General features: G+C 33.4%; 8 protein-coding genes across 13 annotated transcripts in view; 3 read left to right on the forward strand and 5 right to left on the reverse strand.

Annotated features, from left to right (window-relative positions):
• The window catches only part of LOC116026147 (putative late blight resistance protein homolog R1B-8), a 5,046-nt gene extending 1,403 nt beyond the window's left edge, over positions 1-3,643 (reverse strand). The window contains exons 1-3 of one of the 2 annotated variants that reach the window (XM_031267603.1): positions 3,603-3,643; positions 1,265-1,562; positions 1-967 (exon numbers count right to left, since the gene is read on the reverse strand). The exon at positions 1-967 is cut by the window's left edge and continues 1,247 nt beyond it. In XM_031267603.1, coding sequence (XP_031123463.1) covers positions 1-967; positions 1,265-1,562; positions 3,603-3,608 — 1,271 coding nt within the window. In that variant the 5' untranslated portion in view covers positions 3,609-3,643. Of the gene's footprint in view, positions 968-1,264; positions 1,669-3,602 lie in introns of those variants that run through there. The other variant, XM_031267602.1, reaches the window with a different exon arrangement.
• A 1,201-nt stretch (positions 3,644-4,844) lies between these two features.
• Positions 4,845-11,049, reverse strand: LOC116025107 (putative late blight resistance protein homolog R1B-14). Its single transcript, XM_031266199.1, has 3 exons — positions 10,480-11,049; positions 5,198-7,446; positions 4,845-5,067 (listed from the first exon to the last, which is right to left on the reverse strand). The coding sequence occupies exons 1-2, from the start codon at positions 10,924-10,926 to the stop codon at positions 5,233-5,235; spliced, it is 2,661 nt and encodes an 886-aa protein (XP_031122059.1). The 5' UTR covers positions 10,927-11,049; the 3' UTR covers positions 4,845-5,067; positions 5,198-5,232.
• A 6,188-nt stretch (positions 11,050-17,237) lies between these two features.
• Positions 17,238-20,875, reverse strand: LOC116024953 (chitinase 6-like). Its single transcript, XM_031265995.1, has 2 exons — positions 20,442-20,875; positions 17,238-17,796 (listed from the first exon to the last, which is right to left on the reverse strand). Exons 1-2 carry the CDS (start codon positions 20,737-20,739, stop codon positions 17,384-17,386), a joined length of 711 nt encoding a protein of 236 aa, XP_031121855.1. The 5' UTR covers positions 20,740-20,875; the 3' UTR covers positions 17,238-17,383.
• Positions 20,876-22,386: 1,511 nt separating this feature from the next.
• Positions 22,387-26,044, reverse strand: LOC116024678 (signal recognition particle 14 kDa protein). Its single transcript, XM_031265635.1, has 4 exons — positions 25,908-26,044; positions 24,788-24,881; positions 24,592-24,701; positions 22,387-22,886 (listed from the first exon to the last, which is right to left on the reverse strand). Exons 1-4 carry the CDS (start codon positions 25,908-25,910, stop codon positions 22,710-22,712), a joined length of 384 nt encoding a protein of 127 aa, XP_031121495.1. The 5' UTR covers positions 25,911-26,044; the 3' UTR covers positions 22,387-22,709.
• Positions 26,045-28,955: 2,911 nt separating this feature from the next.
• On the reverse strand, positions 28,956-36,876 carry LOC116024598 (trigger factor-like). Of its 2 annotated transcripts, XM_031265525.1 has the most exons (8): positions 36,619-36,867; positions 30,882-30,976; positions 30,670-30,710; positions 30,246-30,331; positions 29,959-30,067; positions 29,790-29,803; positions 29,503-29,604; positions 28,956-29,261 (listed from the first exon to the last, which is right to left on the reverse strand). In XM_031265525.1, the coding sequence occupies exons 1-8, from the start codon at positions 36,664-36,666 to the stop codon at positions 29,151-29,153; spliced, it is 606 nt and encodes a 201-aa protein (XP_031121385.1). In that variant the 5' UTR covers positions 36,667-36,867; the 3' UTR covers positions 28,956-29,150. The 2 variants fall into 2 exon arrangements, with proteins under 2 accessions (XP_031121385.1, XP_031121386.1); XM_031265526.1 differs by lacking the exon at positions 28,956-29,261 and having other exon boundaries at positions 29,507-29,676; positions 29,790-30,067; positions 36,619-36,876.
• A 321-nt stretch (positions 36,877-37,197) lies between these two features.
• LOC116025689 (phosducin-like protein 3) lies at positions 37,198-41,584 on the forward strand. Of its 4 annotated transcripts, none has more exons than XM_031267018.1 (6): positions 37,198-37,476; positions 38,108-38,251; positions 39,050-39,255; positions 39,326-39,475; positions 40,141-40,226; positions 40,960-41,584. In XM_031267018.1, the coding sequence occupies exons 1-5, from the start codon at positions 37,232-37,234 to the stop codon at positions 40,143-40,145; spliced, it is 750 nt and encodes a 249-aa protein (XP_031122878.1). In that variant the 5' UTR covers positions 37,198-37,231; the 3' UTR covers positions 40,146-40,226; positions 40,960-41,584. The 4 variants fall into 4 exon arrangements, with proteins under 4 accessions (XP_031122878.1, XP_031122879.1, XP_031122875.1 ...); XM_031267019.1 differs by having other exon boundaries at positions 41,002-41,584; XM_031267015.1 differs by having other exon boundaries at positions 39,326-40,226.
• A 1,580-nt stretch (positions 41,585-43,164) lies between these two features.
• On the forward strand, positions 43,165-47,314 carry LOC116024724. The gene is made up of 8 exons (XM_031265700.1): positions 43,165-43,319; positions 43,965-44,059; positions 44,801-44,847; positions 44,969-45,057; positions 46,131-46,239; positions 46,635-46,645; positions 46,721-46,822; positions 46,913-47,314. Exons 1-8 carry the CDS (start codon positions 43,251-43,253, stop codon positions 47,060-47,062), a joined length of 672 nt encoding a protein of 223 aa, XP_031121560.1. The 5' UTR covers positions 43,165-43,250; the 3' UTR covers positions 47,063-47,314.
• A 19,499-nt stretch (positions 47,315-66,813) lies between these two features.
• LOC116024742 (transcription factor bHLH153) overlaps positions 66,814-70,841 on the forward strand; it is a 4,036-nt gene continuing 8 nt past the window's right edge. The window contains exons 1-6 of the mRNA XM_031265722.1: positions 66,814-67,267; positions 69,001-69,123; positions 69,695-69,760; positions 69,891-69,956; positions 70,124-70,171; positions 70,351-70,841. The exon at positions 70,351-70,841 is cut by the window's right edge and continues 8 nt beyond it. Of these exons, the coding sequence (XP_031121582.1) occupies positions 69,025-69,123; positions 69,695-69,760; positions 69,891-69,956; positions 70,124-70,171; positions 70,351-70,476 (405 nt within the window). The 5' untranslated portion in view covers positions 66,814-67,267; positions 69,001-69,024 and the 3' untranslated portion in view covers positions 70,477-70,841. The remainder of the gene's footprint in view (positions 67,268-69,000; positions 69,124-69,694; positions 69,761-69,890; positions 69,957-70,123; positions 70,172-70,350) is intronic.

Genomic DNA, 70,841 nt, shown 5'->3' on the forward strand with positions numbered 1-70,841 from the left:
TACCTGTAAGCTTGATTTTCTGACACCGCAAAACCCTCCACAATCCATAACCTAACAAGGGTTTTAACCAAGATTTCACTGCGCTTTGGGAAGACTCCAAAATATAAAAAGCACACCGTCAAATATTGCGGCAATTGATTGTAATTGAGAGTGAGGTCATTGCGATCTAAAATCCCTAACGACTCTAACTCCTTTTCAATCTTCTTCCATTCTTGTTCTATGTTGTCGCATTCAGATAGACGTTTGGTTACCGTCACAATTGATTGTGCTAACCCCTCACATTTTTCCACAAAAGCCTCTCTAATGTTTTCAAATGTGGACATCATACTCTTTTTATTGTGTGGAAGGGTATGACAAAAGAGTACCCAACTTTCTTTTGGATCTAACAAAGTCATGTAATGGATATAGTCGGCATTGCCTCTAGCAAAGGAACCATCAAAGTGCCTAGTGGTTAGCAATATGCAACTTCCATTCCCATCATTAGGAAAATATCGGTGGATATCATCCCAAGCTAAATGGTTCAATAAGTTATCCAACACAATCACATACCTCTTGCCGTTCAAGCACTTGCGTAGCTGATTTGCTAGATCAGCAGTAGTGGTAGTGATGATTCCCTCTTTGGTTTGATCATTTGATTCTAATACATTGATGGATCGAAGAAGGTCGCTTAGCATTTGTGTCTTGTCCAATTCGGGACGCATAGTAACGCCTCCTCGTACTTGGAAATGTGACAGAAGTGCTGGGTCGGTATATATGCTTTTAACCAAAGTAGTCTTTCCGATGCCCACCATTCCAACTATTGGGATAAGCCCTAGCTCCGAAGAGCCACGTAAGAGCTTGTCCTTTATCACGTCACAATCCCGGTCACGACCGATCATAAAAACCTTTTCCGGGGAGCGCCACCAGGATCCCTCCGACGATTGAACATTCTCAGAACCGGAAGCCACCGCCGGTTGAGTTTTAAGCCCTGTATGGTAAAATAGTTAGTCTATCAATCAATATAATTTTGGTTTATTTGGTCATTGTTAGCTATTTGACTTGGTTAAAAAATTAATATAAGTGTTTGGTTAATAAACTTTTTGTAACTCCAAAATGCTAAAATTCAAAAAGTTGCTCAAAACAACTTTTTCAATTAGCTTTTCGAAAAAAGAAATTATACCAAACATCTAGCAACTAACAGCTAATTTACCAAACACTTTTCTACAATCAGCTAACATTATCAACTAGTTATACTCTCTAACCAAATCAGCTAAGGGTCATTTACCAGAGAGGGTCTTAATGGCGTCCACATCAGCTTCACTGCTTATAGTGGTGTTGATAATGTTGGACAATTCAACTGCGTTTTGTGTGGCTTCTTGCACGGCCTGATGGAGTGCCCGAGAAGCTTTTTCTGCCTGGTGTTTGGCTAGAAGGAGAGAGTGTAGTTGTGTTTCGATTTGGTCTTCCGCTTTGAGTGCAAAGTCTCTGATTTTGGTCTTCAGATGTTTGATTGTTGGTGCTGAGCCGCCACCACTAGGCTTCTGCAGAAAGGCTTGGAAGTGAGATAACTGACTCTGAAAGGCCTGCAAATAAGAAAGATTTTCAGCATCAAGAGACACCCTTGGGGCGGATTGTAAGAGCTCTAGCCGAATTGTTTCCATGAGAGAAGTTAAAGCAACAAATGCCATCTCTCTCTCTCTCTGTCTTTTTCTCTCTCTATGAATGTGATTGGAAATTATGTATTGCTATTGCTGACAACAATGGCTTCAAACTAATATACCATTTTCGAAAAGTAGTCATATTTGATATTCCACATGACACATGCGATTAATTAATGCTCTGTTCTATCCACGACAATGAGTTCGAATCTTACCAATATCTCTAGGTCGAGCTCGCCATACATTGACTATGTTTGGCAAACCTAGCTGAAAAGGTAACTGAAAGCTAAAGATGAGCTGAAAACTGAAAAGCTATAAGTTCGAAACTGAAATCTGAAGAGCTGTTAAGTAGCTATTATGCTTAAAAGTGTTTTTTAAATTTAGCTTTTTGATAAGCTGATAAATGTAAAAAGACTAAAAAGGACATCTTCGTATACAATTTAAATAATTTTAAATTTAAATAGGTTTGTTTATATATTAAAATATAAAATAATAAAATCAATATATTTAAATAAAATATAAAGTTCTATATTTGAAAATATATAAAGTAAAAAAAAATATTTATAATTCATAACATTAGTTCATACAAAATTAATGTTTAAACACAAATGTCAAACTGAAATTACAACCAAACATAATGAAAAGAAAAAGTTAAAAGGGTTTAATTGAGAGAGGTAAAAGATGTCATTTATTTAAAATAATAAGGATAAAAATGGAAAAAAGTTAAAAAGCTACTAGCTTATTTTTTAAAAGCTACCCCAAGTAGCGTTTCAAAATAAGCTCTTATTTTAAGCTACTAGCTTATTTTGAGAACATTACCAAACAGAGCTTATAGATTATTAGTAGCTTAAAATAAGCTATAAGCTCCTAAATAAGCTCTGCCAAACAGAGCCATTATCTTCCTAGTAAGGTTTATTTCTCGTGTGTAATTTGCGAGCTATTACATGAGAGAAGGAATCCTAGTTGTTGGACGCTATTTCATTATTGTCATCAGGATTGATTGATATGTTTTTTAATTTAAACGTAACAACCATGTTTGGCATCTTGGTGAACCTCATTCATTGTCTAATAATATTTTTTATTTAGGTTGAAAAAAAAAATGCATCCTATAAACTAGCCCCGAAGAGTTGCCCAACTTGATAAATTAAATTCATCAGGAGCTGTCACGTGAATATACTAGACAACTAGTTATATTATATTGTTTGTGATGGTAAAAAATATTATCAAAGACTTGGTCAAATAATATTATCATCACCATGGGAAGGTTCACACTTAGGTAGGTAGTAAAGTTGAACCATGAGTCCATGACCATGTGAAGGTTTGCATATACTTAGGGTGTGTTTGGTTGACACAAAAGAACTGGAATCGAAATAGGAATCAAATACAATACTTGGTAATGGTAATAAGTTTTGGTGAAAGTATTTTGCATGTTTGATAGTAGGGTGGAATTAGAGTGATTACTAATATTAGGCAAAAACTTGTGTGAGACCGTCTCACGGTCTCAATCCGTGAGGCGAGTCAAATTTTTTATTAATGAGGTCAAAGATCGAACCCGTCTCACGGATTAATGAGACTCGTGAGACGGTCTCACATAAGTGTTACTCATAATATTAATGTTTGGTTATGTATGACGCTATAATGGAATAAAAGTTTAAAAAATACAAAAATAAAAATTAAGGCAATTGATCCTAATATAATGACATTCAAAGCACCAATATGAATATAAAAGATCAAACCAAAAATCTAAAAGCACTAATTCAAACTTAAAAATCATATTACCAATAAGATGGAATGATACCCATTTTTAATTGAAGCAGTAATCAAATCTCATAGTTGTGTTTTTAAAAAGTTGTCAACCAAACATTAACTATAACTTTGATTCACATTCCTAATACGTAAACCCATAAACCAAACACACCCTTAATTTTAGAAATTTTTTACCATTTGAAATGATTTAACACTTACCGCCATGCTACTTCCCTGACCTCATTTTTCCTGAAATTGATAAAAGGCTCCTGTGATTGTGGTGGAAGGCTTTGATAAGGAGGCTCAAACTATATAAAGGATGGTCTTATTACTGAAAAATTAGATGACATGACTGCAATTTCAATGGTTGGAACAACTGGATTGGGCAAAAACCAAAATGGTATTCAATTTACCAAACAAACCAATGATTACAAGAACACGTGAGAGCAATCACACTAGTGTTCTATTCACGGTTTTTGAGGATGAGATAGCCACATGGAGGAGAGAGAAGGCTAGTGAGAGAAAATTAAATTCTTTATGCAATTTATGGTTGTTCAAACCGTGTTCATTGACATGTGGCCAAGGAAGCAACCTTTATCGCGCACAGCTAGCCTGGCGTTGGATAATTTTTTATTTTGGTGTGTTTACCTGTTTGTGTCAGATTTAATTTTCTTTTTTTTTTTAAATTACTTTTCCTAACAACTAGAAAGGCAGTAGAATATTGGTAACAACACGCATTTTTGAAGTAGCTAATCATGTTAATTCTGCACGACTTAAAATTTTTAGAGCACGAGAAAAGTTGGGAGTTACTACAAACCAAAAAAAAAAAGTTTTTCGCGACGAAACTAACATGTCCTAAGCATCTTATATCCCGTGGGAGAAGCGGCATTGCAAAGAAATGCAGTGGGTTACCACTAGCAATAGTTGTGATTGCTGGTGCCCTTAATAGGAGGTTCAGGGAACAAACCATCAAGTGAGCATATCCGCTCTCTTCTAACATCTACCAAACTTAAAATTCCCAAACAACACTTAGCAGCTATTCCGAAATCCTATCAGTGAGTATGCCCAAAATTTGGGTTAGTAAATACTGATGACTGATCGAGTACAATTTGTTGCATGTTACAGAGTATTATACAAATATACATATTAATCTTGCAATTTAAACATTGAATTTGGCAAATTATACATTGACCAAGTTCCACCTTACATTATAAATTCGGGTCTAAAATGACATTCAAATTATATCTACAATTAACATATTATATATTTGCAATTATCATGTGTCTGTAATTAACATATTATGTGTTTGTACTTAATATATTATGTGCATTCAATTTATTTACAAACACATAATATGTTAACCGCATATAATTTTTGGATCAAGAACCACAATACAAGATGAACTCTGATCCATGGTATAACAATTAAGAAAAGTCATATGCTTTTAAGGCGGCAAGTAAATTTAAACAAAAACCCAATTCATTAAGGAATGTAAGCATTTCTCAGTTAAAAACAAACCAAACTGTCAACTAATAACAACACAACTGTTCAGTTAGAAAACATTTACACATTGAAATCTTCTCACACACTCCACCATTAACCATTCAGATGAACATTGCAGATGAGATATGTTCATGCCAGTATTTATTTGTTGTGCAAGAGTACTGCCACTTAGAACAAATGTCTGCAAAGGTTAATTTTAAGAAAGAAAAATGTTAATTTTTGAAGAACAAAGCACTCTTTATCATAAAAAAAAATGCAAAACAAAAGCTATACTAACTTGAAGATATATCAGATAAAAAAGTAAAACTGACCTGTGTAGCAATGTGATAGAGCAACCGAGTTGAAATTACTGATCAGGAGGATAGATAGAGAACACAAATGTACCGCTCCTATCTGTATTCTCCTTTTCTTGTTTCTGTTTAAATATGTCGCGAGCAGAAATAGCTGCCCTACTGTTTGTACAGAACAACTCGACCACTCTAAGGCTTTCTATTTCAGCAAATGCAGGCGGGACAGCGTCAAGATTAGCACAATGTCTCAGATGAAGATATTTTAGTACTGGAAAGCTATTCTTGGAAGCGGTCCAGGATACCAAGTCTGTCCTTCCCATGCGCAAGAGCTGCAAATGCTTAAAAGAAACATTGCTTAGATCCAAAAACTCGCCCCTAAAAGCGTTTTCCTCCAACTTTAGGATCTCGAGTTCCTCGAGAGATCCCAGTATATACATGTCCTTCCACTCAAATGATGTGCTCGACAATGTCAACTTCCTTAGCTTTCGAGGGAACTTCTCAGCACGAGGAATGCTTCGCAACTTGCTAGCCTGACCAATGGCGGCATCATGCAACAACTTTAGATTTTCGAGGTGATCCAATGAGCGAATATTATCAAACAAACAACTCCCTCCCCTGCTCTCTAACAGCTCTGACAAATTCCCGCGAATTCCCAATTTCTGAAGATTGGGGATTCGAGCAAAGATCTCCTCGGTGCAACTACTTGGCGATATTGTGGATAGTGTTTGTAAGTCCATAGCTAAAGAGCTAGGTTTGGTGCTTTTTGAAGGAGGAGGAAGCTGTGCAGAAGCATTGATGAGAACATGCCTTAGTTTTGTCAGGCTCCAAATATCTGCCTTAACTTCAATTGTATTCTGTGATGTCTTGAACACAAGAGTTTGCATATTCCAAAGATTGTTGAATTGTTTGGGGAGGATTTTGAGGTCAGTTGAGATAGCTAGGTACCTAAGATAATATAGATGATAAAATTCTTTGGAAAGGACTTGAAATTTGAGGTACTCAATATCCAATACCCTAAGAGTTGGAAAGGCTTTTGGGATGGTTGTCCAGAACTCATTTGAGACTTCTACTTCTTTTGAGGATGATGATAAGAAAGATCGGATATTTTCTCCAGATGGCTTTTTATCTGAAGCAAGGAACTTCATAATGTGAGAATGATGGACACAAAGGCGACGGTAATTACTATTATTGGTCTCCAATCTGTTACCGTCTGTGCTGTGGAAGAGATTTTTCTTGCCCGCTTCAAATTTGCAAAACTCGTGCAATGTGTCATGGATACGACATGTTTTAATTTGACCATCTGCTCTTCGGTTCAACACCATGAGAAGATTCCTATCGATGAGATCTTTCAAGTATTTCTCTGCTGTACGCTCCAAGTCCAAGGTGTATCCTCCCTCCGTGGGGGGAATGAACCCCTCGGCTATCCACAAGCGCATCAACTTCCAAGAATCAATATTGTGCCCTGTCGGGAATGCAGCAAGGTAAAGAAAACAATCTTTCGTGTAGAAAGGCAAATGATCATAACTCCACTTCACTAGCTCATGATAGCTTTGCTTTTCTCGATTAATCTCAGCAAAGGGATTATCAGCTACTTGTTTCCACTCAACAGAAGTGCTGTTTTTGTTCAACACACCTGCAATCACTACAACTGCAAGCGGTAATCCTTTGCACTTTATAGCTATAAGTCTCCCGCACTCGTTCACTTCATGAGGACAAGTTTCCTTGCGAAAAACCTTCGTCTTTAGTAACTCCCAACTTTCATCATTTGTTAAAAATTTCAAATGGTGGGGATTACTACTCGAATCTGCATGTGAAGCTACATTCTCATGCCGAGTTGTTAAAAGGACTCTACTACCTTTCATGTTTCGAGGAAAGGCCGATTTCAAATGGTCCCAGTCTTGCTGGCTCCACACATCATCAACCACAATGAAATACTTCCCACCCTCTAAAAACTCCTTGACTTTATTAGCTAACAGTTCATCTGACAAATCATGGTAGTCTTTTGTCTTCTTGGTGAAATTACTCAGGATATCAAGGAATATTTGCCTTCTACTAAAAGTTTTTGAGACATATACCCAAATTCGAGTAAAAAACTCATATTGAAGTTGAGTATCATTAAACACCATTTTGGTCAAAGTCGTCTTGCCAAGCCCAGCCATCCCCACAATTGAGATGACCATCATTTCATTGGTTTTATCAAGAAGACGATCCTTTATAGTTTTCGCCTCTTCATCAAACCCCACAACATCATCTTCTTCCACAACAGGAGCCTTGTTAAAAATTTAAGAAAATTAAGTCAAGGAAAAATGAAATGTTGACTTCAATATGACACCATTTCATTAAGATGCTATGTTTATCCTTAAAGTACAAGGGTCTCCAACGTCTCACGAATTATTATCCGTAAGACAGGTCCGGTCAAAATGAAAATATAATACTTATGCTAGAAAATGTAATACTAATCAAGAAATGTAATACTTTTAGGAAAAACGTCATCTCACGGATAAGGATCCATGAGACATAGTCTCATAAGAGATTTTGCCAAAGTAAAAACCAAACTACTTATTAATTGACATACTAGTCCCCCCAAACTTGATATAATGGTAATAAGTTAACTCTTCATCTTATGCCTTTTCCACTTCTTTGAGCATTTTAAAAGGTTTTATGTTACTCTATTAATGTGAAAAGGGGAATGGTAAGAAGCCAAGTGCGATTACTATAAACAAAGTTTTTCAAAAAGCTAGTTTAAATCAACTCCATATTTCTTTTTCTTTTTTTTTAAAGGTAAATTGGGTATTTGATAGCACTAGAGATAACAATTGAGTATCACCGCAATAAATTTAAAGTTTTGTCTAATGAGCTAAAAGAAACTGAACAATGACAAACAAATAAATTAATTCTAATTTTAATTCCTAGCTCGACTATTACATCTTTCCACTTTTAGCTCATAAGTTTAACATTAATCAAATTTAGTCTCCAATTAATGAACATTGTGTCGCATTTAAGACTAAACGTGAAAGGTGAAAACCACAATACTTGAGAAACCAAAACAAGAATTAGCTCAGAACAAATTGTATAAATAAATAAGATAAAATTAATCAATTAATTTAACTCCAAATTTCACACTCATTAGTGAACTAAGAAATAATCTGCGGAGTTATTTAATCCTATTCTGAGCTTTCAAAAATATAATTTCCATGTCAACACAAAAAATAGTAAAACATATTCCCAATTTGAATATAAACTATGTATATAAATAAAATAACTCAAATCAATTAATAAAATGCAAAAATTTCACACGCATTAGTGAACCAAGAACCCAATTTCCAAACTATAATCTTATTAAATCTTATCTTAAGTAATACACAAAATATAAGCAAGTTGGTCAGGCTATTGACTTAGTAACAATAAAATTTCAAGTTAGTTCAACTCTCAACAAGAGCAGCCTATTGGCCTTCTAGCATTCTTGGTTTGAATCACCAAGTGCAAACCCTCAATTAAAATTAATCAATGATTTGAAATGAGAACCTATTAAAATCCCATTTTAAGCTTTTCAAAATATAATTTCCATGTTTACATAAGAATTAGTAAACTATAATCCCATTTTGAATAATAATTGTTTACATAAGTAGTGTAAAATAAATTAATAAATAAAACCCCCAAATGTCGCACTCATAAGCAAACTAAGAACCCAGATTTCAAACTAATAATCTAATTGCATCCCATTTTAGGCTTTCCAAACTACAATTTCCAAGTTGACAAAAAAATCTATACTATATATAAAAGCAATATCCTCCTCTAAAGTTTTCCCGCCCAAACGTAGGGGTATTTTTGTAATATGGTAATTATTATTATTATTATAGAATAATATTAATTATTGATTGTAATTATTATTATTATAATAGAGCTTAGCCAACGTAGAGATTCCTTTCATTTGATTATAATTTATTTTTGTTATTTAAAATAGTATCAATTAGCCATGCTCTTCCTTCTAATTTTTGTTTAGACTTTTCCTAATATAAATTTTAAGTAATCAATTTCAACACTAATATACAAATCTTATAATTTCAAATAAATGTACACTTTCAAATATTAGAATTGTTTATAATTTCATCATCAATTATATATATATATATATATATTGTCATAATCATGTGTGCCCGTCCCTTAACGTGCGGTCAGTGCAGTCTCACCACTATGTATACAAATATATACCACTCAATGTTAGAAAATGCACCGCACAAATATGCATCATTAGGTACGTATCACCAAAAAATACACCACTAGGCATGCAAATATACACCACACAGTGTTAGCAAATGCACCATTAGGGGCAAGGAAATTATGGTGCATTATTTTGGGTGTGTGGTGTGTTTTTTGGTGTTTTTCTGTATTTTCATTGTGGTGTGTTTTCTAACATTGAGTGGTGCATTTTATAACATTGAGTGGTGTGAACCGCACCGACCGCACGGGAAGGCATGACCACATTTGAACAGATTTCTATATAGTGGTGAGGCCGCACTGACCGCAGGTTAAGGGGTGGCCTATATATATATAAAGTTTATTCGTGCATCACACGAGTAATTTTCTATAAGTATATATACCACATGTGTATTTTATGTTTTATCAATGATTTTAGGATGTTTTTTCCATATAGAAAATATTATAAACCATTATAAATACTATTAAATATTTTACAAAATCAAATCCTTTATATTGTATTAAACAAATCCGGTATGTTTGCTAATAAGGTAGATAGTGTATATATAGGGGTGAATAATAAAAATAAGAGCCACAAAATTGTCCTCACATTGAAAAAGAACTTTTAATCCATAAAATGGTCATCATAAGTTACATAAATCATATTATATAGCAAATTTTTTAAAATAAATGCAATTAAATGAGTCATATATTATTGATACTTTTACATTAATCTTTATAATCAAATAAACATACACTCTCAAATATTATAATTATTTATATCTTCATCTTTAATTTGTATTATTTAAATATATAATATAAAAATTAATCCGTGCATTGCACGGGTAGTTTACTAGTTAGTATAATAAAATGCCATTTTGATTATAAATTGCTTAATTAAATAAATCAAAATTAATCAATTAATAAAATCCTCAATTCAAATTCTACCCTCATTAGTGACCTAAGAACTCATATTTCAAACTAATAATCTAATTCAATCCCACTCTGTAGCTTTCCAACTTATAATTTCAAAATTGACACAAGAAACTAAAGATTATTGAGACCTAAGAACTCAAAAAATCAGTATATTGCGAATTGTGATATACCTTTCTTTGGAGGAACAACTGAGCTTCGTTTGGATCACGTTGGAGCTCCCTAAGGCCAGAATCGTGATCCTTTCTAATCTTCGCCACTCTTCCTTTAATGGCATCTATCTGCTTCGCAGCATCGCTGGCCTTCGAATAGTAAGCAACCTTATCCAAATACCTCATCACCGTACCTTTGGATTTGTGCTTTCTGGTATCGACGAGGTACTTGTCGATGGCGTCCTCGGCTTCGTTGACCACGCTCCGGATCTTGTCCACCACGTCCCTCAGGACATCGTTGTCGTTGCTGCTTTCGTGCTTCGATGCTTGCTTCAGTATGGCCTGGAACGAGTTGAGGTCGCTCACTAGCTCCTCCACGTGGTCTCTGATGCCGAGGATTAGCGTCGCGTTTTCTTCCACGACTTGCGCTAGCCTGTTTACCAGTAAGCTAATGGCTGCGTCCGCCATTTTTCTCGTCTGAAGAAGTGAAGGTATAACTGATAACAGAGAGAGAGAAGAGAGAGAAAGATAGAGAGTGAGTGAGTGGAGGTTTGAGTTTTGGAATTGTTTTTTTCTTTTTTGAAAGGAGGTTTGGAGTTGTTGATATATATAGACGTTAATGATAACTTGGATATATATATATTATGAAATGTTGCAGTGCTAAGAAAGCGTGTCCTGCTCTTTTCTCAGTAATTTAACATCAAAGATGGAAGAAGTTTACTATTGACCAATTAAATTAGTGGTCCATATTCCAAAGTACAATTCTTTTTTAGTTCCTATAATTAATAAAAAAAAAAAATGCCACTTCTTGCCATTACTATATCCTCTGTACCCGAGTCCAAACTAGAAAAACATTATCCTCTGAACCCGAGTCCAAACTACAAAAAATGCCACTTCTTGCCACTTCTTGCCATTACTGTATGCCATTTCATCCTAAGTTATAGGGTAACTGTAGAATTCGTCTTTAAGTTATCATTTATGTTGTATTTTTCGTCTCTGAGTTATTCAAATTGAAAATTTCGTTCCTAAGTTATCATTACGTTGTACTTTTCGTCCTTAACTTAAGTGTGCAAACTTCGGTAAATTTTCGTTTAAAAATTTTTTAATGGAAATTTTTCAATAAACTTCATTAAAAAAATTAGCTTTGAACCGGAAAAGTTCAATTAAAAAAATTTTAAACGAAAATTTACCGAAGTTTGCACACTTAAATTAGAGATGAAAAGTGCAACGTAATGATAACTTAGGGACGAAAAGTGAGTATTACCATAACTTAAGAACGAACAATTACTCTATAACTTAGGGATGAAAATTACAATTTTCCCTCCAAATTTTGTACATACAATTAATATATTATATATTTTTAATTAATTTATTTATAATTGTGTTAACATATTATGTACACTCTACGTGTACACAATCCATTAAGTAAAAATATACATAATATGTTAACAATAGGTCCAGAGGATCTACAATACACATAGTGGATACTGATTTACGATATAATTTGCACACTTATTGTTGTAATAAGTTTAGAAAATTCATTTTTTTATATCTTGTAATAATTATATTTCAAATTTTAAAATTTCTTGAAATAAAAATAAATATTCATATCTTGTGTCAATTATGTCTAATTATACTATATAATCCTAACAATATTTCAATTTTTTATTTAGATATTTAATTCATACCTAAAAAAATGTTTAAACATATTTTTATATATGTAGAGTTTTTTTAAATTTTAATTTTAAACTTTTAGTTGCATAAATTAAAGTATACATTTTGATAGGGTTAATACCCAATTTAGTTCTTGATTAGTATTTTTTTCAATTTAGTCATAAGTTCTTAATTAAGTCCTCGACTTAATTAGCAACACTAGAAGGTGGTTGAGCACTTTGAGCAACATTAAACTTAAGCACTGTTATTAAGAACAAAATATGATAGTTAATCTCCTCACTAAGACTATCCCCCGGTTTGATGTCGGTTAGAATGAGCGAATTAAGAGAAACCACAATTTGTGTTTTGAAAGTAATTCCCAATGACCGAATTAGAGCTCTTAGGCCATCTCCAACGAGCCAGGCAAAACACCAAAATGGGGAAAAAAAATGGTGCAAACTTCATCCAACGAATGCATCATTGCGAAAAAAATGGTGGGAGATGAACAGTGTAGCACTGTAGAGCCATATTTGATGTGTTATTTTTCTTCCCATTTTACCCCTTGCTTTTATTTCTAATTCCTTTTATGTCCTTTATTTAGTTTTAATGTGTTTGTATATTTTGTTAAATTGTTAAATTGTTAAATATAAATTTTATATTATTAAAATTAAATTATATTAAACATAGATTAATTACAATTGAAACTACATAAAGCATAATTTTAACAAAGTTAAAGCAAATTACTTCTAAATTTGTTTTAAACATACTTAAATTCGGTAATCTTCAAGGTCACCCCCATTTCCTCCCAATGATATGGTAATTCTCTAAATTAAATGTAATGGAAGTTCTATAATATATTATTGTGACATAAAATAATAGTTGCATTATAATTATATTTTATATTAAAATATGTAAAGTTATAATACAAAGTCTTAATTTATGAGAAAATAAATTATTCTAGTGAAGAAATAAAATTTGATGTAATGATTTGGAGATTAAAAAAAATAATAATAATGTAAGAATAGGATGAGAATATTTTTTTGCAATAAAATTTGATACAAAATTTAATATAGAGAATTGGAAATGATATTAGTTACAAAAGGGCTTGCATGAGAGGGCAGTTGGGTTTAGGGATGGCAATTCAACCTGCTCCCGACAGGAAAAACTGATTCATGCCCTGACGGGGACGAGTTCGGGGAATTATTTCGGGGAACGGAAATGGGGATGGGGAGAAATTTTGAATCCCCACCGGAGACGGAGACGGGGACAGGGAGGGTATACTCACGCCCCGACCCCGACCCTGATCTCCGGTCCCCGCCGATTCCTGATTCCCCGTATATTATTATATTATATTATAATATATATATATATATATATATATATATATATATATATATATATATATATATATATAGCCTAGTTTATAGTTTATAGTTGCAGTGATGCATTTTATTGATATAAGCAATGCAAACTTGAAATAAACAGTGAATCCAGTGATGTTATTTGTGAGACATGATGAGAAATAAGCAGTGAAAATAAACTGAGTACAATAAACTGTTTATATTGAATTACTTTAGGTGATTTATATATTCTATGTTCCTTATATTCTATGATGTTATTAGTTTCTTTTTCATAATATTATTTTTTTAAATTGAAATAATTCAAAAAATCCCGCGAAAATATCTCGTCCCTGAAAAATCACTGCGTAGACGAGGATGGAGAATAACTCACCATGTCTGCCGAAAAATAGGACAGGGACGAAAAATGGTAAGGGATTTCGACGACAGGAACGGGAGCCCTATTCCCCGGGGCCCAGCCCCATTGCGATCCCTACCTCTTGGGTCCCCTCCTGCAGAACAAAAAATTATCCAAATCTTTGGATCGGATCACGTGTCTAGGAGTGACCCTGCATTACATCTACTTCCCCACGTCGTCCCATTTTGTTAGCACTATTTTCTTTTCAATGTGTTCTAAAATAAAGCTAACTTTTCTAATTTATATATCATTAACTATTTCTAAAAAATATTCTTTTTAAAATCTTTTTAGATTATTGTTTTAATTTTTCACCTGTTGAGTTTTATTTAATTTAAATTTCTGAAAAGTAAATGATAATTTTAAAAAAAAATACAGAGTAGATCCTTTTTTTAGTACTATTGACTCTGTTACAGTGTAGTATCTGTTTATATCTACTGAAGCAAAAAAAAAAATTAATATCACCACTACTAAGGCTCGAACCTATAATCTCTCATTTAGGAAAGTCACTTCATTTTACTAAACCATAGGGTCATTGGCAAGAAGTACATCTTTTTTAGAGATTGATTTTCACAAACACAAGTACACAAACACAAACACAAATTGATTTTAGAAATATTGAGTTTTACTTTTCAAAAAAAAAAAAGAAATATTGAATTTTATTTAATTTAAAATTGAAAAGTTAATGTGTCTTTTTAAAAGTAGATGCAAGATGTAAGTAGGGATTACGCGGTTGCTAGTACCTTGTGCTTTACACTTTTACGCGCCTTGAATGGTGACCCACACGTCGTCCTACGCGCAAATACAAGATTCCACGCATGTGTTATGGGAAAAAAATAAATAGTAATTTTTTTTTTTAAATTCACGGCGTCTTTCTCTGTCCGTTCAACGGTCCAGGTCCATCCACATTCGCTTCGGAAATCACGAAAATTGGTTCGGGGAAATCGTCACCTGTGGGAATCGAACTCAGGTTCACCTTGAATTCTACCCGAGCTCTCCCTGAATTCTTCCTCACAAAGATAGCTCACTTGCCACTTGAGCTACCCTATTGGGTTAATAAATAGTAATTCTAGATGTACTCTTAATTTGTACTCACATTTTATACTCTTTATGATTTGATATGCTTTGATTGCTCAATTTAGTATGGAGCTATGATATTTATTTATTCATTTTTTTTCTTCCTTCAATCAAATTTGAACACAAATGAAAGTAAAAATTGGGAGTACATCAAGTATTTCTCAAAAATAAAACATTTAATACATTTGATTTTTCAGCTTACGCTAAATCAATTTTAAGACTCTAGAATTCATACCACAGGGTCGCTGAATGAGGTAAAACATGAGTCACCAAGCAGCCACTTAGTCAATTTTTATCATTGATTCTGCGCACAAGAGATCCATCTCTACACTTACGCCAACTTGAGAAACTAAATCTCCAATCTAAGAAGCCCAATGGCCCAAACTCTAATTTGGGGAATCTTAACTCCAACATGTTGATGGGGGTTGAATTCGAATTCCCACCCTGCCGTTAGAGTGGTGACTTTACGGTTAGGTAATTTATGGTGTTCCGTGAACGTGGAGCAGCGGGCAACGGTGTTCCTCGTACGAGCAGCAGCCGACGACGGTGAGCTGTGTACTCCACAGTACACTTCGCATAAACAAGATCCTCGTCGACCTGTGCAACCCTTGAGTCCTAATTTTTTAAAACAAAAAAAATTATAATAATAATAAAACCAGTAGACTCCCCAACCGGCTTGCAATACCCCACCTCAAATCTCAAAATACCCCCTGCATGAATACTCCCCCAATTATCTGTGTTTAAAATGAATTTTTTTAAATAAACAAATCACTTTTAATCTACACCACTGATCTTATTATTTAAAAGGCTAACAACTATGCACATGAACTTATATAAAAAATAGGACTCTCTCTCTCTCTCTCTCTCTCTCTCTCTCTATATATATATATATATATATATATATATATATATATATATATATGTATGTATGTATATATATAACAACTGTGCACATGGACTAATTCCAAGTTACGTTATCCTCTTTGATTTTAGGCCATTTTAGGGATTTTTCCGGTCGTTTTCCTACGGTCTTCTAAGAAAATATTTGAAGGGAAATTGAATTCAAATTTCTTGGAAAACAAATTACCAAGAAAATAAATTTTATTGTTTGGTTGGTTGGAGGAAAAGAAATTACTAGGAATATGAATTCTATTGTTTGGTTAGATTTAGAATAATTGTAAGGAATTATGAATATAAAGACCAATATGCGCTTAATAATAAGGATTAATATTTGATGTACCGCCGATGTATAGATGCTATAGTGATAATATATACACATGTGTAATTAAGAAACTTTTTGAGGCTAAAATAGTCCAAATGTGTTACTCCGTATTTTTCTTCCCAAGTCCTATGGAAAACAAAATACCAATGTTTTGCATAGATTTTGTTTTCTTTCACTTTCAGTAAGTCCTTTTCCCATTGAAAATATTTTCCATCCAACCAAACGCTCCATTCAATAATATTTGAAGAGAAATGGAATTGAAATTCCATGGAAAATAAATTCTAAGAAAATGAATTCCATTGTTTGGTTGGTGAAAAAGAAATTACTGAAAATATAGATTCCATTGTTTGGTTGGGTTTAGAAAGATAAAGAATAATGAATATAAAGACCAATATACCCATAAAAAGATGAATGAATAAATAGGTGTCTATGTAATTAAGAAACTTTCATAAGAGTAAATTGGTCCAATCATGTTTTTTTTCCAAGCCTTGTGGAAAACAAAATCCACCGCTTTGCAAATAATTCATTTTCCTCAACTTTGAGTAATTCATCTTCCAATGGAGAATGTTTTCCATCCAACAAAATAACATAAAACAACATTTTCTTCCACTTTTAGGAAAACCTTTTCCATGGAAATGTTTTCAATCAAACCAAACACACATATTTGTTCTTCTTCTTCTTTTTTTTTTTTTGGCGGTTCGTTAGAGTATACTTTTGATTATGTTTGTTGATAAATATGTAATTTTAGGAGGAGGTGCATTATAGGCTATTGAACAGTGCAATGGGGCGCTAGGTGTAGTGCATCGTAGGACTGTGAGTTCTGCATTGGTTAGGTATCATTGCTGGTGTGAGGTTATGCATCGTATGACTATCTTGAACACCGTTGTGCACTCACAGAGTAAAAGATGTGCATTGCTAGTATTAAATGTGTGCATTTTGTGTTAGTATGGCAGTGGTCAATTTTATGTACGTTGTGGTGGTGGTTGCGGCTTGTAGATGTAATATTATGAAAAATTGAATTAAAAATAACTCAAATTAAGTCTCGTTAATCGAATCAGACACATAAAATGAGATATAGAGAGTATTAAAACTTTCAATTTATTAATGCAACATTGTAATCCCGAACACAAATTAAACTTTCATAGTAGAGCTTGCATTACACCTCTTCACCCACAAATTAAATAAATTAGTGAGAAAAGGCCAAATGTATGTATATATCGGCTAGCAGCTGAGATGATCCCCAGGCTGAATACCAAATTGACGGCAATACTCCTTAAAATACTCAACCCTATTGCTAACTGAGCTAGGGCTGCCGCCGTCGCACTCGATTTGGCCGTTGATGGCTCGAATGGTGGCGCCGAAACCTTGGCCGGAGATGATGAGGGAATGGCAATACTTCATCCAATACCACAGGGCTGTCTTGAAGGATATAACACTATCTCTAGCGACGACGTCGGGATCGTTTAGGCCGTCGAATCCTATGCTTTTTCCGGCGGGTCCGTAGTTGAAGTTCCAGGATAGTTGGATGGGTCCCCGGCCGTAGTACATCTTGCCGGCGGTGCAGGGGTACTCTGTGTTGGTTTCGTCGCAGTAGTCTCTGGTGGTGCCGTTTATCTCGTTTATGTAACACATTTCTGCATTATTAATTAAGTCACAGATTCTTTCTTGTCATTGGGAATACTCAAAGCAATGGTTTATAAATGGCCAAACAAATATGGCAAATAATCAGTTTGGTTGGCCTAAACCGTGCACTCTTATTCTTGAGTAGAGGTCGAGAGTTGACAACAAATAAAAAAAAAAAAATTGATGTGCCCGTAAGCAACAAGATTTGAACCTACACCTAATGGAATAAGTGAATAACAACACAAGCACTAACCACCCAAGCCACTCAATATATTATATATTAAAAGGTATGTAGGATGTTTTATTTACCCGTATGAAAATGGTTGGCATCCAAGCAGTGGGGAGACACGTGCATGGCCAGGAATGAAAGCAAGCTAGAGCCATACATTTGCCAAGTATCTAGATGTGCCTCACGCACCCTTATTTCCTCTTAAGACATCATCTCTTGATTCACTAAATTAGTAAATCTCTCATGTCCAGGAGTTTGTGATCCTAACTTCCAATGACACTAGAGTTCAATTCCCCACGATTATATTACGGAGTATTATTTATAACCCACTATTTGGACTTAGAGGTCTTAGCGAACAGAACTTTCGAGATGCCCATTTAAGATTGTTTACAAACAAACTCATTTAAATACAATTTATCTTAGTTTAGGCATTTAGCCTACATATTTAAAAAAAAAAAAAACTTTTGGACTTATTCGCATTATTTTTATAGTCTTTAGGTTGTTTATTTGGCTATTGTTTGTGAACATAAACAATTATTTCTTGTTCACGAACAAATTATGATCATGAACATGTACATATATTTGTTTATTTAGCATTCATGAACGTTAACGAACATTAATGAACGCTTAACAAACGAACACGAAGAACCTTTGTTTGTTCATGTTCGGTTCATTAACCGTCCTATTTGGATTATAACTTGTATTATTTATTTATTATTTGGATTGCCATTTTAGGCCAATATCTCCGACTTTGTACATACTATTTTAGACCTAGCGCCTCGAGCAATAATACTATTATTTTCCTACCCAGTCTCGTACTTCCATACCTGATTTATGGTGGACATGATCCCAATAAAATCATCAATTTTGATTATGATAATAATTACTCCTATTATTTATATTTAAATAAAATTATAAATTAAATATATAAGAAATAAAGATTAATAATGATTATAATAAAAAATGTAAATATATAATTTTTTACTTGTAAGTTATTACTCCATATAATGAAAATAAATACATAAATTGAAAATTATAATAATTCTAAACATAAAAAATTTACTATACTTTGGGATGTGAGTTGGCCGTTCATGTGAAGATTTTTATTGTTTGGTCTAACCCGACCAAACTCATAAACTAGATTAGTTCAATATAGTTCAAATAACAAACATACATGTGGCGCGTCAACCCGTCCATTTGATTTCACTCAAAGGGAGAGATAGAACATAGGAATATATGAAAAATGTCTTATGAGTACAAATTTAGGAAGACATTTTACACCAAAATGAGATTTTTCCTTATATCAAAGTGAGTATTTTTTATTAATATTCAAACACTAAAATTATAATTTTGAAAAATGACTTAGGAATGTTATTTTATGAGTTTTCAAAGACTATAAAGTCACATCCACTATGAATGCATGGTGGAATGGGGCGAACAATTTCAATCTGATTTTTAAACTGCGTTGGTGATGCGGAGTCGATCCAAATCGTCGCAATTCATTATAATTTATAAGGGTGTATTGTATTTTATACATTTGTCTTTTTATGAGCATTGAATTAAAAGGACGACTATTCATTCGTACTTAATTGGGATTAGAAAAGAACCACCTTGCATTAAAGTATGGTCCCAACTCCCAACTACTTTCAATTCGAATTAATTTTGGAAATTTCGTATTCAGTTTTAAAACTATACTCCCTATTGGTGAGATAAAATATTTGAAAGGAAATAATATAATTCATCACTTTTAGCACACCAATTATATTGAAGTTTTTATTTACTCAACTTTTAAATTTTTACTTTTAAATTTAGAGTTAATTTGGAAGCTTGAAAAAAAGACTTTCAAAAGACATTTTGTATATTATCAAACGAATTGTAGTAGAATTAAAATAATATTTTAGTGTTGTTATAGTGAACTTATTGTATGTATAAAATAAAAATGAATAACAAAGTCCATATAGATATGTATATTATCAAATGAACCTGTAATGGAATTAAAATAATACTTTAATATTGATATAATTAACATATTGTGTGTATATTGTCAAATGAACTTGTAATGGAATTAAAATAATACTTTAGTATTGCTATAATGAACCTATTGTATATATAAAATAGAATTGGATAAAGAGACATGGAATTTAATTAAAATGATAATTTATTATTATTATAATGAAATTAGTGTGTAAAAAATGAAACTTTAAAATAGAGTTTATACAATGGTAACAAAATAGAAAAACGGTAGCAAAAATTAAAATCAAACGACGTGATTTCACTTCATGTATCTACATTAAAATTTGCCTAAAATTTTCATTAAACTTCATTCAATTATATTTTATGACACTAAATATTTTGGAGTTTAAAAAGTAAAAGAATTCAAATTGGTGAAAAGCAAATGGTAGAAGGGAGAAAATGGGAAAAACTTACGGATAGTTTCATGGGTGACGTGGGCGAAGAAAGCAGCGATCTCCCGCTTGGCGACATCAGCTGAGCCGACCGTTCCGAACTCGGGATACGACTCGGCTGCTTTCAGAAACGCGGCTCGCGTGTAGAATCCTTTCGCCTCGCAGCTCGGCGAGGCCTTCCCGGCGATTCCGTCGAAGAACGCGCCGGTGACGATCCCGGAAACCGCATTAGGGGATGCGTAACACGGCGAGGCAGTGATAGTGAAGGCTCCCAAAAGGAAAATTGAGAGAACGTAATTTTTGCTAATAGAATTCTTCATTTTTAGGATGAAAAGGGGGGAGGGGTGCCAAAGTAGATAAGCAAAGAATATGTGCACTAGTATTTATATATCTAAAAACGGTCACTTTTGGGTATTTTTTATACACTCTGATTTTTGTTTCAATTCATCAACACTATTCATAGGATGCTTTTTTGGGAGTTGGCCTGGTATGATTTGGAAAGCAAATGTCATGCACATTTATTGACTATTTTATGAATATAATTAATCGAATCAAGGTCATTCACATTTATTGACTTCTTTATCAATATATAAACTAACGAACAAAGTAATTCTTTATAAAGAAAATATCAAATAATATCAATAAATGGACGGCTCATATCTCTATAATCACTCATAATACATATTTTTTTGAAAACATAATCACTCATAATACATATTTTATAAAACATGCGAACTCTAAAAGTGTATCATATTATATATAAAAGTAAACTTTAAAAATGTACAAAGTGAAAAACAGTAAAGTTTAATGTAACTTAATTCCAAAAACAAAAAAATCATAATTTTATGTAAGAAACTAGTTATGATACGGGCATTGCACTCTAATGTCAAATATGAAAATTAAAATAAGTAAATAATTAATATAAATTTTAAATGTGAAAGTTAATTATTGTAATATAAAATAAAAGTAATTATTTTTTTTGAGAAGATAAAAGTAATTATTTTAATATAATTAAAATGAGTTTTTTCAACTTGGAATAAAAGTAGTAGTAAAGATGACTATTATTATAAATTTTTTTTGAGTGCTACTGACTCTGTTACAATGTAATATCTGTTCATAAACTACTTCTCAAGAGACAGCAGCGCCTCGACTGAGGCTCGAACACACCCCTTTTCACATGCGGTGCAACCGGATGCCACTAGACCACAAGGTTATTGCCAACTATTATTATAAATAGTTATAATAGAAAATAAAAAGCAGTACACGGCTAGTTGTAGCCCACACACTATTCCAATAACTCCTATTTTGTAGAAGAACTAAAATTACACTATTCCAATAACTCCTATTTTGTAGAAGAACTAAAATTTTCTCTCTTTCATTTCATTTCTCTTCCCTCCATGTGTACAAGTACTGTTCCAAAGACCCCCAAATATCTGCTGCTATAGATGCTCCTAGCAAGAAAAGGGCTACAAAGAGATAAACTAGCATAAATTCATTGCCTCAAACAAGAACCCAAATGCAACTCCTACTAAGAGTCGAACTTGTAATCTTGTAATTACCAAGTCAACACATCGCATGATTAAATGAAAGGCCAAATGGGGGGGAATTCGAACATCTTTACCTAGTTACAAATAATGAAATAAAAAATTATTGTTTTATACAAGGATTAGTTGACTTAGTTCAAATCTTTATTTGGGTCAGATTGCAAAATTAACTAAAATTTAAAAATTACTCCCCGCGGATGCAGGAAATCCTTGCAGCATCCGGATCGAGCAGACCCACGAGGGCGGCTAAAGTATTGGACCTTGAACTCGCTACTTTTAGAATTCCTCGAGACCCAACCAGCAACATGGTTCTGTTCTTGGAAGACATGGATACACATGACATTGACACTCGAGCAAAAATGATCATTAAATCATAGAGCTGGAATTCTATTTTTTTTTTACACCAAAAAGCATTCAATTCAATAAAATAATACGGAGTAACTCTATTATTATGTAACAAAAGAACGATGAAAATCAAATTATAAGCCATCAGTTAAGCCCAGCAAGATGCAACCAATTTTGCCAAAAGTGAAGTTAATAACCAAACACACCCTCAACAAAATATTCACGAATTTTATCCAAAAAATAAAGGCAAACAACTAACAGTCTAAAACCTCCACCTTTCATTTAACCTGGATTCCGCAGAGTAGTAAGGATCAGAGAGTGGTTGCCCCAAAAGGGATGAGAAATCTTAAACCCTATCGTACAAGACAAAAATGGGGGAAAGAAACAACAAATACTTTGATTCAAGGAGAGGCCTTGGGAGCAGCAGACCGCTGCTGCTTCTTCGAACCATCTTGCTTCTTGTCAGAATCTGCAGCCTTTCTCCGGTCCTTCCTCTCCCTCTTCTTCAACGCAGTCATCTGAGCCTTCAACAAAATTGCATAAGAAGCTTGAAAACGCTGGTGATCTTTCGGCCCCACCTATTTTCCAATCAACCCAAGTGCATGGACAGTGAGAAGAAAAATGACATCAACATAACCTCCATAAACAGTTAAATGTGACAACAATGATGAGAGAATATAGTTCAAATCAGCATTGCAGCAAGGCAAGGGAAGGGCATAGTATGGGCATTTTAAGCTATAGAAAGGATAAACCAAATGGCTTTTATTCAGCAAGTTTCCATCTTAATACAAAATAAGAAAAATAAAACATTCTGCAATCAAGGCATCTCCATCTAAATTGAGTTTCCAATTACACAAAAGAAGATCGGCTCCATGTTAAATCCCAGATTCCCAGTTCTCATCAAATACAACAAACTAAAAAGGAAATCTGTGCAGGTGGGCTATAAACTCAAACTATACCAGTCCACCAAACAAGGTCAGTCATCATGCAAGTGCAACTAGAAAATGCCTATCTAAACACGACCTTCAGACAAGAACAACATTACCTAGAGACCACAGAAGTTCAGCAATTGCATTATAGCAGAGAAAATGGATAGCCCTGCCAACTATTTATTGTTGCTCTTTCACTCCTTCAAATGAATCAATCAGGAGGAAAACAGAGGGAAAAACAAAAACAAAAACAAAAAAAGAAAACAAACAGGAGACTGAATCACATTTTTAACTTTCAGAGCCCTATTATTAATTCAACCAACATGATGACAGCATATCTACTGTTAGAAATATACTTGGTGCTCCCAGAGCAACATGGTGGTCACATCCTACTTGGCACGACTAAGTTGACCCCTAATTTTGTGTCAAATGCATAAATGAAATCAGCACAGACATGCTGTTGTCATTATATTTGGACACCATGTTCATTAAAATGGAACTTCATTTGCATTTTTATATAGTGCTTAATGTTGATTTTATCAGAACTAAAGTTCACTTTGAGATTTGTGTACTTCAGACTTCTATTTAAAACTTCAACATCATTTTCAAAGGAAATGTAATAATGTAAAAACATTTTGGTTAAGTTCATGTTCATTTTGGTTGAATTGTAGGTTCATTACAGAGTGAAGTGAACATGAAGGTAAGCATAGAAGTTATACGTGAAGGCTAATTTCCTTAAACATGAAGTTAGGAATAAAAAATGTGTGGGTGCTGATGTGAACCCAGAGCACTCACTATCCTCAGTACACCTGGAGTTGTATGCCAACTGTCCACTATTGTTTAACTGGTAGAGAGGTGGCAAAATTATTATTTTGCAGTAGAGAAAGAAAGTTCACTTGATGACATGAATGTAAGCTGAGGAATAAAAGTAGTTGCATTGGGTGCCATTTTATGTGATAGAATAAGGTATTTCAGGAGTCTCACTAAATTTTCATTTCAGAATCAAGCTATCCCAAATTCAAGCAGTAGAAAACCATAATAGTTAGAAGAATGCAGTTAAAGGCACAACGCATTCCATGCTACCTTTTAACTAAGGGTCTCAGAACTTTTAGAACAAAGCAAGCATGAAGCAAAAACCACTTATAATTATGTGAAACTTGTTTCCTAATTCTTATCCAAAGGGCAAAGGGTACAGAGATGAGAGAGCTAAAGCATATTATTTTCCCCTTGGCACATTAAAGGTTGGTTCTTGAGAATTAGCACAAGATGCAGAAAAGAGCTAGTTGAAATTTTCCATCCAACGAAAATCAAGCAAGAAGAAGTTCAAAAAAAAATGGAGCTAAACAATTTTTACCATTGTAGAAATGTTCTTTTTCCCATCAGTTGCTCGAATAAGGCACTTATATTCAATTTTTTCACCAGCACTCTTCAGTTTATTCCGCTTGGCTTTAGATTTATCAGAAGCTGCATATACATGATGCACATAGAATTTATTATCTTAATAAAATAAGGCAAAATGAAAATTCAGATGAACAGAGGCATTAAATTACAGTGTTTGAGAGTGACCCAAACAGAGCCCTTTTCTGTAGTTCGCTCAAACATGTTTGTAAGTTCATTGAGGAATGGGTCTGGCTGTAAACGTACCTAGTAAATTCAGTACAAAAGTAACCCCAGTCAAATAATGTGTATCTAGAAACAAAGATAACCATTCGCTGCTCGCAATTTTAATGCTAACTCTTGCTAATATTCAATATACACATTTAAGCAGCACATTATAAAACTATGAAATGAATTCATCAATTGATACTTACATACAAATCAGCAGCTAAATAGAATACATATTGGGGCAAAATCTTAACAGACAGAGCCTTATAACACATTACATGATAAGAATAAGTACCTTCTCTTCATTTCATAAATTCAAATCGCAAGAAGTCTTGCCATGTCATAAGAGAAAATCTTATTATGTCCATACATAAGTCTATTCTGATTGTAAATCTAATTTGGCATTACAAGTAACCATCCTCCAACACCCCAACAATGTTTTCTACTCCTTGTTCTAGCTGCAGCATTCTCAAATGTCAAACAGAAGCAAGACTCTTCTCTAACTGGTATAGTGCATCCGTATCCACCCCTTTCCTTAGATTTTACTGGCTTTATGTCATTGCTGTTTAATAGACTGTAACCCCTTTCCCTAGATTGAATGACTCTATTTCCTACTACCCCCAGTTCTCTGTTTGAAAATAATTAACCCAAATATTGAGTCCATTTCTCAATTCAACGGAGGGGGAGAAAGATAAAATGAAAACAGGAGATCTATGTGCCCTAAAACCTTCAAATTCCGTTCAAACACATTCCAAAAAACCCATTTCAAACCACATTGACACTTGAAAAGCAAACCCTAATCAGACTCGGTGCACAGACTAAATATCGGTTATATCGCAATGAAAGACAGACCAATAGAATTGCGAAGTCAAATCCTGCATTGAACTAATTTACTCTCTTTACACAATTTATCATCGACGCATCGAACTGGTGAATTTTCAAATTTGATTACGTCTACAATTCATCGATTTTCATTGAATGGAAATTCAACACAGATTTATATACAAAATGAAAGATCAACATAGTTACATATAGCGTGTATATACACATCGATTATGAGTTTACCATCTTCGAAGTGTTTCTCCGTAACGATCAAAGCAGTAGCAAAGCAGCCGATGTCGAAGAAAAGTCTTCGTCTTTTGCTTTTACGATCAACCGGAGAGTTTAGAGAGCTGGGGCCTGGGGAAACACTGAGAAAAGAGTGGGGGTTTGTATTGTATTTAGAGGAGTCCGATTTGGGTCGGATCGGATACTATCCGATTTAATTTTCCTCCAAAAAAAAATCAGTAGAAGTTTCAAAATTTGCATTTGTTTGAAAATTTAGAAAATGTTTTTTTTTTCAAAAAATAGTCATTTTTAAAAAATTATTTTAAATTTTTAGTATTTGGCTGAATGTCAAAAAATTATCTTTTTGTTTGGCTGAAAGTTAAGAAATTGTATTTTTTCTATATGCTTCATTTTCATTTATTTGTTATAATAATAATAAGGAAAAATTGCGCTTCTCGTCCCTAAGTTACAAGGTAATTGTAGAATTCGTCTATGAGGGTTGGTCATGCTCACTTTTCGTCCCTAAGTTATTGAGAGAGAGAGATCAAATGCGATGAATGTGCTCAAGTGAAACGTGCGGTGAGATGAGAGCCATTAATCGCGTCAAAATCAACGTTCAGGATTAATAATGATTAAGAAAAAACACTGTGAGAATTTGGTCATTTTTCGTATTGGTCAAACTTAAGGTGTGTGGTTTTCCTTCTTTAGGTGTGTGGCTTCTGTACTTAAGGTGCGTCAGTTATTCAGTGAGAATTTAAGGTGCGTTTTTGTTGAAACTTAAGGTGTGTTGATCTAAAGCTTTAGGTGCGTTGTTTTACTTCTTAAAGTGTGTGGTTTGTGTGCTTAAGGTGCGTTGGTTTAAAGCTTTAAGTGCTTAGTTTTCATTATTAAGGTGCATGGTTTATGTACTTAAGGTGCGCCAGTTATAATATTTAGGTGCGTCGTTTTAAAACTTTAGGTACGTGATTTGTGTTTTAAGGTGCTTTGTTTGTGTGCTTAAGATGCATGATTTATATACTTAAGGTGCGTCATTTTAATGATTAAGGTTAACTTACTTGGTTCCTTCCAGACACACGTTTTTCGTTGATCTAAAGCTTTATGTATGTTGTTTTACTTCTTAAGGTACGTGATTTGTGTGCTTAAGGTGCGTCAGTTGTTAAAACTTAAGGTGCGTCGGTTTAAAATTTTAAGTGCGTAATTTTCCTTCTTAAAGTGTGTGGTTTCTATACTTAAGATGCGTCAGTTATAATATTTAAGTGTGTGGTTTGTGTTCTTAAGGTGCATGCATGATTTCTCTCTAAAACCAAACGCCTTTCTGTGCTGCTCAACTTCGGCTTCCACCGCCGGCCTCCGGCCGGAGCTCTAATGGAGCTTTGAGCCGGCGATTTTGGTCACCTTCTATGTTTGCTCTCACTCTTCTTCCGCCCCGACCACCGTCGCAGCTCCGTCCGCCTCCGACCACCGCCACAGATCTTCTTCCATTTTCTCTCCCTTTTAATAAAATAATAGTAGGTAGGTATTGGGGTTTGTGTTGGTAGTCTTGAACTCCCAACCCTACTTTGACTTTACCCACTTTTTATTTTCTCTATTATTGTGTTTTCCTCTCGTTAGTTTCACGAGCATTTTTTCTCTCGTTACTTTCACGAGCTTTTCATTTTCATTAGCATAAATCGTTTAGTTTGGTTTCGACAAGTGTTTGATCTTATCCTAGGCGAGCAAAAAAGAATAATGACGAAGACCCAAATCTTTGATGAAGCTTTAAGCTCCCTGAAGGAACATAGCTTCATAGTTATGAAACAGTCTGAGGTTCAAGTTTTTTATAGCATACTTAGAAAAGTTGTTTCTATGTCTGACTCTAAGGAATGGTTTACCATTTCATTGATCATTGATGTAAACGTTTTATGTTATGAATTAATGGAATAGCTACGTTTACCTTCAAAAAACATAAGTCTAATATTTAATGTTATATTATTATTATTATTGAAGAATATAAGAAAATATATGGTGGATGCATGTGCATAGTAACAATAATTGAAAAGATAGCGGAAGTTATAACGGTATGGGTATATTTGTCCAAAATATTATGTAGTACAACTTTTATAGCATAATGTACAAAAAAAACTTAACGGAAAAAACGGACATAAATGAAAGGCATAACCTTCATTCATATTTATTATGTTTTTAGATATATACATAGTTTAGCTTAACTATAATTTGAATAAATAAATAATACCTACCTATTTTAATATAATTTCTCATTTGAAATTTGAAATTTTATTTATTTATTTATTTATTTTTAAATTAAAATTTTTCTTTTTCTATGAGAGTTGGAAATTTAACTTTTTTTTTTTATTTATTTGTATCTTACTTGATGTGGAATATACGCATTATTAACATATTGTAAACAAAATATTCTCATTTCATTTATTATTGTATTGATGGTAAAAATCTATTTACAACCTAAAATGCCAAAGGAAAATCATTTGCATTTGCTAAAAATGTAATCATTTTTTAAACACAATATCTACTAATTTAATGTACTTTTTAGAATTTTATGTGAGATAATAATATTTCTTTTCATCTTAAATAAATTTTTTTGTGACAACTCCAATTAAGTTGGTCGACAGTTGGTTTGGTAACCACAATGTTTCAAGTTCAATTCCTCATGGGAGCTGTTTATTGACAATGCATATTTTACCTTCACTGAGCACGGGTGACAGATTCGGGTTTTCCACTAAATCAAAAATAAAAATTTCATCTTCTAATAATTATAAGATTTATGCCTTTTTTAAAATTCATTTCAATTACGTGATTTTACCTTTTTTTTTTTTAATATACAAATGTAATTCCTAAGTAGTGAGAATGTTATTCCAACTTTAGGAGTTGAACTCACTTTTGAATATGAGTTGAAATTGGGAAGTAAAAAAAAAATGATGAAATTGCAAGTTTGATAATGTGTGAGTGACACTCACTTTTGAAAACGAGAGAGTATTGCAGAGATAAAAAAAAAAATAGTACGAAATTGTAGCAATACTCAAAAAGCAAATAATGATCATAACAAGAATAGAGACAAGGGTTACTAACCAATTAGGGAACAAAACAAAAAAAGTTATTGATCAACAAGAAAAGAAAAAAAGAAAAAAAGAAAGAACTTTAGTTGAAAGGTAATTTCTACCATAAGAAGTACTGTAATACTATTCGACACAGAATTCACAAAATTGAACTGGAAATCCATATCCAAACTCCAAAGTAATTAAACTATTAAAGCTTCAGAGTTGCGCTAAATCTGAATGGATTACCAGGCTCAAATAAGGCTTCCAGCTCTTCAAAACTCTGCTCAATGCTCAAGTTCTTGCCAACTTTTAGACCTTCCTGCAACATATTCATATTCGCACAAATGAAGCTAATATAATGGATAACACTTCTTTCAGTCTTTGGCTATTGAACAACTGGAAAAGCAAACATAAATGATCCTTTGGTATGTGAAATGCAAATCTTAACAATCATCTAACTATGTTTAATGGGATAATTAGACAAGGAATACATATAAGATGTTTATGAATGCATGCAAGAAATACACAAACCGGCAAATAAAAGAAAAATTTATACCAACCTTCTCCACATATTCACCAATAGTCAAGTTGATCACTTGCTTGATAACTCGGTTATAAACGTCCAAATGTCCAAGAACTTCCAAAAGAACGCTTCTTGGTATCTGTGAAGTGCACGTACCAAGCATAATTGTCAAAGTTCTTTTCTAGACTATGATAAGTCGTGATTTCATTCCCTATGATAGTAACCAAACAAAGGGTGCAACTTTATAAGGAATTATACGGGTGTCCAAAGAGGTTATGGATGTACAACAACAACAAGAAAGGACGAAGAAGTTAAGGAACTTACATTCGGAGTCTTCCCTGAGTGATTCCACGTTATTTACAGAAAAACAATGTAAATAACATCATGGCCGAAACAAAGATCACACATAATGTTAAGATTAGGAAGATGTTAATAGAATTTCCTCGAAAGAAAGCGAAGAATTCAGAGGTGTAGATAGAAAGGCTTATATTACCTCCTTTTACTCTCCGAAATCCTGGAATAGGCGGAGCTTCAGCAACCATTTTTGAGAATACATCATCGAAAATTTCTTGAGTTTTGCTCCCCGATACATCAACTGTAATCTGTAATCATGCCTACTACTCTCAAGATCACTACCAATAATTTACCATATTTATAATCACGAAGAACTGAAGAAGATGAGTTTGGATCATTCATTAGAGTCAGTTAAAGAATAATCCCCGGTCTCTGGTGTGGGGTATCCTTCAAAATATTGACACCAAAAAATGGTTAACTTCTCACCTTTAGCTCATTAGAACTGTCGGTAACACTTGTACTGACAGAGAATTCTTCATACTGCACAGTGGATACTTCAGCATCTTCCAAACCTAAGTAATGGAGAAGAATCTAATGTTATGTTCATGGTGGCAAAAATGTTAGGATCAAGCGCTTACCACTAAGCCAAAAGCTATAACTCGTAGCGAATTCGCAACTTTATTTCCTTATACCCTCGTAGCGAAAACGCAACTTTATTTCCTTATACAGCCATCACATTTTCGAGAGGCAGGGTGCTGGACTCTGCACCTGCCAGTCTTAACTGCACAGTTTTTGCTCTTCACATTTTCAAGAGGCAAGGTTCTAGAGTTAGCCCTTCACCGGTCTCCGCCCAACAAAAACAAAATATTTTGTCACCACTGGAAAAAAAAAATATTGACCTGTTTTTTACCTGATGTTACAGATTGAACTGCAGGAAAGTTGGTACAGATCCTAAAAGCAGAGAAAACAATATAATCAAGAAAGGGTTTTTTTTTTTTTAATTGATTATAAAACACTTTCATCAACTATAGCACACAAAAGGCTTCTTATTTCTGTATGAAAGCTTACAAGTTCAAGAAATTTAACCAAATAAATTACCCCAAAAGACAAAACTTGAAATACCTTAATGAATCATATTGAATCCTAAGGGCTAAAAACTTTCTTCCAAATGAATTATATGGGACCAAGATATCTCTGCATTGCACTTGACCTGTAATCTGCAGTAAAACTATACACACTTCTCAACCTCCTAGTTCCCAAAGTCAATGCATACAAAAAAAATTTATAAACATTTGGTTTAATAACATTGCAGTATAAACATTCTTAAAAAGAATTCCCAAGAATTGGTCTTTACAAAGCACCAGAATCAACAATAATAATAACAATCATAATCAGAAATATAGTATTACTGTTGAAAGTAGGGAGTCAAAGTTAGGGAATTTATTTTAGGAAAATATTTTAGGAATAATGGAGAGATTGAGGGTGATTTTCAATCTCCTAAAAATCATCATCTTGATTTTTCAGTTACCATTGTTTAAGGGATGAATTAAGCTAATTAGTTATTTTCTATATTAGAGTAGGTTGTTAGTTGTATATATACTGCTGTAATCACACCATATTTTGTAAGAAAGAATTTCAGATTTTCTTCATGGTATCAGAGCTAGGTTTCTGAACCTTAGTATATTCAGGCCAATTTTTCTTGGCTTTCTTTTCTCAATTCTCAAGCCATGACAAAATACGGAATGGCCTCATCACAAACTTCCAACATCACTACAACGGAAGCAGGAGGCAGTTCAGAAACTCCAAACCTCAGTGGCAGTGATTCCTCTCCCATTCTCATCACAGGACACAAATTGAATGGCTAAAACTATTTGCAGTGGTCACAATCTGTGTTGCTGTTCATTTGTGGTAAAGGAAAGGATGACTATCTCACAGGAACAGCAGCCAAACCAGAGACTACAGAACCAGGTTTCAGGAAGTGGAAGATTGAAAATAGTATGATCATGTCATGGCTTATCAATTCCATGAACAATGACATAGGTGAAAATTTTTTGCTATTTGAGACTGCACAAGAAATATGGGATGCAGCCAAAGAAACTTACTCTAGTTCTGAAAATACTTCAGAGCTGTTTCGAGTTGAATCAACACTCCATGATTTCCACCAAGGAGAGCAATCTGTTACTCAATATTACAATACTCTCACACGGTATTGGCAACAACTTGATTTATTTGAGACTCACTCATGGAAATGTCCAGAAGATGCAGCAAAATATAGGCAGATTATGGAACAAAAGAAACTGTTCAAGTTTCTCTTAGGGCTTAACGGGGAGTTAGACGATGTTCGGGGTCGAATCATGGGGACTAAACCACTCCCTAGTCTCAGGGAAGCTTTTTCAGAGGTTAGGCGTGAAGAAAGTAGAAAGAAAGTGATGATGGGATCTAAGGAACAACCTGCCTCAACATTGGATTCCTCTGCTCTTGCTGTCCGTTCATCAAACAATAATGGTGGTGGTCGTCAGAAACGAGAAAGACCTTGGTGTGAGTATTGTAAGAAATTGGGCCATTACAAAGAGACTTGTTGGAAGCTCCATGGTAAACCTGCTGACTGGAAACCAAAGCCACGGTTTGATAGAGACAACAAAGCACATGTGGTTTCCAACATTGATAATGCTCATGTTCCTGAGCTTAGCCCATTTAACAAAGAACAGATGAATTTGCTGAAAAAACTATTTAGTCAAGTTGGCAATGGTAGCGTTACTGGGACTGGTATGGTTGCTCAAACAGATCCACATACAGCCTTCATGGTTAACAAAGGAGGAATGAGGCAGTGGATAGTTGACACAGGTGCTTCTGATCACATGACAGGAGATGCTTCTCTTCTCCAAAATTACAAGCCAAGCAGTGGTCAATCTTTTGTTCGTATTGCTGATGGTTCAGGTTCAAAAATTGTCGGGACAGGTTCTGTTCAACTTACTAAAGAGTTGCATCTTGACTCTGTCCTACATGTTCCAGACTTAGATTGTAATCTTTTGTCCATTAGCAAATTGGCTCGTGATCTTCAATGTGTTACTAAATTTTATCCAAACTTGTGTGTTTTTCAGGACTTGAAATCGGGAAAGATGATTGGCAGTGCTGAACTGTGCTCTGGGCTCTATCTCTTCTCAAGTTGTCGATCTTCAACTGAAGTTTCTCAAGCAAGTTGTGCCCAATCACAAAGTATGTTAGAATCCTTTCTTATGTGCAATTCCAATATCAATAAAGATAGTGAAATCATATTGTTACACTATCGTCTTGGTCATCCTAGCTTTGTGTACCTCTCTAAATTGTTTCCAAAACTATTCATCAATAAAACTCCAGCATCTTTTCATTGTGAAATATGTCAGATTGCTAAGCATACTCGAAATGTTTATCCTCAAATTCCATACAAACCTTCCACTGCTTTTTCATTGATTCATAGTGATGTGTGGGGTCCCTCGCGGATAAAAAATGTTTCTGGCACTCGATGGTTTGTGACATTTGTTGATGATCATACACGGGTAACTTGGGTTTTTCTTATGAGAGACAAGTCAGAGGTTGGGAAAATTTTTCAAACCTTTAATCTTATGGTCCAAAACCTATATAACTCTAAGATTCAGATACTCAAGTCAGACAATGCTAGAGAGTACTTCACTAGTAGTCTTAATACCTATCTACAAAGTCATGGGATTATCCATATAAGCTCTTGCGTCAACACCCCCCAACAAAATGGGGTGGCTGAACGAAAGAATAGACATCTCTTGGAAGTTGCCCGGTGCCTTATGTTTTCTTCTCATGTTCCTAATTGTTTCTGGGGGGAAGCCATTCTCACAGCCACTTATCTCATTAACCGTATGCCATCTAGAGTCCTTAATTTCACTTATCTCATTAACCGTATGCCATCTAGAGTCCTTAATTTAAAAAACCCACGTCAACTTCTTTTGCAGTGTTTTCCTCACATACAGGCAGTCTCATCTGATTTACCACTCAAGGTATTTGGTTGCACCGCATTTGTTCATGTGTATCCCCAACACCGTAACAAATTTGATCCTAGAGCCAATAAGTGTATTTTTCTAGGATATTCCCCAACACAAAAAGGATACAAGTGTTATTCTCCAACCACCAAAAAGTTCTACACCACTATGGATGTCTCTTTCTTTGAACATATCTCATTCTATCCCAAATCTCATGTTCAGGGGGAGAGCATTAATGAACATCAAATTTGGGAATCCTTTCCAGAGTCTGTACCCTTTGCCCATTCAGAGTCACTAAATTCTTCTCAACCCATGTCTTCTCAACCTATGGTTATTGATTCTGCACAAGAGTCACCCACAATTGCTGTCTCTTCTCCGGTACCTATTCAGTCTCCCGTACCCATTACTTCTGTGGCTCCACAACTTGCTAATGAAAATTTTCAAGTTTACACTAGGAAGAAGAAAAGACAGGAGCTAGAGCACGGATCACAGCCAACATGTGGCCAAGGCATTGACTCGACTTCAAGTCCTCTTGAGGAAAACATGGGTTTGGATAAGGGTGGAGAATTACCCAGTCCTATTATAGATGACTCTAACATGCCAATTGCATTGAGGAAGGGTGTTAGGAGATGTACAAGTCATCCAATTGGGAATTATGTTACTTATGTAGGATTGTCACCATCTTACAAAGCATTTGTTACTTCTCTTGATGATATCCAGATTCCCAACACAATTCAAGAGGCATTAGAGAATCCAGAATGGAAGAAAGCAGTACAAGATGAGATTGATGCACTTGAGAAGAATGGAACATGGACTATTACTGATTTGCCAATTGGGAAAAGGCCCGTGGGGAGCAAGTGGATTTTCACCATAAAGTATAAAGCAAATGGATCAATTGAGAGATTCAAGGCTCGGTTGGTGGCTAGAGGATTTACACAATCCTATGGGATAGATTACCAAGAAACTTTTGCTCCTGTTGCAAAGCTTAACACTATAAGAATTCTTCTCTCATTAGCTGTCAACCAAGATTGGTACTTGCAACAGTTGGACATAAAAAATGCTTTTCTAAATGGTGACCTTGAAGAGGAAGTCTACATGGAAATCCCACCTGGTTTCAAAGAAGGTATGGCAAAGAATCAAGTTTGCAAACTCAAGAAGTCCTTGTATGGCCTTAAACAATCACCCCGAGCCTGGTTTGATAGATTCACGAAGGTGATTTTGAAGCTTGGCTATAAACAAGGTCAGTCTGATCATACTCTATTTGTTAAGAAATCTCATACAGGAAAAATTGCAATACTGATAGTCTATGTTGATGATATTATTCTGTCTGGGAATGATGTGGAAGAATTACAGAGTTTGAAGAAGTGTCTGTCAAAAGAATTTGAGGTTAAAGATCTTGGAAATCTAAAATATTTCCTTGGGATGGAAGTGGCTAGATCAAGGCAAGGCATTATTGTTTCTCAAAGGAAATACATTTTAGATCTTCTCAAGGAAACTGGCATGCTTGGGTGTAAGCCAGTTGATACTCCTATGGACAGTCAAAATAAACTTGGAATTGAGAGCGAAAGTGCACCTGTAGATAGGGGGAGGTATCAACGACTTGTTGGACGCTTGATTTATCTTTCACACACTCGACCAGATATTGGTTTTGCAGTGAGTGTTGTGAGTCAATTCATGCACAGTCCTACAGAGAGACACATGGAGGCAGTCTATAGAATTCTTAGATACTTGAAGATGACACCAGGGAAAGGCTTATTTTTCAAAAAGACTGAAAATCGTGACATTGAGATGTACTCAGATGCTGATTGGGCAGGAGACATCAGTGATAGACGGTCAACTTCTGGATATTGTTCTTTTGTTTGGGGTAATCTTGTTACATGGAGGAGTAAGAAGCAATCAGTGGTAGCCAGAAGCAGTGCAGAAGCTGAGTACAAAGCACTAGCACAAGGAATTTGTGAAGGAATTTGGATAAAAAGGGTCCTAGGTGAATTGGGACAAGTGAGTTCATCTCCTATTCTAATGATGTGTGACAATCAGGCAGCTATTAGCATAGCAAAGAATCCAGTTCATCATGATAGGACTAAGCACGTTGAAATTGATCGACACTTCATCACAGAGAAGGTGACTAGTGAAACTATTAAATTGAACTACATTCCTACCAAGCAACAAACTGCAGACATTCTCACGAAGGCTCTACCAAGACCTAACTTTGAAGACTTAATTTGCAAGCTGGGATTAGATGATATATATTCCCCAGCTTGAGGGGGAGTGTTGAAAGTAGGGAGTCAAAGTTAGGGAATTTATTTTAGGAAAATATTTTAGGAATAATGGAGAGATTGAGGGTGATTTTCAATCTCCTAAAAATCATCATCTTGATTTTTCAGTTACCATTGTTTAAGGGATGAATTAAGCTAATTAGTTATTTTCTATATTAGAGTAGGTTGTTAGTTGTATATATACTGCTGTAATCACACCATATTTTGTAAGAAAGAATTTCAGATTTTCTTCAATTACCATATTCTTTGTAGTCCAATTACTGAAATCCCCCAAATAAATAAATAAAATATATGCTGTTAAATGATCTAATCTTGGTTATGCACTAGAAAGCTAAAAAGTTTTTTAAAAAATGGTATTTGTATCTAATTCTTTGTATAAAACTTCTGTGGCATTTGTCTTTAGCTTCCCTGGTTACATTAAATTGGACAATTATAGTACAAATTGATCAAATAAAGTCACAGATTGTGTGACTCACTGGGAAGTACAACGAATTATCTATTTAATAAAAATTTATTAAAAACAAAACAAACACACACTCGGAGAATCACACACCCAAAGCTAAGAAAGACAGGAAAGTTGTTTTTTTTTTTCACCTTAGGATTTAAAAGAAAGAAGTGAGCTCCCATGTTAACGGCTACCATTTTCCTTTCCTTATCTTCCTTTCTTCTTCTTCTTCTTCTTCTACTCGTCAATGGCTTCTCTTTAAATATACAGAAGACACTCAAGACAGATACGATTTTTTGGACCAAACTACCCTTGCAGGGATAATTAATTGGGAATGGGAAGAAATACTCTCACAAGTTCAAATAATGACAAAAGTACAGCTTTTTTTTTTGGTAAACTTGCTAGGTCTTTCTCTTCGTCCGTTTAACGGTCCGGATCCATCCACGTTCGCTCCAAGAAGCACGGGAGCTAACCCAGGGAAAATCGTCACTTGCGGGAGTTACTCTTTCACATATCCTCACATGTAGTGTAGTAACACTTTTATAAAGTAAAGATATTTTTTCATTTTAAATTAAAAATGCAACTATTTTTTAAATTGGATTAAAAGTGAAAATGTTTTTTTTTTTCAAAATTAAGTAATAAAAGAAAGAAAAAGAGTTTTAGTATAAGGGCTATAAATGGAAATGCATCAAAAGTGAGATAAATTCTGTTATCTTATAGAAAAGGACGATAAGAGAAGAGAAGAGAGAGATTCAGTCGGAAATGGCGGATTACCACTTCGTGTACAAGGACGTGGAAGGAGCTTCTACTCAGTGGGATGACATTCAGAGGAAACTTGGAAACCTCCCTCCCAAGTCGCCTCCTTTCAAGCCGCCGCCTTTCACCCCCGCCGAAGATGAAGACTCCTCCAAGCCCAAGGACAAGGCATGGATCGATAAGAAATCCGCCGAAGAGCTCGAAGAAATTGAAGATGATTGTGATGAAGACCCCTTACTTGAAGACTACAGGTACGTACCTCTTCTTTACCTTTGATCTGTCGAAAGAAACAAAAGCAAAAATCTGTTTGCTTTGATTGCAATTCGCCAAATCAAGATCAAATCAATCAACTTCTGTAATTGCTAGGCATCTGACTAGCCCTAGAGCTCAGGCTGGATTAATCGGCGTCAAGAGGCTCGTGTATCTTTATTTTATTTTTTATTTTTTAAAATATGTATATATTTTTAAAATTTTTAACCCTATTTAATAAGTTAATATTATTAAAATATTAAAAGTTGAACAATATTTCACTCAAAAACAATAGCTAATTAGCCGAATAGGCACAATAGCTAAATAGCCGAATATGTGACCTAGTTGGTGCCTAGGATGCTTAGGCGGGGCTTAAGTGGCCGCCTAGACCACCGATTAATCGATTATGGTGATACACTAAGCGGTGATTAATTGGTGCATAGGCGGGATTTTTGCAACATGCTTCTGTACCAGGAGTACAGTTTATTATGTAGCTCCATAGAGTGGGAAATGCCTACCTGCCAATTTGTGATTTTGGGAATGTTAAAAAGGAAATTGTGAGCTTAGAATTAAGATGATCTCAGCAGCTGCTGATGCTGCTTCTTAATTTTATTTTATGGTGATTGTTTGAAGGAAGAAGAGGTTGGTAGAGATGCAAGCAGCAGCCAAGGTTGCAAAGTTTGGATGCGTGATTCCCATTTCTGGATCAGATTTTGTACGCGAGGTATCACAAGCTCCGCCAGATGTTTGGGTGATTGTTCTTTTATACAAGGATGGGTAATGTCTCTTTCTTAGTGTTGTTATTCCTCCATGCATATATATATAATTCTAAATAAATTTTTGAAAGCTAATTCTAAATAGAGTAAAATCCATTTTTAGTCCTTGACTATTGTGGCATTGCCACATTTAGTCCTACTCTTTTAATTTTACCATATGACATCCTTGACTTTCATTTCATTGTCACCGTTGGTCCTCCGTTAAGTTTTCCGTTAATCTACAGTTAACAATAAGGTCAATAATGTAATTTAATAATTTGTCTCAAATACATATTAAAATCCATCTTCTTTATCAGACTTCCTTCAATTTGATGGAGAATTTGATTCTTTTAAAATTAGCACAGTTTAACAAAACATACATAGCACAAAGACAGTTTAATGGAGATCACAGTTTAACAAAACATACATAGCAATAAATTTTATATACCCTTGCGAGGGGAGATCACAGAATAACATATTTGATGGAGAATTTTATTCGTTTAAAATTAGCACAAAGACAGTTACGAGAGATGAAGAAAGTCTGATAAAGAAGATGAATTTTAATATGTAATTGAGACAAATTATTAAATTACATTATTGACATTTTTGTTAACGGTAGATTAACGGAAAACTTAAGGGAGGACCAATGGTGGCAATGAAATGAAAGTCAAGGATATTATATGGCAAAATTAAAAAAGTAGGACTAAATGTGGCAATGCCACAATAGTCGAGGAATAAAAATGGATTTTACTCTTCTAAATAAATAAGAATAGTGTTTGCATTCAGTAGTTGAAGCTCTGCACTTCTTCCTCCTCAACAGATATGCAGATTGCCGGGTGCTGTTGCAGTGCTTAGAAGAATTGGCTTCTAAATATCCAGCAACAAAGTTTGTCAAGATTATATCTACTGATTGTATCCATAACTATCCAGATCGCAATCTTCCTACTCTATTGGTTTACAACAACAGCGCTGTCAAGGCAAATTATATTGGGATTCATAGTTTTGGTCGGAGATGCACTCCTGAAAGTAAGTAGTATGTATGTATGTTGCATATTTGGATTTCCCAATGCCGTATCTCTTATTTTATTTGCTTCAGGTGTTGCCCTGGTTCTCTGCCAATCTGATCCGGTACTCAACGATGGCCATGGTGGAGAAAAGCAGTCTAGAGAAGCTGTTCTTGATGGAGTTCGGAAGAGGTTTCTTGAGAAGGTTGTTGCAGAGCATGAAAACGATGATGGCTCTGACAGTGAGTGATTTGGTGTTGGTGAACTCTATTTTTGCTTTCTTGTTTTCCCCTTTCTTTTAGTGTGATGATTTTGGAGGGTGCCTTTCAAAGTTTCAACTCAACTTAACATAAAAGAGTCTATTTATTTTGGGAATATAGACACAGCTGTTCGGTTGGTTTTCACATTGTATGAACTCCGCAAAGATGAACGTGTTTTCTTTCATTCCTGAATGGAAGGCAAGGCACTACACCTTTTGATGAAGACATAAAAATAGAGTTCCTGAAAACATAATCTATCTATATATATATTTCAATTGCAACCCACTTCTTCAAAAAGTGTTTGGGGAAGGGGAAGGTAAAAGGTTAAATTCACTGCAGTGAAACAAAAGATCACGCATCATTTGTCTCCTCCACAGCCCATTCATTTAGAACACACGATTAAACTTTCTGGTAATAACCCTGCTGGAAGTGCATGCTATGACGTATTGGTTGATGTGCCCTTCCCAATACACAGAGAACTGAGTGCATTGCTGGCAAGCACAGAAAAAACTGAAGAGATAGATGCCTGTGATGAAGCAATTTGTGCTGCTATTAGGAAAATCCATGAACACAGAAGGAGACGGGCATTCTTTCTTGGTTTTAGCCAATCTCCTGTTGAGTTCATTAATGCTTTAATTGATTCCCAGGGTAAGGATCTCAAGCTTGTTACTGCAGAAGCTAGTCACAATGCCGAGAAAGAGCGTCGGTCAGATTTTTACAGCCAGCCCTGCAGGTACTTACTCTTTGCTGTTATTCTTAGATTCTTTGCCCTGCATATAAGTTGTGTGTGCTCAGAGTAGTTAATTGCATTTTCTGCACCTTGAAAGCTTTATTGCGAAACTTCAAATTGGAGGTGAGATATAAACAATTCCTTATCCTAAAAGATAAGAAATAAGATAATCGCCCTATAATATATAGTATATACAGCGCCTGCGTGTGTGTGAGAGAGAATTTTTTTTCAAGCCCAGCATTTGGCCATAGGATCTATGACAGTGATGCGTGATAAGGTGTAATCACGTTGCTAATTCATCTATTTCATAATGATTTATCACCTTATTACTGAAACCCTTGGAGAACTCTAAAATGATAGTCCCAGTTTGTTAGAAGTATACATGCTTCATTAGTAGTGTTGTCTAATTGTTTTGGTAGTTGATACCACATAGAGATTTGGATTAGTGGATTGTATCTTTTAGTGGTATGCATTCATATCATTTGTGGAAAGGTTGAAGATTCGAAGCTGACCACAAAGTTGTTGAAGAATGAATCTTAGTCGCCACCTTACATTTGTGTTTTAACAATTTATTTCTACTAACCGAGCTAGCACTAGCAGTATACAGAGTCATAAAAAAAAGTATTGATCAGGTATTTAGGGGTCCAGCCAATTATGATCTAGTTGCACACAATTTATTTGTATCCAAATTCTCGGTTGTGTATGACTGAGCACGTGCATATCTGGTTCCCGCTAGCATAACATCTACATACCGTGGCGGGTTCCAACATCTCTGCAGGGGAGAGCTTCTTTGGCGGCTACAGCTGAGGCTGTGTTATGCTGCCCCAGTGGCTGTTGGTGTACCGTAATGGCACTGCGACGGGGTGGTCCAAAATGGAGGGTACAGGCGTCCTTGAATTGAGTCCAAGAAAATTGGTGACCATCCTGCGCTCGACGTTTGTACCATAATTGAGCGCTATCGAGTAGATAATATGCAGCTGTGGTGACTTTCTCATGATCGGTATGTGACGGTTTGATGATGAAGCCAAACCAGAGGGTCGCTTTTGCCATCAAACGTGGGGAACTCGAGTTTGGTAAATCGAGTCGGAGGAGTGGGATCAGCTGGTATGTTGTATGAGATACTGACTGGTATGTTGGTTTGGTCCATTTGTCATCTTAACTACTACTTTTTAAAGGTTGCAGGCATCAATTATGTATATAAACCATGAGCTTTGTACTTTGATTTGTTACAAGAGTACTATATACATAAATACATAAATGAGTGATACACTAGAGGTCTTGAAAACTGGATGTATGTATTGGGTAAATCTCGCATTGTCCCAAATCAAAAAAAGACCGTAATAAAGATATAGTCTTGGTTATCCTGATTGGCACAAACTAAGAAGACAAATCAAATTCAACTTTTGTCTATTGGTTTTGTTGGTTTGAACCAATTAAATATAGACAACAGTAAAAATTGTTTATTGACCTTTTTAGTAAATTGGTTTACCTCCTTTGAATCATACAACATTTCATCCAAAGCATGCTACCAAATAGGGCTATGGGTTTTCCCATAAATACAAAAAATATATATATATAAAAAAATTAGAACAATTTTCTTTACGTATAAGTAAATGATATACTTTAATATGAGGTTGCATTTTGATTCTAGTTTGATTCATAATTATCATAAAGGTCGATACAAAAAAAAAAAAAAACAAATTCGTTTAAAATTTGATGATGGTATATATGTGACTATTTTACCAATTTCTTAATAAAATTGGTGATCATGTATTTTAGATAACGAATACAATGATTAATAGACATTGGTGCCCTATTACAAAGATTGGACAGACGTGGTTACTAAGGACCATGTTGAGGTGAAGAAAGATATTACTGAGCCTGTCAAATGGACTAAACCTCAAAAAGGATTTCTAAAGTTGAATGTTGATGCAGCAATCGATAAGCATACTGGAAACATGGGGTTTGGGTGTGTCTTGAGGAATAATCACGGTCAATTTGTAGCAGCACGTGGACTCCGCTGGAGAGGAATTTATAATGCTAAGGAAGCTGAGGCAGTAGCGATTAGGGAATCACTCAGTTGGCTTAAATCCAACAACTTTGACAATATCAATGTTGAGACTGACTCTCTTTTAGTTGTGTAAGGTCTCAAGTCGACCTTGGGTGACTCCTCTTTTCATTTAATTTTAGCTGATATTAAAAACTTAATGAGCACGTTTGCTCATATTAGTTTATCGTTCTCTAGGCGATCTGCGAATCAGGCAACTCATTTGTTAGCTAAGCAGTCTGTTTCTATGTCTGATCGTATGGAGTGGTTCTCAACCCCTCCCACTATCATTTGTAATGCTCTTACTTTGGATTTGAATTAATATATCTTTCTGTTCTAAAAAAAAAAAAAAAAAAAAAAAANTAAAAAAAAAAAAAAAAAAAAAAAAGACATTGGTGCCCTTTGGATTCATGATGAATAATATTCAAAACGGATATTAAATATGGGTTATTACAACTAAAAAATTGGACTAGTTGTTCATAAAAAAAGGAAGCAAGACAAATGACAATGAAAGTCAAACGTCTTTGCTAGAAGATGATGATGTCTCAAGTGAGAAATAAGATATCATGTTTATAGAATTATAGTGTCTAAACTGCTAAACATTGCGAAAGATGAGTGGACTTTACTCTCTTATCATTCTTCGCTAACACACATGCCACCTCATTAGCTCCCCCAATGACCCCCGACTTCTTTCAATAGCACTTTTATAAAGTAAATACTCCGTATATTTTCTTCATTTTAAATTAAACATGCAATGATTTTTAAAATTGGAAGGTTAAAAGTGATTTTGTTTCCAAACTTATAAGTAAAAAAAAGAAAAAAAAAAGAGTTTAAGTATAAGGGCTATAAATGGAAACGTATCAAAAGTGAGATAAATTATTTTATCTTATACAAAGAGATTTGAAGAATTAAACAGTGGCTCTGCTCTGCTCTGCTGGCCTGCTGCCGTCTCTTTGCTCGGAGAAAGAAGCATATCTTCAATGGCGACGATGACGACGACAACCTTGGCTGTAACGTCAGCATCGCGCCAGCAATTCAGAGTTTTGCGGGTAAGGATAACGTAAAAGCTTAAGGTTAGTAGTTTTATCATCTATGACCAATTTGTCGGAATCATTTATGTTTATATATTTTTTAATTTCATGGATTATCAGTTCTTCTCTTGATGGTGCGGAGTACCATTTAGTTATTCACTCATTCTTCGACGGAATAATAATTTGCAGTAAATTTTTAGATAATTGCGAATGTATATCATCCCTAAAAACTGGAACTGGTTCAATATTTTGTGTTAATTTATGAATTACAAAACAAATTAATGAGGAAAGAATAATAATCTCTCTGTCCCTATGTCTCTTGTTTGGTTGAAGAGGGCTACTTGTGTAGTTGTGTATAATGTAATTTTTATATTAATTAATTTAGTGTTACCAAATAAATTCATATATTTAAAAAAGTATATACTAAAGATTCTATTAGAAACAAAAGTATTAAAGAGAAAAGGCAATAAAGAAAGAGTTGGTTTGGCTTTCATTAACCATGACTGATAAAATGAGAAAGATGGGTACCATCTTTTATCCGTGATTATGGTGTGTACTGATTTACAGTTGTTTATTGAGTCATAATAGAGTCTCTGATATGTGTAAGAGGAAACACTATTTTCCATGTTTCGATTTGTAATCCTTGTGCTATCATTTTCACAGGGTTTGTGCATTACAAATTTTCCGAAATTTTCCCTGTCTAGCTGTGTTGCACTAAATGGGAAGTATCCTGTTGGAATTAAATTTGTATGCAAGAGGTAAATTTTACTTCTATTGCGAAGTCTTTTTTCTTTTTCCTTGGTATAATTGGAAGGTTTGAGTATAGATTTTCTGTTCTGGTTTGTACAGTGGCATTTCCACTCTGATTGCTATTTTACTTATAAATGCATTGTGGCTAGTGCCTTATTGACAATAAATCTGTTACCTGTAATTACAATGATTCAATGTCTTCATGTATTTAGCAGAACCAAATAGATATAGCAGCATAAGTGGCATTATCGATGCACAACCTTATGATTGCCATCTGTGTCCCCCATCCGCTTCATGGCATTCCTAATTTCCTATGATATAAATCTAATAGGAATCCTGGGTGGGGTGTCTTAGTACCTCTGTTTAGTGGGTATTTAGTCCTTTTTTATTTAGGATAGACGGATAGTTGTAATAGGTCATTGTTAATTGTTGTGAATTCATCAATTATTTTGTTGTAATACATTATATACTCATTGTATTGAGCAAAAGGAATCTTATAACAGTTATAAGAATGTCTTTATCGTACTTATATATTTGAGATAGTACTTTTAGAAATGGCTGCTTAAAGCTTACTGACATCCTGAGTCATTCCTGTGATCTAGCACATCAAAATTTCCATTTCTAACTTCCAATTGATTACTCTCTTCTGCATATCTCATATCTAGGTGCCTAGTTTGTTTTATACCGTGTGGTGCCAACTCTAATAGGCCTTTTCTCATTTTCTTGCATGGGTTGCTAAACTGGTGTAGCCCCTTCAGTAGATATTTGGTCAGGCCCATTTGTGCCCTTGGTTCAGGTGACAATTACTTAAAACCTTTCTACCACTATGAACAAGAAGAAACTGCTGTTTAATCAGATTACCAATATCTTCCCCTCACTGCTGTCATAGTCATAGTCATAGTCTTTTGGTTTTGCAGGTTTTCAAACATCCCTATCAGATGACGCTTCCATAACTGTTAAAGATTCCGAGATTACTCTTGTGTCTCAAGATGATAAAACGATACAAGTAATCTTGCGAGACTGCCTCTATTATAAACTTTATTTCATCTGTAGTTTCCACCTCCTAGTGAAGCAACTGTTCTGCCCCCTGCAAATAATGATTTGATGGCTGGTTATCTGTTGTTGTCAACTTGATAGAGTGACATTTGCCACAAGTTTTCACCAAAGGTTCTAAAAATAACCTTTAACCAATAAGAACAGCCTTGAAACATGAAAAATGCTTAGAAAGTACTGAAAAGCATAAGATGCTAAGAGTCTTTTGTTTATATTTTTGGCTTTTTGGCAATATGGAAATCATATTAGAAGCACATCTTTCCCCCACACACCCAAAAAAAAAAAAAAAATTCCACAACACCAAAATTTACTCTTCCTATCAGTGGTAGTAGTTTATCTCCAACAACCTACCCAGACATCTCCTCTTCTTTAGTCTGAGTGGATTTGGTCCAGAATAAATAGTTTAATATTGTTAACAGAACCCCCAAACTCTTCAACTTTATCATATTTAGAACCATTTTGATAAGCATTTGGCAAATGCACTAGGGACCAAATGGCCTGACTTCAATCAAGTTAGTAAATTAAGAGCTGGGATGACTGAACTCATTACCATCATTTTAATCGTTTTCTTTTCTTTTTGCGTCATACATTTAAGTTATCCTTGCATAGGATAAGTTTCATTCATTGTTCTGAACTACAAAATATCAACTGTCAAAACAAAGTGAAGCATGTCCTAGTAATGAGAAAATATGTCTGCTTCTTTCTTTGCTTTTATAATTTCTCAGTGAAATGAGGATACAACAATGGTTATACAATTGATAATAGGTTGATGAATGCCATTGAAAGTCGATATTGATTATAACAGAAAAGTCTACTATACTTGCTCAATTCTCTAAAAGTACTATTTCTTATTAGGTTATCTCAATGTTTAACTAGGATTATACTTTTGACTTTTATATATTGACATGCTGTTATTTTTTCTTTTTTAAATTGATCTCAATATTCTCCAAATATCTATATTTTGAAATATATTTTATCTGTAATTTCAAACCAAAGAAAAGGGTTCACTTTGACATTCTGTTTCAGGTCAGAGTTGATTTGACAGGAAAAGACACACAAATAATTTTTGATAAGACTTTGATAAGGTTGGGTCGTGAAGCACCACCAGTTCCAGGTTTTCGCAAGCAAAAAGGAGGTATTAGCCGACTTTGGCCACCTTCTACGTCTATAACTTTCTTCCCGAAGTTAACATTCATGCACCAATAGTTTTGTTTATTGATTGCAATCATGGAACTTGGCATATGTTACTAATGGAATACTTTTTTAATGGCTTCTTAGACAACTTATGGAATTTGTGTGAGACTAATCATATATTTTCCATTTTCTTGTAAAACGAGAATAGATGGTGTACTTGAGAGTTCATGTTTGATGTTAAAGGATAATCTGTGCTATGTTTGCTTGGCATTTTGATACTCCATTTGTGCTGCCATCTGCCTTGCAGACCTATATTTTCTTCATTTTGCAATCTCCTTTGACTTGAGTAACCACTGATTATAATTTTGATCTTTCATGTCATGGTGACTTACCCAGGGAAAATGAAGGTATGTCCAATTTGATGCACGTCTCTCCTTTACTGCCCGGAAGTTGATTCACAAGCTTGAAACTTCTGTATGTAGATTCCGAAGGAGTTCTTACTAGAGATGCTAGGTGAAGACCGAGTCACCAATTTTGTAATCCAGGAAATAATTACCTCAACCGTGGCCAATTATGTGACGGAGGCAAGTACTGTTAGGTTGTTATTCTTTTCTGAATATGAAGTGGGGATCTCGAGTTCTCGACTAACTTTTGCAGGGTCACTATTTTGACAGGAAAAGCTCGTTGTAAAGGACAACAAGGTTACCACCACTCAGACTGCCGAAGAACTCAAATCATCGTTTGCACCCGGGAATGCATTTGGATTTGATGCTATACTTGAGCTTGAAAAATCAGCAGCAGACACACTTAACTCAACCACCTGACCTAGGATACGTGTAAGCTTATGTGTTCTTTTTGAGGTTCTTCAAGTGGTAAGCTAAGTGTCTTTCAATTCCAGGCAATGAGTCAGTCTGATTCCATATCTCTAACCTCTTCAAATGTACCCAAAAAAAAATCTCAAAATTGCAAATCCTGCAAAAACCAATGATTTATTGCATAATATAAAAGAACATGGAGATTTAGCTTGTATGATCATTGTTGTATCTTCAAGAAAGAACATCTGATTTTCTTGCTTACCAGGTTTTTCCATGCTATAGTGATGGTTAGGATGGGCCTCCAGGCCTCCATTTCTTATATCGAAATATTTGGGGCATGTTTTCCAAGAGTCTTATTACTCAATCATTATTGTGTGGACCATGGTCCAGCTGTGTGGACCATACTATCAAATAATGCACATTCAATATAAAAATAATGTACATTCAGTATAAAAATAATGTACATTATATTCAGGGAATGTACATTATTTGTGTACTGAATGTACATTATTTTTATAGTATAAAAATAATGTACATTCAATACAAAAATAATGTACATTTAGTACATTAAAAATGTACATTTGATCATGGTCCAAACAGCTGTGTGGACCATGGTCCATACAATAATTTGCCCTTATCACTACAAGGTGGCTTAAAGTGTCATACAATGGACCAGTATCCACCTTGCATTATGGGTCTTGGTTTAAAAATTATGTGTCTTATTATATGCATATAAAAAAATTGAGGACACATAATATGTTAACTGATACGCAATTGAATGTCATTTTGAACTAGAGTCCAAATATAAGATAGATTTTGGTATACGATATAATTTCCAGTAATTCCTTAATGTCCTTATGGGATTTTGCAATGTTGCATATGAAGTTTTCCCATACTTCTAAAAAAATAAAGAGGATAGGGTTTTTTTGGGCATGCCTTATATTTAGGTATTTGTATTTCATGGGGTGAGATTAATTCAGTTGAATTTTGATCAAATTTTATTTATATATAACCTTTTAAAGGCATTGTTGCACATAATAGCTGATTTGATAACCACAATGTTTCAAGTTTGCCTACGTGTGAGAGTTGTCTTTATCTCTTTGTAACTTTTTACCGACGAGTCACGAGACATGCTTCACCCAAAACGCTAATTCAAGTAAAAACGTGTAATGTATGATGATGTATCAAGTATATCCACTCTCTTATTTTGACACAACATATATGACTAGAAGAAGGCACCAAAATCAAATAATCAATCAATCAAAATTTTATATAGACAACTCTAAAAACTAATTTATTGTGAAATTGGCAAAAACAAAAAGCATGGGGTGGGAAAAGAAGATGATTAGATTTAATACATTTTCAAAAACATATTTTTGACTCTGCCCTTGTGTCTCACAATATAAAGTCATAAATGTAATTATCATAATTGTGCAACCTTCCAAGCCCCACCTACATTGAGTAGTGAAATCTTGACTATATGTGAAAATTATGAGCAATTGTCCCATAGTTGAGCAAAACGATGAAAACAACAGGTTGAAAAGGAGCAAAGTGATCCACCATCTTTTTGACTTTTGGTTCTTACTAGTCGCCTCACCTTGTGAATTGTGTCCTAAAAGCACAGCATTACTCCAACCTTAAAATCCCAATAGATAATACGTGAAAACAATAATGAAAATGATTTTGCAAAATTATGAAAACATGATCAAGTATGTATTATATTTTCACTAATTATTTTTAAGGAAAAAGTAATACATTTTATCGCGGTTATACTATGGATCTAGGTGCATACGATAACATGGACTCAAGTCATACAAACTATCCCTAACTTTTCTTTTAAGTTTTTTTTTTTTAAAACTTAAATTTATTATTCTATTTTTATTTTTGTATAAATAAAAGTAATATATAAAAATACATCATTTAAAAACTCTAATTTAATTCTTTAAATCAGCACGTACTTATATTGATTTTTTAAAACTTTGAACATTTGCCATGGGCTACAGTATTGTTTTAATGGACCTACACATTGGATTAATGAACATGTTTTAGATTGTCATACATGTTTGATTAATCTAAATTTATAATTTGTAATAGACTTTACAATATTATTTTGTTGGCCCTAAGTACATATTGCAGCAAATTATACCGTAGACCAGGGTCTACCTGTAGACTCTAGTCTAAAAATAACCTTCAGATTTTATATCTGTAGTTAACACATTCTGTACCTGCAGTTGAAAGTTTTTTGTACATGTAGCTATCATATTATGTGTTAGCAATTATCAAGTTATTTATTTACATGTATAGAAACTGTTAATTGTAGGCATGGTTAAAAAAATCGCTAGGCGCTCCTCGGGCGCTCGGGGAGCGCATGGATGCCTAGTCGGGGGATTAATCAACACCTAGGCGCCTGTGTATTTTTTTAAAAAAATTTATTGTTTAAATTTTTTAAGACTAATAGTTATAAATTATTTAATATTTTAATATTTAATACTAAAATATTAAATATTAACTTAAAAAATTCTAGTGTTTGAACAATTTAGAGTTATTTCGTTCAAAATGATATCATTTTGAGTGAAATAACTCATTTAAAAAAAACAATAGCTAATCGGCTGACTAAGCGGCCTAATCGGTGCTGTATGTTTATTCCACGTATATAATATGATATAGTATATTATATTATTAAGTGATTGTGGTGCAAGTAGATGACTAAGTCAGTTAGGCAACTCAGGATATTCAGTTTAACTAACTGAATATCTGCCTATATTGATGACATGTAGGCTTTTTAAGCAATAGAGTCCTCCCACAGCTCCTGTATTCAAAATACACACATCATCTAGTATACAAGAGAAAGTGGTAGTAAAAAACGTATACTAACGTTATTCTGCAGGTCTACCACTCCCACAGGCAATACCAACAGCTATGGCAAGAGACATTATCCTAAAACTTCGGCTGTTACGAGTCAGGTAGAGACATTATCCTAAAGCTTCGGCTGTTATGAGTCAGGTTTCTCGTATTTATATTTCCTTTAGTTTATGTCAGGTATTATAATACTAACAGGTGCCTAAAAGGCCTAGGCGAATTTAGCTTCTATCTTTCAACTATTGCATAATTTTTTGAATACTATTGACCCTGTTACATGTAGTATCTGTCCATATACTTTCTCAAACCCATAACCTCCCACTTGGGAGAATCACTTCATGCCGCTTGACCACAAGGCCTTTGGCTCAACTATTGCATAATATATCCTCAAAATGTACAAATCAAAGTTGTGAATTTCTTTCTAAAACAACAAAACCATGAACTTCCGTTACAATTTGGCTCATATTCCATGTCTAATTAGGCGTTCATTGGTAAAAATCATGTATGCAATTTTTTTATTTAAAAAAAATTTGGATAATAATGGAGGTCCAATGTTCGTTGTCCAAGAGATAAACTTATGTGCAATTTTTTTTTTCTCTTTTCAAAAATTCTTTTTTTCTCTTTTTGTTTATTGCCCAACTAACCAAATAAAGGCGAGAATTCCTTGACTAATTTTCATTAGACATATCAACAGACAATTATTTATTAATTTTATCCAGAAAAATACTGGTTGATGCTTAATTAAGTATATTATTAAAGTGGAGTCTCTATCGTTACAACAAAGAGATGGAAAAAGATGGGGATTGTGCATGAATCATGAACGCGTGAAATAGACACAAATAATAATAATAATAATAATAATAATAATAATAAGTACTCGGAACTTAGTGTAGTTGATTCCTTAAAAGTCATGACTAGATGCGGTAGTGCGGAATTCAAATCCCACTGAATTGGTGAACTCATTATACGACTTGCAATTTATCTCTATAGTGGCTTTAGAAGTGAGATCCTGTAAACTTAGAATTAGTTCGACGAAATTGAAATTACCTAAAAAAAATTTAAATAATAATAATAATAAAGCGTACATTTAAATATAGTAAAGATAATGCAAAATATTTTGTCTTTATAATTAAAAATAGCCAAACCTACAGTCAACGGCTAGTCGGCTGCAGCTACCAACCTAAAGCCACGTCACAAATTTGGCTATTTTTTCTTCTGCTCACTGCCCCTCTTCATTTGGTACATAAATAAACTATTATAAGCAAGATTGTGTACGTTACTCCATCTTAATATTAGGGTATTCCAACGTCTACTTGAAAAAAACTATTACTCCTACTTAACATTTTCTCTCATACCTAATGGTCACAAATAGTATTGCTTAAGAGGGTCGAGACCCATTAAAACTATCTCACTCATATAGGTACCTACAATTTAACGAGAGAATTCGTCACTATATTCGATGGTGAAAACATTACGTTACACCAAAAAAGAGAGTTGAGAGTTGAGACCCATCAAAGCTCGTCTCGCTATAAAGACAAGGTGAGCTTTGATTTTTTAAGCTAGTTAATTTAAGAGAGTCAACAAAAATTAAACTCGTGACATTCAGATACCACGCTTTCAGTTATCCATTTCGAGACAAATGATGCATCTTTCTTATATACCATGATCTGTTGAAAATCTACAACCTATTATCAACATTTGAATTTTTTAAAATTATTTTTTACATATCAAATAGTATATATGTTGATTATGTCATGGTATATAATTTGCACGTAAACCTTATAAAGCATACTTTGCAGCTCTAAACAATAGCTTTCATGTTACTTGCAAACATAAATATACTTTAGTAACGTATTTGTGTTAACTTAATCATGTAATTAATAAAACATCAACACTCTATAATTAATCGTTTAACTACTTATTATAAGCTAGAGTGAATGCAAGTTATATTCCTAACTTACATCCGTATTCTTTGTGCATGTGAAGCTATCCTTCATGTTAGAATTATTTTACTTTAATTTTAAATGCCAAAAAATATTCCTTACACCATTAATTTGTTAGTTAGGTATTAAATAATGATTTGATTTACCTAATTGTACTTACCTTAATACACTTACGACAAGACCTTTCAACATAACACATGGCATAAAACTGATAAAAGTATGCTAAAAACAATGAGGCTTTCCTCAGTAGTTAAACTTTGGTGTGGTTTTTGAGAAGTTTTTGTAAGTGAGATTAGGAAAGAGAAAATGAGGGTGGAGAAAAAAAATAAAAGGAAAAAAAAACTAAAAAAAAAAAAGAAGAGATAATTACGCGCCCAGTGCACGTGCCCGCCTAGGTGCAACACCCTTTTCTAGTGGGGCCCACCCCAACATGCAAAAAACTCCAATTTGCCGGAGAAAGAATCCAAAAAAAAAAAAAACATCCATTTCCATTTGTTAAAAATTCAAAGCATTGGATTTTACTGTTCCAAAGTCCAACCTAAACACACTATTGGGGAAGGTCTAAGAAAGTATTAGTATAGGACATTTATTTATTATATGATGGGTAGTGAGTACATACACACTAAAAAAAACATTTATATGATTACATATTTTTCTCAATTTATTTTTATATTACAGTACATAATAAACTCAAGTTTCTATTTTTTTTAAACACAAACTATCAATATTAAGAAAAATGTTATTTTAGTCAATAATTAGAATTTGGGTATTATATTAGAGCAAAAAAATCTTATACTTGTTTTAGATAATCAATTAGTAAAAGTTTAGATAGTAATGGGCATGGCCTATTTTTAAATATAATTTGATAAATTAAATGAGTATTTTATAGAATTTTTTGGGATGTTATTTTTTTGTTAGATTTTGTTGAAATTTCAATTATACCTATTTTATAAAATCTAATAGAGTTGTTGTTGTTGTTGCTATTATAGCATAGTTCATGATATTTAATTATTAGTTTGACAAAATAAAGAGAGATTTAGATAAAATTCATATCTCGGTTTTTAATTCTTATTACGTAATACTACAAATAATAATAAATTTTATTAGCCAATATGAATGTTCCTTTAATAGCCAATAAGAATCTCTGTACAAAACCTTACTTTATTATATAAAACTACATGTAGTATTTGTAGAGAAGTTAGTAATGCAACTGCAAGGTTGGATGTTTGATAACTTTTGTAAAGTATTGTGTGATATCTTAAAAAGTTAAGAGCCAAATTTAGCGAGCGCAACTTGAACCAAATCAAAATTAGTCTCACAATGATTGAATACCCCGCTGTATCTAAAAATATAAAATAGTAGAATATATTTGTAATTTTCACTATTAGAATAGTTACATGGACATCTACCATTTTATATTTTAAAAAGAAGATAAAGCAATTTCTATGCTATTTACCACTCCCTAATATCCACATATGGTATGACAGGGATCAACTTTTTTTTTTTTTTGAATAGACAGGGATCAACTTTTAATATTACATTTGTGATCAATGTTTATATCATGTTATACCATTTATTTATATGGTCTTATTTGAACCTTTTCATACAATATCATCAAAACCTAACCCATATTATTGTTAAACGAAAATAAATTTCAGAAACTATATTATTGTTAAACGCCAACATACAAAACAAATTGAAACTGTTAATAAATATGACACGAATTAAAGTTTTATGAATATATGAAACAAAAATAAACTAATAGATACATTTAAAAACAAAAAACAAAAATGAATAAGATCAGAAAAACAATATATAAAAGAACAAGACAGCATTTTCATCAAACATCTAATCGAACAACACATGATTTTGATTAAAAAACAAACCTGTCCATTTGCAATAAATATTTATTTGATATATAATTAAAAAAAAAAAAAACAAAACCGATCACATATGACATTATTGAAAAAGGCTAAGAATTGAAAAAATGTGAGCAATGGGAGGATGTGGTTGAAGGGGTGTTATCAATTCATAAAGAAAGTGAAAAAAGAACAAAAATAGGTTAGGTTGTTTTCCTTTGACAATGATTTGATATCTCCAAGCTGGTTGCCTTTTTGAAGTGATGTTGCCCCACCTCTAACGTCTTTATTTTGGCTTCAATAGTTATACCATGGACCCGGCCGGGTCCACCTTACGAGGTAGACCCGTGTCCATTTACATACTGAATATTCACAATTTACATACTGGAATTCACAACTTGAATTACAAAAATTTAGTATGTAAATTGTGAAAATTAAGTTGTGAACATTCAATATATAAATTGTGAATATTCAGTATGTAAATTGTGTATTTTGAACTCAGATTCACCTTGAAATATGGACTCGGGTCCACTGAATAATTTGCCCCGTTTGTGTACCTCAATTGAGATGTTTTTATATATTGTATGAGTATAATATTGTTATTATTATTACTTTATTATTATTATTATTATTATTATTATTATTATTATTATTTGGGTTCAAATTTGATGATTTGGTGAGTTTTGAACTTTATATTGAGATAGTTTAATTTCTTTTGTGTTGTTGCTGGGCATGAGGAGTCGACCAGCTGTAGTTTGAAATTTGGAAAAAAGAGAGTAAATTTTATATAGCAATATTTCGATCAATTTTTGTGTATACATTTATTAAGGGATAGAGACAATGAAATTCAAACCAATACTATATTTATTATTTAGACTTTAGAAATGAGTATCACATTATACATGTATGTGTGTGGTGTGGACCGTGTGGTGGAGCATGCACATGAGGATATATTAAAGTGAATAAGTGATACAAGTGTGAAATTTTAGGGACTAAAAACATATTTTTCTTCAATAAAATGGAATTATATGAGTGTATGCATGCTTTTGAATAATAATAATAATAATAATAATAATAATAATAATAATAATAATAATAATTATTATTATTATTATTATTATTATACAAATACAAACCAAGAAAAAAAAAAGAATATAGTGGGAAGCTGGAAATGCATAACTTTTGATGAAATGGGAGGAAACAAAGGTTTGAAATATCACAAAAATTTGCTATTTAGCTTAAATCAACCTAATTTAATTTACTAAGCGCTTGGCATATAATGGAAATAAAATATGGAGTAAATTTAAGTATATATATATATATATACTTAATCAACTTAAGTAAATATGGAGTAAATCATTCCCCGTCCCCGATCAATTCTTAATCAAAATCTTAAATTAGTGTAATGTTTAATTTTAAAAACTAAAAACATATATATATATATATATATATATAATAATTATTCAGGAACGTGGCGGGGTGGGAAGTGATATTTCTGTCCCGTTCCCATTCTCCGAAATATTTTCCTATCCCTGTCTTTGTCAGGACAGGGATTGAGGATCCCCATGGGAGATGAGGCAAATTTCCATCCCTAGTTGTGATGCAAGAAGGGTAGAAGGGTATTAAGGGTGCAAAGCTAGGGGAGTTGCGAGGAGAGAAAGGGAGAAGGGTGCTAGGGTACGGTTGTACGTAGAGCTAAGGGTGTTACGAGAATAGCTAGCTAGCCAAGCTAACTAAAATAAAATCCAAATTATTTAAAGTAAATTTTATCAACTCAGTCAAAACATTAATTGAGGACTGGACACGAGTAATGGGAAGTGCATGTGATATCATGCCAAAATTGGCTTGACAAGTATTTTTCAAATATACTAATGGATTGATCTTATTTGTTACGTTGTGGGATCAATTCTCTTCAAACATATATACTACTATTCTCCAAAACAGATTTTAATACCGAGCAGCCACGTTAAAACATAAATCAAACGTCACTGTAAACAAAGTAACCAGTGTTTATAAAATTAAATAATTCCATGCCAGTTGGCTGATGCTAAGCTAAATGATATGATCCAAGCAAACAAATTATGACAAGTATTCGAGAAATATATATATTCTCGTCAAGCAAGTGAAAACAAAACAAAAAAGTTTAACAATTTTTTTATGACTATGATAAATTAATTAACAGTTTAAGTAAATATTATTGGTTTATTTCTTAAATAAAATATAAATTATAAGTTTATTTACTAAAAAAATTGTAGTTTATTTCGTCATGTAACCTGAATTGATTGGACGGAGAGAATAGAAAAAAGAAAAAAATAAATAAATAAGTGAGTAACTCTAATAATCATGATATATCAATCAACAAAATAAAAATCAAATTAATTATGAAAATATGTGTAGTAAAACTCTTTAAAATGAAGGTGATACCAAATTGGCTTATTCACAAAATTAAAGAAAAAAAAAAACTTATGTCTTTATGAAAATTATATTCAAACCTTTAAATTTTAACTTTTTAAAAAATCAAAATATTTTTTATTTTGTGATAACCATACCCAATTATATATGCAGAGAATTATATTAAAACTTTTAAAATTGGACAAATTAATATATATAGCTCGAACTTATTTATGCATAATTGTGTATAATTGTCACAAAACATAAATGTTTAAATCTTTTTGCCAAATTTTTATTGTTTAGATGTTTAGATATAATTGTCACAAGACATAAAGATTAGGGATGACAATTTCAATCTGCCCAGCGGATATCCACCTGAATTCACCGCGCATGGATAAAATTTTTTGGGTGATAGTAGGTGGTTGGCCTTAACAAATTAAACCCATGGTGAGTCGGGTTGTATTCAAGTTTTATGTACAAAACTCGCTTAGAATCCCACCCGATCCACCGTGTGTGTGTATAGGTATATAGTAAGATAAGTACTAGTATGTAGTTAATTATAAAAGTTTCTAGAATTTTTATTAACTTTTTACTATTTTTAGTTCTAAACTAATAAGTTTATTTTTGAAAAATTAGCAATTTAGTTATTATATTTTGAATATTTTTATTATTTTATGTTTTAATATAACTAGTGAATTTTATTATTTTATTGAGTAAGTACTTTAAATATTATTTTATTTTTTTAAATAAAATAACAAAGATTGGGTATCCATAGTGGACACCTGGACCTGATGGGGTAGGGTGTGTTTCGAAATGTCCACTCGATGTGAATTGAGGATGGGAGTGTGTGGATGTAGCCCTCCCTGACTCACATCAACTCATTGTCATCACTCCAAGAAAAATGCACATAGACAACGGTTAAAAATCGATAGACAACGGTCAAAACCCGTTGTCTTTGAGGTAAACTTTCTGTTGTTGAAGCCGGTGTTGTTGTAAGTCTTGCGCAAAGACAACGGTTTTTAATTACGTTTGAGGTAAACTTTTTGTTGTTGAGTGTTGTTGAAGCTAGTGTTGTTAATGCATCCCTAATAAAGATTTGAATTTTTAATTAGTGTAATAAGTATGTTCAAACATACTTTTGAAGCGATGATATTTAATGTTGGATGAATGTTCTTCGTCAATGGAAGTAAATTAATGAAACGCATGCAAAATTCAAGATTTCGAGTCTTTTTCATGGGAAATTCATAGGCAAAAGATCCCATGTTTTGTGCCACGATTCCCGTTAGGTTGCCTCTTTTATTATACAAAGACCCGCCCTTTCATCTATTTCTTAATGTAGCTTCTTCAATTCCGTTTTCGAGTCAAACAACTTACCAACTACCTTCTTACTTTCATCCCCTCTTCATTAAGCCAAACAACATATTCTCCCTTCATTTTCATATCAAAAGATCACGAATTTAGTTCTTGTTAACGTTCTTTTGATCAAACCCGTCGTACATAATATTTCTAATACGATTTATCTCTTATGTGTAGTTTACAAACTATTACACATAAATAAGATTTGTTTAGTGCACATCTTCAAATAGTGACTGCGAATTTACCTTATCATCTCAAAAATAATCATATCCCCCTTTTTCGAAATCAATTTATTAAGTTGAAAAAAAAAAGTATTAATAAATATAATATTTATTAATGTATTTTAATTAGTTAATTAAATAAAGATTTATTTTAAATCTATTATAGACTTACAGTATGATTAGCTCACGCTATATGTTAGGAATGGAATAGCATTTGCAGGAATAAGTCTATTCAATCATTTGGTAAGTTTTTTTTTATTCATGCGAATAGTATTTACGAAATTGATATTTTCGTTTCTTCAATTTTTTTTCTTAATGAGTTAATTCTAGCGGATGTTCCTTGTCTTTGATGTCAATTCTAAATTTAGTCACAGATAATTGTTTTTGCCATTTAACATCCTAGTATATCAAATTTTGGACACTTTTGATCTTTTTGATGATATTTTCGGTGAAACCCTAATTTAGAAAAAGGTAAAATCAAAATACTTGATTTTTTCCCTTTTTAAGGAGGTATCGAAAATCAAATAGACGAAAATGTCATTGTCTAAAATAGAGTTTCACTGGAAAAGTAATCGGAAAGACCAAAAGTGTCTAAAATATGATAGTCTGGGGATGTTTAATGGCAAAAATGATAGTTTGGAACTAAATTTAGAATGGACACCAAAGACAAAGGGACTTCAGCCGAAATTAACTCTTTGTAATATTTATGAAAGTATGAAATTGACCCTACCATTTATTTTATTTTTTCTTCATTTTTCAACCATTAAATCTATTAGATCGATGACTAGCATTTGTCTACAACTCTCATAGAATAGTTCTCAAACTGTATTATGGTAAAAAAAGAGGACACATGTATTCTCTTTTTTAATTTTTATTTTATATTAAAAACATAAAATTTATAATTTAATTTTAACAAATTGTTCATTAAAAAAAATCGACATTTATGTAATGACGACGACATTAATATCAACAATTCTCATTAAAATTTGTCAATAGTTGTTTGTTTTCACTACATGCAGGTGAATAAGTCGGATAAATCAAAATATAAAATAAAAAGATTTAAATTTTTAAGAAAATAATCTCAAAAGTTATAGAGGAAAAATTTAAGTCCTATGTAAAACACATTCTCCTTAGAACCGATTTGCTACCTTCGATGATACTAGTAGCGTTATAGTGTCAGTCTTCCTTGTTAAAATATGTTACAACACTATGTTTGAGCAGTCAAATATAATGCATTTAGTAAACTTGAATAAAGTGAGCACTTTGTAAATTTTATATCGAAGTGTTGACAAAATTTTTACACAAGGAGGAAATAAGAGTTTTCGTGAAAACGGAATTGAAAATCATTCTACCTAATACAAGTATTTGTAGGATAAATAGAATTTATTAGCACTGAGTCAAACATTGGAATAACATCAGAGGTTACAAAAGAAGTTAAGTGTTGTCAAAAATTTAAATTTAATCCTTATCAACGGAAGACATTCGCAGGTGTACATGCGTCAAACATTTTCAAAATCATTTTGAGATTTGATTTGCACACCTCCGCGTAAGAGAGAAGCTACATGCTATACAAATCAAACTCATCCAAAAAGGAAATTGTATATATACTAGTGCAATCTCACACCCATTTTTTAATGTGAGACAAAGACGACTATTACAAAGCTTTCTCAACTTTATTTTTGGTACATCCAAAAGAAATGCCCCTACCTCTTAACCCATTGCGTAGAAACTGTTACGAAATATTACTACGAAAAATAATATTTCTGGAAAATAACAAGCACACGAACGAAAGGTTAAGAGTTTAGTACAAGTCTAGTGAAACACTCTTTTCTTAAAACTTAATTTGCTACTTCTGAAATGTGTTCTCAAAGGTGCTAGGAGCATTGTAACCTATGTTTCCCAGGATAAAATGACTACGATTCTATGTTTGAGCACCCAACTAAAAGAATCCGACGAACTAGAATACCGGTAGAACACATAAATTTTGAGGAAGATGAGCAGATATTTTCTGAGAGCAAAAACGCATGTTGTAGTTGTAAAAATCCACCAGCTCAACCAAAGCTTATATATATAGGAGATGAAGGATAAAGTGATCATGTCATTAAAATTGGTTTAAAAATCAGACGGTAACCTTCAACAAAATTAATCGGGAGATCATTTTTAAAATTTAAAATTTTACGAAAGAGAGCATCTACGTTATACAATTTAAGTTCCTCCTAATTAAAAAGCTCTTGTATATACAGTGGTGCAAATTCCCTTGTTTTTTCAATGTGGGATAAGTGCTTCTTTTAAGCATTTTTACCTCTATTTTACAACTCAAATGGATCTATTTTGATAATTAATTTCTCATTCATTCATTATTCGTTTTAAACGTACAATATATCGATCTCTTCATCTCACTACAAAGAACATTAATCCACTTTAATCCGATCGAAATTGAAAATAAACCCCATATATATTTATACCACAAAATAATCACTTAAAATATCATTTCATGTTATTTTTTCCATAGAAACACTCACAGCGTCAAAATACAACGAATCCTTCATATTTTTGGGGATTGATCCAACACTAATGTATACCTTGATCAGTAACCAATCTACTCTAAGTTAGCCAAGAAAGCAAGAAGTCGGCACATTGGCCAAACAAATAAACAAAAAACAAAAGTGCCATAAGTGTAAAAAATCCATGTTATAGTTAGAAAGGCGGTGGATTGGGCAAAGTGTCAAGTGTTGGTACCAATTTGCATTAAAAACACAGGAAGTTAAGCCACCTAATTTTACTCTCTTTTGTTCTGTACTAAAGGGCAGCTAAACTAACTTTAGGTTTAATTAAGGTAGTGAAAAATGAGTTCCAAAGAGGATTATTTAAATAAATGAATTGTGTGCGAACTGTAGGAAAATATTCTCAAAAAATCTCAGAAAAAATTGAGAAAAATAATAACCCACGGAAGGTAAATAAATTAGAAATTAATTAATCTACGAAAGGTTACGATAAAACTTGGAAAAAACACGAGGACGATGGAGGATGATCTCGGATAGGTTGGAAGTATGAGTCGAGTTATCTCTATCCTTAAAACCTTAGTTACCGCCTCCCGGGGTGCTAGGAACGTTACCGTCTAGGTTTTCCAGGATAAAACGTACTACGATTCCAACGTTTGAGCACTCAAACTTGGAATGCGGCGAACAAAAACGGGAGATGAACACCGATGGCTTGAACGAAGGAAGAGCAGAGTTTCGAGCGGACAAAACGAATTTATGTGTGTGTATTGCTTGGTGTTGCTGTACAAAATCTGCTGCTCAACCTGGAACTTATATAGTGGAGGAAAAGATTAAATAACATACAATCATGGCATTTAATCTGATAATAAAAATATGTGTATAACCCATGTAACAGCAAACCACTACCTAAGAATTGATTCAGAAAATTAAAATTGGAATTAATTTGAAATTAATTCCGTAACAGAATCAAGACTCTAAATGGTAACAGAATCGTACATGAGAGAGAGTGAAAATGGATGTCCTGCAAATTAAGTTTTTGGAACAGTATTTGACAACATTTAAATCAAAGAAAAGAGAGGTGTTGTGCGCGTTCCGCGCACAGCAGCGGCACGCGTCCACTGGGTGCGTCAGGCGCGCCTAACAGCATCACTTTTTTTTTTAATTAGATTTGTTTTAATTTTCGTACTTCCCTCTCATTTTTTCTTTTCTAATCACACTTATAAAAACTCCTCAAAAACCGCAAAAAAAAAGAAAAGAAAGAAAAAAAAACCCCTACTACTAAGAATGCTATTATAGAATTGATTAACTTTACTGCAAGTTAAAAAATGAATACACAATACAAAAAAAAAAAAAAGGACCAATCAAACATAAAGAAGTAACTATTATAAGGTAAATTGAAACACGTGACACTCTCATCGACTACCAACACCGTTCATATTATTGTGTAATAACCGACAAAGAAGTCCTGGTGTGACGAGTTTAAAAATCATGTTCTACCTGGCCTACTCTACCATTCTTTTGGCGTAAAAAAAAAAAAAAAAAAAAAAAAAAAAAAAAAAAAAAAAAAAAAAAAAAAAAAAAAAAACTTGATTAGTTTCAACCTAATGCTTCAGGTATAGCCAAACCGAATGTACTAGATCTGTTGCCAACTACTGTAATAGATAATCAGCAGGTTAGATTAAGTCAGGTTTTGTCTAAATTGGATATATAGTACATTTGAAACACAACAAATTTCAAGTTGATATGAAAATAATAAATTTAAAAATCAAATATAATCATGATGAGACATACTATTTTGATTCTTCTTTTTTTTTTTTACTGGTGCAATACTATTTTGATTTTATTTACACTTTTTTCTTTTTGGATGTTACTAAACATTACAGGTTTCAAAAAAAAATAAAAATTACAAGAATTGAATCAATTGATATTAGTTTTGTGGTCTTGAATTCTTAATCCGCATGTAAAAAGCCTAACGTGTATGTTATTTGGCATTTGGGGCGGTGGAGCTTTGGCAAACAGGGCCTTAAATAGAGTAAAGTAGTTTGAGTAACAGACAAAACTGACAAAATGAAAGCGCGTGGGGCCCGGAGTAAGATCCCCCTCTCGTGGACTTTCTGACCCCCCCCCCCCCCCCCCCCCCCCCCNCGGATTAGGAAACTGCCCCGATAGCGATTTCGCGCCAACAACAAACCAAACCATCACGCTTTTCAAAATCCAATTTTGTTTCGTTTTTTATTATAAATATAAAATATTAATACACTCGAATACGATGAATACGGACTAGGTGTCCGTATACCCCCATTTAGGAATTCTACCACCTGGCTCGGCTCGGCTCATCCAGCGGCTTAGTTGAGTGTGCTTTTAAGTGTGTTTGATTATAGGGTCTAATTAGGTCAATTTAGATCCGCCAAGTCATTAGTCATATGCTCCAAATTGTGACAAATTATAACCCACAACATTATCAACTTATATATATTTATTCATTCCTATAATTTCATTCATTATCATCTTTCTATCTTTTTCTACTCCCAATTATATATAAACATAATTTATTTGTTTACAATTAATGTTAAACATTATTTATATTATCACAATTAAAACTTGAACTCTACTGCTCTACATCAAGTTTTTAGATTTTGATTTAACTTAATAGATTATTGGGGATGATTTGAATATTTTTAGTTATGTTATATCTTAATACAAGTTTGGTCCGGATATCGGATATTAAAATTTCACATATATTAGATTTCAAAGTAAAAATTATATGTATATATTTTATTCAGATTAATATATTCACAAATATTTTAAATATTACAAAATAACTCAAAAAATATTAATATTATTTAAACTAAATCTTAGATGAACCTAATATGTTATTGGTTCATATATATTTTTAATTATGTTATATATACACATATAAATTTGATTTGAATATCAAATATAAAAATCTTATATATATTATACTTAAAAGTAAAATTATATTTATTCCATTTAAACCAAACATGTCCAAAAATATTTTAAATATAAGGTATAAAAATCACTCAAAATTACATTTGTGTTACTTTTATAACTGTAATCTAAAAAATAATTTTTTAAAAAAATATTAGTAAATAAGTTTTTAAAATAAAAAACAAAGAATGAAAATTGAAAATTTTAAAAATAAACAACAAAAAATATTCTTCTGAAGTAAATAGATCATTAAACTTTGATTGAAATCAAACCTCTTCCTAATGTAGAATTGAGATTTCCTCAAAAAAAAAAAATGTAGATTTGAGATGAGCCATGCATGAGGCTAAGCCGCGTGCTTAATAGTAGCCAAGTGGTGAGGTGAATAGGTAGGGGTGTAGTATATACTTATAGTCTTAAAAAGTAAGCAGTGAGAGTGTATAAATAGTAAATACATTTCACATCAAAAAGTCATTTTCAACCATAGTTAAATGTGGAAATGACCTCACCCCTCAGTTTACTTAACTACCCCCTCCCTCTTTTTCTCGCTTGCTTGGTTGTATATTAGCTGTCATTTAAATACCTTTTTCTCTTTTCTATTTTGTCTTCAACATTTCTCATTAATTACTCACTCTATCATCTTTAATTAATTAATTAATTAATCACAAAAAATGGATAATGTTACAATATTTGTTAGAGTTCTATTACATGAATTCACATTTTTTACCCATCACTTTTACACTTTATTCACTGACGTGACAATATATGATAGATTGTTTTCATTCTGTGAGTCCCAATAAAAGTGTCAACATCAAACTTTTATGTGAGAGAGTAAAAATAGAGAGTATAACTTGAGAATTCAAGTAGTATATTATAAGAGCATTCACACTAATTGAGTTTTTGCACAATTTTTAAGAACGCCATGTAGGAGAGAGACAAAAATGGAAGAAAAAAAAAAGAAAAAGTAAAAAAAAAAAGAATCTGACAATTAAAAGAAAAGGGAAACCAACAGTTTAAAAGCACTCTGACACACCCTAGTAGGCACGTGGTGAACACGCGTCCGGTGGGGGCGCGAAGTGCGCCAAACGCGCAATTTCAACGTTTTTTTTTTCTCCTGCAAAAAAAAAAAAACTTGTTTTGCAAGAGAAAAAATTGGCTAAAATTTATGCATCAACAAAAAAAAATGTTGAAATTGTTACTGTTCCAAAAACCTTACTACGGATGCCCTAGCCCTTCTTAGATGGCACATTTGTTACTCTTCCAAATAAGAGGTCATATGTTTGATTCTCGTATGGACAGATACTACATTGTAATAGAGTCAGTTTTAATTAATTTGTAATGAGATCAATCAATTCACAAATAATTAAAGAACATAAATTGTTTTGAAATTATATAAACTTATTAATTTTTTTGAAAGGATATAAACTTCTTATTATTATTATTATTATTATTATTATTATTATTATTATTTTGTAAATACAACATATGATACAAATCTTCACACAAATTTATGTCATGATGTGATTTTATTCAAATAGTTTGTGATGATATTGAATAATTAGATAAGTATAAATTTAAGGTATTCTAACGTAAACTTATAAAATTTTTGGATACATAACATTTTATTTGAAACTAGTATTTTCACCCGTGAGTTGCACGAAATGAATTTGTTATAATATTTTAAGAAATATTTGAATCGATATACAATTATATAAATTATAACATCGAATATGAGTATGAATAAGTGTATAAATGCAATTATAGTATGAGTCTTCCTTGCATGCAACAAATATCACAAAAATTCAGTGTTCTAAAATAAGCGTATAAATGCAATAGGTAGATAATTTACATTATTGCATCATATTCATTAATTTAATTACTTGTCGGTTAGTTATTGCAAGATCTTGAGGTACACTTATATTTTGATATTCAGTAAGTATAACTATATTAGAAAAAAATTTACGTTGGAGTAATGGGATAATCAGTTCAGTAATTGTTGGTTGACCGAGCGTTGTGTTGGAGGAAGAAGATGATATATAGTGAAGATGATATTGCCCTTCACTATATATCATCTTCTTCCTTCAACACGTTGATATTCTCTGAACAAATAACTGTTGGAAAAAATTTAGCATAAAATGGCATTTTACTGGCAATATTGTGGTACAAATATATGTGGGGTCAACTTTCGATTTGGGTCGAGTCAAAGTGGATTCGTGTTCTTCGTAGTTAGACGAAAAGATTGATATATTGTACGCTCAAAACTGATAATGGGTGAATGAGAAATTGATTATCAAAGTTGACCCATTTGAGTTAGAAAAATATAGAGAAAAACCTTTCAAGTAACTTTTGTCCAACATTGGTTTGAGAAGTGGTTTGCACCACTACTTATACAAGAGTTTTTCTAAAGCTTATTGAATTGTATAACATAGAGGCTCTCTCTCTCGCGCGCGCGCGGGTGGGGGTGCAAATGAAATCCCAAAATGAACTTAAAAAGGCTTGACTCGTGCGCCGACACCTGCATGCACGAATGTAATTATGCCAAATTTTCATATTGTTTTTATTAATAGTATGGCCTTGCGGGTTGAATTATGCCAAATTTTCATATTGTTTTTATTAATAGTATGGCCTTGCGGGTTGAATTATGCCAAATTTTTATATTGTTTTTATTAATAGTATAGATTACATTGCAGAGAAATATATATACTGAACTATTACCATGAGTAATTCTAGTCTAGAATTGTATTACGAATAGGAACGTAGGGAATAATATATTTTATTAGGAATTCTATTTTAATTTACAATTGTATTAGGGATAGGAATTGTATTACCATATTTTACAATATTACGCACACCAAAATATTATAGGTCTGTTTTGGGCGGGAAGTTAAAACTGAGGATATTGTTTTTATTAATAGTATAGATTTATATGATACCAATAATTCTTTGTGAAGTCTTACTTATTTATTAAATACCTCGTAATGATTTATAAAGGTGTGTAATTTGCAACAATCAATATAAGAAAGAATTAAATTTAAATTTCATGAAAAATAAATTATTTGAAGTACTGTTCCATTGTTTAGTTAATAAGGAATAAGTTGTTGACAATAATTAATATACAGACTCAATACTCTTACATAATAAATATATGCGAGACAACGAGAGTAATATAAGAATTAATTTTGTATATTTTCTTTCAAAGTGCTTGGAAAATAAAGTACCAAAAAGAAGGGCAAAGAATTCATTTTTTATTGAAATAAATTATCTATTAACCAAATAATTGGTAATATGCCTGTTCACTTTGGCAAGAGCTCAGCGAATCAGGTTGCTCACGTGTTGGCAGAGTAATTAGTTCTTTGTATGTCTTTGGGTTGTGGGTATCTACCCCACCAAGTTGTATTTCTCACTTTTTTTTTTTTTTTTTTGAAAACGTATTTCTCACTTATTTAGCTCTTAATGCATCTATCTTGTTTTTTTGTAAAATATATTTTTTCTTAATTTTTTTTTGGTGGAGGTTTTTTCTTAAATTTGAGAAATAAAAATTCTCATAAAATTTTTCTATAATTATGTGAACAAAACATGCCATTATTAAATTGGTTTTAAAAAACACTTATTAAATTAAATGTTAATTTAATCATATTAATTTATCCAAATTTCCCTATATAAAATTATGATCACTCTTTAAGAAGAGCCCTTCCCCTATTACTTTGCCCTGTTCTCTTTCACCTTCTTGCAGAGTCCATAGTACTAGAATCTCAGCCCTGTCTAATCGTCTCCGGCGATCCACCGGAACCCTTTTCCGGCGTTTCTCCAACCAGACGCATTTTATAAACGTCTGCTTTTGGGGTTAAAGTTCTCACACACGATCACCACTTTGAAAAGAGCAAAATTCCGTGTGAACATAGACTTTGAGAGAGAGAGAGAGAGAGGGAGAGGAAAAGTTAAAAAGATTGAAACTTTCTTTTTGACTGTTGTGTTTTCAGTGAGCTGCCACAAGCCCACGAGCTAAGGCGCTTTTGTGCCCTAGGCAAAGTAGTGAGACGATTTTGTACAGAGATAGAGGGAGAGGCTCTGATTTTTCAGGCGGTTGAGTTTCAGAGTGAGCTCTGAAGATTCTGATCTTGCATGGTTAGGATTGGTGGTAAATTCTTGGCATTCACTTTAGTACTAATTTCCTTATAGAGTATGTTATGCTTTTAGTGTTGTTTTCCCTGTACTAGTGTGAGTTCTATATTTATGTTTCCATTTTCTTCTGCAATTAGTCCATTGATTTATGGGGTTTTGTTTTGATTTCTTGTTTTCAAGTGCTTTCTTTGTTTGGCTAAGTTGAGTTGATGACACATTGCCCTGAGTGTAGGCAGCTGCTATATGTATTTATCTGATTGAGCTTTTTATTTTTATTTTAAAAATTTCCCCTCTTTGGAAATAGGTTATGATTCTGGTTTGCTGATATTTGTGGTTTGTATTGATGATTGTACATGGATGCAGTATTCTTAGTTTCATGAATTAGACTTATGTTGAGTAGAGAGAAAGTTTAGTGCATAAACTCATGAGAATTTTAGGCTATCTTTTTGTTGTATATGATGAAACAAAAAGTAGTATTTGTAATTGAGTTGTCTTGAAATCAGTCTTTACTCAACCCACCCGGAAACCTCGCCTGTCCTGTCTGGTTATCTCTGCCCATTTTAATAAGCCCCTACACCAGACAGCTCCCAAACTTTTCTCGTAACATCCTTCCATGAAACGCCGAATTGGATTCAAACAATTTGAGCTACTTCAATCTCTCTTTGAGCTCGGTTATTAATTGCAGAGTAATTAATCTTATCGAGTAGTGATCTCAGGGGCTTCGGGGCTAATAGATAGGTGGTCAATGGTCATCGTTTTAGGTGGTGGAAGGATGATGTTTGGTCAGTTTGTTCAATTTCATGCTATGACTCGAACTAGAATCCATACATGGGCATAGATTCCGTGAATGATGGTAGGAACTGATCATGGTGTTCTTTCTAATTGTATATATTGGGAGTACTGTTCATATGTTTACACACCTGCTTCAATTTTTTATTGATTCAACAAATGATAGTCTTAAAAAACTATTCTGTGTTGTGTTGAACGTTTTGTTTTCTAGCTTACCTACATCATTATATTCTTATATCTTGGGCCATATTCATGCAATCATGCCTAAATGTTTCTTTGACCACAGCAGTTTATTTGTTTAAAGAATAGAATATCTTCAAGGTTTGGAATATTATGTATAATTCATGCTATGAAAACGTATATTTTAATGCAACCTGTAACAAATTGACAAGGCAGATTTTCAAAATTCTTTATTTGCTCACCTTAAACAAGTCTGACGTGTGTATGATTATTCATTATAAATGATAGATGTGACTATGTGCTCTGGAAATGTAATACTGATAGAAAATATAGTCACCAAAATCTATGTACTTTATGTTAATTTACTGCAATTTTACCTGTTAGAGTATCGGTCCTTGGCCTTGGGTATGGAGCAGCCTTAAATCTTTAGTCCAGCTGTCCCACCCTTAGAGGTGCCTACAATTCAGTGATCGGATTAGTCACTGTGTCTGACGGTAAAAAATAAAATATGTTAGGAGTGTTAGTCAAGCTCTCTTACTGTAAAGCTAGATGGATTTTTTATAGTCTCAATCCAATTATATATTTATTTCCCTTTTGGACCTTTGGGTACTCATCACATCCATTATGAAGAGATTTGAAAGCGAGGATTTTGTCACATAAAATCTATCTGATACAATTTTAAGAATTTTCTTTTTCAATGTATTTGAGTAATCATGGCCTGAATCCATCATTTGCTTTCTCTACCATTCCTAATTATTGCATTTACATTCTATGGTTCAGTGAGTGGGAGCATTCAAACAAAAAATGATGGAACACAAAAGGGGCCCTGTCTCTCTTGACCACAGTAGCATGACGCCTTTGACACCTAAACGGCTCAAGGCAGATATGCCTATTTCTTCCAAGGTTGTTTTCCCTTCGTTTTGCCTTGCAGTACTAGTGATTTATGTGTAATTATCTTCACTTACTTTTTGTTTTTGTTTTTTAATATGGGTGTGCCATGTGCACATGTAGTCAAAGATAAAGTTTCAAACTCTGCGTGCCATTGGCTTGGGTATTTTGGAACAGATAATGGCATGTTTAAAGCTAGTATTTGTGGTGGTCATTAGAACTAAATAAACCGAAACTTAAACTATAATCGGCTCAAATGGGAACAACCCATACCGACACTGAAAACATTGGTCAAGCTGTGGTTTGGGATTTTTACCAAACTAAATTTTTTTAGTTTTGTTTTGTTTGACCCGTAATCCAATCCAAAATCAATATTGTTATGGCTGTTCTATTAAATATTTGAATGTTTTTGGGCTTTTGGCCATGAGGGTGATGCTTTGAAAGTATTTCTTTCATTGTATTGTTAATTACGTTAGTAGCTGAAAGTATGGACTGTGTTTGATTTTTTTCCCCGTTGTCTGAATGCGTCATGTCTAGCCTCTACTTGTATCTAATATCGACACTTTTTTACTTTCCCCCCCGATAGGAAAAGAAAGAGAAGTTTGGTGAACGTATTGCAGCTCTGCAGCAGCTTGTATCACCATTTGGAAAGGTACCCCTGCCTAGCCTTGGCTTATTATATTACCAATAAATTTAAATTACTAACACCGAGAAGCAGTGTTTTGGATCATAAATTCACCTTTTAAGAGGCTAATTCGTTTTTCCTTTGTTTATATCGACAGACAGACACAGCCTCTGTTCTTTATGAAGCAATGGGATACATAAACTTCCTCCACGAACAAGTTAAGGTAAGCCAAAGTGACCCCTTAAATCTCTCCTTGTCCCTCCCTTTTCAGCTTTGCTTTCTTTTACTTTTTAACTCGTTCACTTCCAATCCTTTGTTAATTCCGCTCTCCCATTCTCTCACTTCTCATAAACATGGCTTTGTTGCGTTTTTGCTTCATTGTGGTTTTAGGTGTTGAGCGCTCCGTATCTCCATTCTACGCCACTATCTAATACACAGGTTAGTGTTAAGAGTGTATATCGAGATATATTCCCCTATGCTCTGCTGAATAAACGAAGGCCAAATTGCACTAAACCGTTAAAAGATTTCGAGATTTAGTTTTCCTTTAGATACACTTCTGGTTGCAGATTAGTGACACAGAACCAATGATTTTTCGTCCCTTTTATCTATTTTGAAAGGAACCGCACCCCTACAATTTGAGAAGTAAGGGCTTATGCCTCGTGCCCATATCATACACCGAGGGAGTAGCCAGTAGCAATGGTGCAGATATCTGGGCCCCCGTTAAGACTGTGCCGAAGTTCTAAAACCTCGCTCTCGAGTCTGATTCAAGACAACCAAATAAACGCGGTGAATGTGATAGATAGATTGCAGACTGGGATGGTAAAACCTCGTCCTCGGATGCCAGAAAGTTGTTGTGAATTCGAGTTCGAATGTCTAACAGCAAAACCTGGAGGCTGATACTATTTTGGTAAATCATTTAGCTAGTTATAGATCCTAGTTCTTAATTGTCCAGGTTTAACTGAAATGTATATGCATGAATGAAGAGATGTATAATTAATGATCTCTGTAGGAACTCACCCGCCATCAATGTTGTATTCCTTATATATGAAGTTTCTGAGAATGTGGAAATCCATTCTCTTATTCAATAGATCAGTTCTCATCTGGCACC

Source organism: Ipomoea triloba, chromosome 7, assembly GCF_003576645.1.
Source record: "Ipomoea triloba cultivar NCNSP0323 chromosome 7, ASM357664v1".
NCBI classification, from domain to species: Eukaryota; Viridiplantae; Streptophyta; class Magnoliopsida; order Solanales; family Convolvulaceae; genus Ipomoea; species Ipomoea triloba.

Excerpts from the sequence above, each read along its gene's own strand:
- LOC116025107 (XM_031266199.1), bottom strand. The coding sequence starts at position 10,926 with ATGGCGGACGCAGCCATTAGCTTACTGGTAAACAGGCTAGCGCAAGTC. Across the intron at positions 7,447-10,479 it reads AGTTGTTCCTCCAAAGAAAG|GCTCCTGTTGTGGAAGAAGA; the intron begins GTATATCACAAT and ends ATTTTTAACAAG.
- LOC116024678 (XM_031265635.1), bottom strand. Across the intron at positions 24,702-24,787 it reads TTGGGTCACTCTCAAACACT|CTTCTGATAAATCTAAAGCC; the intron begins GTAATTTAATGC and ends ATGTATATGCAG. Across the intron at positions 22,887-24,591 it reads AAAAGAACATTTCTACAATG|GTGGGGCCGAAAGATCACCA; the intron begins GTAAAAATTGTT and ends ATTGGAAAATAG.
- LOC116025689 (XM_031267015.1), top strand. The coding sequence starts at position 37,232 with ATGGCGGATTACCACTTCGTGTACAAGGACGTGGAAGGAGCTTCTACT. Across the intron at positions 37,477-38,107 it reads CCCTTACTTGAAGACTACAG|GAAGAAGAGGTTGGTAGAGA; the intron begins GTACGTACCTCT and ends GATTGTTTGAAG. Across the intron at positions 38,252-39,049 it reads GTTCTTTTATACAAGGATGG|ATATGCAGATTGCCGGGTGC; the intron begins GTAATGTCTCTT and ends CCTCCTCAACAG.
- LOC116024598 (XM_031265525.1), bottom strand. The coding sequence starts at position 36,666 with ATGGTAGCCGTTAACATGGGAGCTCACTTCTTTCTTTTAAATCCTAAG. Across the intron at positions 30,332-30,669 it reads AGTTCAATCTGTAACATCAG|GTTTGGAAGATGCTGAAGTA; the intron begins GTAAAAAACAGG and ends TCCATTACTTAG. Across the intron at positions 29,262-29,502 it reads TTGGTGAATATGTGGAGAAG|GAAGGTCTAAAAGTTGGCAA; the intron begins GTTGGTATAAAT and ends AATATGTTGCAG.
- LOC116024953 (XM_031265995.1), bottom strand. The coding sequence starts at position 20,739 with ATGAAGAATTCTATTAGCAAAAATTACGTTCTCTCAATTTTCCTTTTG. Across the intron at positions 17,797-20,441 it reads CGTCACCCATGAAACTATCC|AAATGTGTTACATAAACGAG; the intron begins GTAAGTTTTTCC and ends TTAATAATGCAG.
- LOC116024724 (XM_031265700.1), top strand. The coding sequence starts at position 43,251 with ATGGCGACGATGACGACGACAACCTTGGCTGTAACGTCAGCATCGCGC. Across the intron at positions 44,848-44,968 it reads CATTTGTGCCCTTGGTTCAG|GTTTTCAAACATCCCTATCA; the intron begins GTGACAATTACT and ends TTGGTTTTGCAG. Across the intron at positions 45,058-46,130 it reads AAGATGATAAAACGATACAA|GTCAGAGTTGATTTGACAGG; the intron begins GTAATCTTGCGA and ends ATTCTGTTTCAG.